General features: G+C 38.7%; 1 long non-coding RNA gene across 1 annotated transcript; it reads right to left on the reverse strand.

Annotated features, from left to right (window-relative positions):
• Positions 1-23,009: 23,009 nt before the first annotated feature.
• On the reverse strand, positions 23,010-58,258 carry LOC124908051 (uncharacterized). The gene is made up of 2 exons (XR_007088651.1): positions 58,115-58,258; positions 23,010-23,379 (listed from the first exon to the last, which is right to left on the reverse strand). It is a non-coding gene; the product is annotated as an uncharacterized LOC124908051 (long non-coding RNA).
• Between the last annotated feature and the right edge of the window lie 13,831 nt (positions 58,259-72,089).

Below are 72,089 nucleotides of genomic sequence, written 5' to 3' on the forward strand. Positions count from 1 at the left end.
CCAGAAACCCTTTCCTAAAACTCCAGGAAAATCCACCTCCTGTAAACATAGGCAAAAACAACAAAAATATAAAGTTATCAAAAGAAAAAGGTGGGAATAACATTAATAATACACAAACACACAAGAACGTACTAGAAAACTGTGGTTGAATGCACCTACAAGAAAAATGTTTTTATATTGGCCAGTGAAGCACAATCAAACTCTATGCTGTATTAAAGAAATAATCCTTTAACAAAATGATTCAGAAAAGTAAAAATAAAAGGGTGGGCAAATAACTATCAAGCAATTAAAAAATGGACCATACACTTAATATTAGACAAGTTTGAATTCATGTCAAACCATTTTAACAAGACAAATAATGACACCTAATAAAGTCTGAAATACACAGTGAAAATATAATACTATAACAACACAGAAGAGGAGAACTAAACTATCTCTTTCAGATTTAGATAATTACAGATTAAGTGGACATTATCAATAAAGGCAACAGCCATTTATAGTATAGATACTATGTATACTACACTTTGGTAATAGACAAGATACTTTCACTTGTAAGTGCACATGGAATATTTGTAAAAATTTCCTATATATTAAGGCCTGAAAGAAGCCTCAATAAATTAATAAAAAAATACAAACTGCATTTTCTAACTTCTAAACAATAAAACAAAACTTAGTAAAATGAAGAGTCTTTTGAAAAATTAACAATATCCTCCATGAATAAATCTATGGGTCAAAAGGAAAATACAAAATAAAAGTATAGAATTCCTAGAAATTTTATAATGAAAACAACATTACAGAATGTAGAATATGGCTAATATTGTCCTTGGAGGAAAGATCATGTCATAAAATAACTATACTACTAAAAGTGAAATAACATAATTAGATATCAAAATCAAAGTAATTAAGGATTAAAGCATTAAAATATTATTATTATTAAAATAATAATACTGTTATACAGCTTTGACTGTGGGCATGTTAAAGTATATTACATATTTAAAAGATAAAGTATATTCAAAAGAAAAGAGCAACCATCAATTTAAAACAATCTGAAACTAGCAAACTTAATTAATTTTCAAGTTGGTGACACAATTCACGAAGAATAGAATTATTCTAGTTGACTATAGGACACAATATGTTCATTGTACACCCACACATGTACACATAAGAACATGTTCTAAGAATGAATAGAGCCATAAATTTACCTTCTGCTATTAATGAGAACAAATATTCTAGTGCAAGGGAAAAAAAGTAAGTATAAAATCAAAAATATTTGAGGAAAATTCATGTTAGATTTTAGTTAAGTAAAATTCTACGTGTTAGAAATATCTATACAATTCCTGTTTAGTTTGAATAACAATTTACTAGCTCTGTCCTTAAACATTTTCAGAATCAATGATAACCCAAAGGCAAAGAGAATTCCTAATCTCTGGATTTTCTCCTCCATATCTTATTCTCCACTAAAATGAACTAGAGCTTCTTAGAGCAGCTAATTCCAGATGTAAAGCAGGAAACATACAGGTTGAGCTTAGAATGTCTTGTGCCAAAAAAGACATTATCAAAGCCTGATGGGTTGAGCGTAAAGGACAAAGAAAGCAACATAAAAGTCTTCCATCAACTAAAGGTGGACAAATTTTAGCATCAAAAAAATAATTTATTTAAATTCATTGAATGTGTAAAAACCCATAGGTCCATAATAAATTTATGGAAGAGAGAGAGAAAGAGAAATATCTAGGGCACCAACTCCTTACACAGAAAATTGAAAATTGTCAATGAAAAGAAAAAAGTTAAGCATTTATTCCAACTCTCCTGCATACACTATAATTCACAATAAATACATAAGGCTATTTGATGAAATGAATTTCTCCTTTAGAGAAGAAATGTAGTTAAATGTGCAAGGAATGACAAAGTCAGAAAAATCACCAATTTTGCAACACCCGATGAATAAATTCAATTGGGGATCTATTCTCAGTGGGGTAAAAAATTGATGAGGAATTTGGCAAGGAAGAGACCAGGGTTTCAACACCTGAAAATTATCAATCTCAGCATCTCTAAAACTGGAACAACCAGACTGTGTGAAACATACAGCAACTGCTTATGATAGATTTGGCTGGGGGGGCAGGAGTGGAATAAGTTGAACCTGAATCCAATCAAGCCTCTAGAGTGTATATGAATACTGTTTTTTAATGCAGGAAATATTGGGGTAAAGGGAAAAGTTTCAAGCTAAATTACAACACAAAGAAGAAAAAAGGGCTATCAAAAGTTGGGACAGTCTACCGGACTACTACCTGTTTTCTACAGCAAGTCATTAACATCAAAATAAATAAAAAGATGGCAGCAAGGGATGGAGACTGTTCTAGATTTTAAAAGCCTTAGGCATCATGACAAGTTAATGTGATGCGTGAATTCTGGATTCTGATTTGAACAAAACAACTTTTGCAGACATTTTTGAGACATCTCATGCCACAGAAGTATTGTTAATTTGTCAGGTATGATGAAGGCAGTGCTGTTACGTAAGGGAAAAAAAATATTTTTTAAGATGCATACAAAAATATATAGGGGTGAAAAGATGTGACAACCTGAGATTTGCTTCAAAATACTATAGCAAAGGAAAAGAAAGGAAGCAAAACACAGAAATAGCTAAGGTAAATGCAGCAGAACTTTGATAAATAAATCTGATTGATGAGTACATTACATTCATTACGCTGCTCTGTGTGCTTTTGTGTTTATGTGGAAATACAGTTTCAAAAAAAATTTTTTTTTTGAGACGGAGTCTTGCTCTGTTGCCCAGGCTGGAGTGCAGTGGCTCGATCTCTGTTCACTGCAAGCTCTGCCTCCCGGGTTCACGCCATTCTCCTGCCTCAGCCTCCCAAGTAGCTGGGACTACAGGCACCCGCCACCATGCCCAGCTAATTTTTTGTATTTTTAGTAGAGACAGGGTTTCACCATGTTAGCCAGGATGGTCTCGATCTCCTAACCTCATGATCCGCCCGCCTCGGCCTCCCAAAGTGCTGGGATTACAGGCATGAGCCACCGTGCCCGGCCCTCAAAAAATGTTTTTATAAAAGATTGTCACAGGGAGGCAGCCCGGTATCTCAGAAAAGGCATTAGGTTTGAAATCAGACAGACTTGAATTCAAATCTAGCCCTAACATTTATTCTTTGGTTTGGAGAAAGTTATTTATTTCCATTAGACAATTTATACTAACTTCTGTTGCCTCACCTATAAAACAGGAAATAGATTTTCTAAGCCAATACTTGGATAATGGGAAGATTCTCCTTTTAACATCATTTCCTGGGGACTAGTCAGAAAGTTTCTCATGGCTCCTACAATGTCTAAATTACCTTTAAACTCAAAGGAGTTGCTAGTTTTCCTTAATCTATGAAGGGTTTATAAAATATACCACTCCTATGCAATGCTAGTCTAATTATCATTAACAAGAAACTCTCCTACTGAGGATTTCTTGGAAATCGTGCTGTTATTAAGGAAGCTAGCATGATTATTGTGATATATTAACAAAATTGTGGTGTGTAATTACTTCACCGTATCAATACAGCTAAAGCGCACTGTAGGCCATTCAGGCATGTATGCCTACTGATATGAAGGAACTAGAGATGGTCCCAAAAGAATTAAAATTAAGGAAATGTGCATATCATGAGACACTTTCAGCAAAACTGGGATAAGGCATTGTTTATAGAAACGCGTAATGATCCTCTTCAAAATTATATATGGTAATTTAGAGTAGCATGGCCTATACTGTAGGGCAAAGGGTGAAAGGAAATACAAATAAAGAAATAATTCACATTCTTCAATTATAGATCTCTCCGTGCAGAACATATAGAATTGTGTTACAAAAGATTCTCTTAGGATGTAATAGAAAAATGTTTATTTCTAAGGATAAGTGAAAGGAGAGATATAAATATTTTAGCTCTGAATGAACCATTTCAAAAAAATGTTTTGAGAGTTTGTTAGCAAACAACATGGAAAGAGTTCAGGCTACAAGAGACCATTGTATGGGTCCTTCTTTTAAAAAAGGAAAGAACAAAATCTCAAATGCTCTTTAAGAAGTTAGAAATTACAACATAAAATACATGTATGTATTACATTCTATATGTTAAGGATTTTAGCTGATTTTAACTAAAATATAGTCTAACTTCTTAAGGAGCAACAATTTACTGAAAAAGACTGAAAAAGAAAAGAAATATTTAAAATATAGAGTGATAAGCATTTGGCACAAAGAATTATGGAAAGGAGAAAGAAAGAAGCAGCCTATGATTGATTGGATGTGTCCATTGCAGAAGTGACATTTGATCTGAGCCTAAATGGATGAGAGAGATTTCATCATGGAAAGAAGCGAATTATACACAGAAGAAGAAACAAAAGGGCACAGAAGCTTGTGTTCAAGAGAAGGTGAGTTGTTCCTTGTGCCTAAGTAATAGACCACCACGATCAAGATATAGACTGTTCACCCACTCTGAAAGTTTCCCTTTGGGATTAGCCCCGACCCCCTCCAATCATGGCCCCAGGCAACCACTGATCTTTCTGTCATTTCTAGAATTCCATATAAATAGGATCATACTGAAGATAGTTTTATCGTGGTTGACTTCTTTCACTTAACATATTTGTAAGATCACTGGGTCATTTCATGTATAATTTACTTCATTCTTGCTTGTTTCTGAGTAGTATTCCAGAGTGTAGATATACCACAATTTCTTTCTCTCTTTATCCATAGCTGGTCATTTGGGTTTGGGGCTACTACAAGTAATGCTGATATGAATATTCACATACACATTTTCTGTGGATGCATGTTTTCAATTTTCTTGGATAAATGCATAGGAATAGAATTAGGTACAGGTATTTTGACTGTTTCCAAATAGCTGTACCACTTTGCATTATCCCTCAAGTAATGCCTGAGAGCTCCAGGGGCTCTGTATCATTTCCAGCACTTGGTGTTGTCAAGCTTTTGAACTTTAGCTATCTTTAGAGGTATATAATGACATTTTGTGGTGGCTTTAATTTGCATTTCCCTGATAACTAGTGATGTTAAGAATTGTCTGATGTGCTTAAAAACCACTTGTACATCTTCTTTTGAGAAGTGTCTGTTCAAATATTTTGCCCATTTTAATCAGCTCTTTTCCTTGTAAGGTCCTCACTCTCTTCAGTGTTCATAGTTTGGCAGTTTCACTTTTCTGGTTCTCCAGGGAAGAAAATCTGGGCTTTTTCATGTGTGCCCCTGCCACTACTATTCATGCTGTGCCAACTGGCCTTGGTCTGAAACTAAAAGCTGGGGAGACAGGAATGCACTTAAATAGCTCTCCCTCTTTCCTCTTCCAAATCTGAATTTCCCATCACAGTCTGTCTGCTTCCAGTCACTCCCCAGTACCTTTTAATGTTGCTTTTTTTTATATTGTGTCCAAGTTTTCTGAAGCAGGGGGTTATTCAGAAGGATATTGGACCATCGTATGTGGAAGTTTGATATATTTTCCTTTTCAGTATCATTCCATCTAAAATAGTCTCCAAATGTCTTCCTGTAACTGTGTAACTTGGGAATTTTTCCTAGGTGTCTTATTGTAATTGGTTTCTAATTTAGTTCCACTGTGGTAAAAAAAAATAAATAAATAAAAATAAAAAAAAATAGACTGTGTGGTTGCAACCCTTTTAAATGTATTAAGGTTTATTTTATGGCTATCACAGTGAAAGACCATGTATGTGGATGTGAAGAACATGTGTATGGTAGTCTGAAGTTGTTGAGTGAAGTATTATAAACATCAATTGGGTTAAGATATCATCCAGAACATCTATAACTTTGTTTATATTTTGTCTACTTATTTTTGATCTTTCTCCAGTGCCTTCAGAGAGTTGTTTTGTATTTTGTCCAGAATTTACGGTTGTTATCTGTGAGAGAGCTGATTTGGTAAGAGCTTTCTTGGTCATATGAAAATGAATCTTGCCTTGTTTATTTTTAAATTCTCTTTATAGTATATTTATACTTCCTGAAATGTCTATTTTCAATCTAATCAAAGATTTTTCTTAGTTTATTCTAAGATTTCCCAAGCCACGTTTTATGAAAGAATATTCTTCGAGATGTTAATAGTTGTTTTGTTAGTAGAAGAGGAGTATAGAATGTTTTGGGAACAGAAGTTTTGGGAAACACTGCATTCTATGGTCTCTTCGTGGAGACCTATAAGGCTCATTAGAAAGTAAGTTCTTTCTGAGAAATCTTGCAGTAGGGAAATATGTTAAACTTTGTTAAATCAACATCTACTTATTTGAATACAAGGCCTGTCCTTCACATAATACTTCACATCACATATAACCAAAGTTAGTGGGCTCCTCATCTATTTCATCCCACTCAATTTCACGTGCCAAGCTTTCCATGACAGGTTATTTTCCTGTGGCTTTTTTTTTTTTTTTTTTTTTTTTTGCTTTCTTGCCCATATTTCTATTGTCTGAACTAATGAAAGGTATGTTAAATCTACTGGAAACCATGACCCAACGTTAGAAACATAATTTTGCCATAAAGCCAAAGTATTAAAAAAATTGTATTTCAAAGGTTCATTTTACAATTGTATCCTTACTCTTTGGATCTTATAAGCAGTCCACTTTTCCAACAGTGTGAAGCCCCAGGTTTCTAGCATCTTTCTCTTGCTTTGTCATTTCTCTGGCGAACTGGCCCGTTCATCCTAGGGCTCACCTCTTGTGATACCTTGCCAAAGACAGCTAATAGCAATTAAAACCCACGATTAACCTTCAGTTTTCCAGTCTCCTCCCCTTGAGCACAAATCTCTCAGGTAATCTAAAGATCTGCCTCTCAAATATTTTGTGATGATTTGCCATCTATACAAAAAGATCATTTTCTTTATCACTCACCATGTAGGAATATTGTTCTAGGTAGGAATATTGTTGCCAGATTATTTTTTACTTTTTTTAACTTTTATTTTAGGTTTGGGGGACAGTACCCAAGGTTTGTCACATAGGTAAATACGTGTCACAGGGGTTTGTTGTACATATTATTTCACCACCCAGGCATTAAGCCCGATACCCAATAGTTACCTTTTCTGCTCCTGTCCCTCCTCTTACCATCCCCCCACAAGTGGACCCCAGTATTTTATAGTTTTTATGGAACACCACTTCAGAACCAATTGAAATGTTTTATGGCGATTTTTATCACACCCATCTGTAAATCTGTATGTGCACTCGTATCTTCAGCATTATGATCAATTTCATTTTATAGGCTGTTCTACAGGATTTTCTGTTCACATGGAAAAATATGTTATGTCCACTTTCTAATGTCTGTTAGATCACATCACTCAAATATTCTGTTATTTCTAGTAGGTTTTATTTTGCTATTAGATTTTTTAGGTAATAATCTGACCTAAAAAAACATGTATTTGTATTTTCTCTCTCATCATATTGACATACCTCTTAGCCAACGTTAAAAAAATACTGGTGATAATATCATCCGTACTTTATTCTTGAGTCTAATGCCTCCAAAGTTTGTCATTAAATGCGATGCTGGCTCTTGGATTTCTAAATATAATATTTATAATATAAGAATGTAACCCTCTAAATATATTGAGAATAGATTTTGAATATTATCAAAGGCCCATTTGCATCTATTGAGATAAATTGTCTCATTAATTAATTAATTAAGTACATATTACCACTTCTTATGTGCCAGCACTGGGACTGCAGAGGTGAATAAGGGCAATGCAGCCCCTGCCTCTATTGATTTTCCAGTCCAGAGATGAAAATTATGTTTGCCACTTCTACTTATTTATTTTATGTTCTAACATTATATCATTCTTATATTACTGCTGGAAGCAGTACTTTTATACCTTTCCTCTCCAACGCACACCCTGTGCTCCCATAATAAAATCTCCAAGGCTCGATCAACCAGAAAACTTCACAATGAACTTTCTAGCTTGTGCTATTTGAGGGACAGAAACTACCACCCAGCTCCATCCCTAACTCTTCAATGATCTCCTCATTGATACAAAAATTTACTTTTCTTATTTCAGTTTTTGTCAGGTGAACCCAATAATGTCCTTGATAATATATTCTTTTCCTCCAGTACAGTATCAGCCTAGGGTCAGGCACTGCACTTAGTTCCAAGTCTTTATTGCTTCCTTTACTCAAAAACATTTCCACAGGTTTGTTTTTTATAACTTTGACACTTTTGAAGACTATAGCTCTTCTCTTCCCCCTTCTCTTTCTTTCTTTTCTTTTCTTTTTTTTTTTTTTTGATACAGAGTTTCACTCTTATTTCCCAGGCTGGAGTGCAATGGCATGATCTTGGCTCACTGCAATCTCTGTCTCCCGGGTTCAAGCAGTTCTCCTGCCTCAGCCTCCCGAGTAGCTGGAATTACAGGTGTCCACCACCACACCCAGCTAATTTTTTGCATTTTTAGTAGAGATGGGGTTTCACTGTGTTGGCCAGGCTGGTCTCGAACTCCTGACCTCATGATCCGCCCACCTCAGCCTCCCAAAGTGTTAGGATTACAGGCATGAGCCACCGCGCCCAGACTCCCCCTTTTCTTTTAATAGAATATTCTTCATTATGGGTGTTTCTGAGGTTTCCTCATAATTATTTTCCAATTATGCATGTTCAGCCATAATATTACACAGAGATGACAAGCCCTTTGTGGCATACCACATCTGGAGATACAGGAAATAGTCCTACTAAAGTCTGACCACTGAATCACATGGCAATAACATTTTCATCATTATGCAACACCCTGTCTAATATCTAACCCCACACATCTTAAGAGTTTTTTGCTGCCATTACAGTAACACCCGCCCTCCAGGTACAATTTTCTTTTCTCGTCAGTTTATGCCAATTATGTTGTGATAATAAACACCCTCCAAGTAGTCTTGACACCACAACAAAGTTCCTTGCTCCCTCACATTGAATGTCAGCTGTGGGAAGGCCCCAGCTTTGTTCTGTTGCACCTTCGCAATGGGACTGAAGATGAAGGGGCAGCCCTCGCGTGAAGCATGCCGCTCAGGAGCAGAGGGAGGGGGGTAATGGGAGCACCACCTGCCTTTTAATGCACCTCCTTGGAAGGAGCATGCGTTGCTTCTTCAATCATTTTATTGGCTGAAGCAAGTTGTATGGGAAAATATGACATCAATTGGTGAGGGGTAAGTATAATCTCTCACAAAAAGGAACAGAAAACACTTGAGAAAAATAGCACAGTCTACCAGAGTAACAGTCTTAACCAGGAGAAGAAATGAAAAACACAAAAACAAAACACAAAAGACAAAAACAAAAAAAAAACAGTATGTGGGGGTTTGGGCCTGGTGATAGATGGATTCAGTTCTAGGCACACAGAGCCTACGGTGACATTCAGTTACTTATGGACTTCTGCCTCAGGGGAAGGTCTTGGTTCAAATTTGATCATTCTCTCAGTAGAGGTTGCCTGGTTGCCTAAAATAGAAAATCCACTCAAACAGGCAGAGAAATAGTCAAACTCCTTCTTACAGCCCATATCAAGCTCCCCATCTGCCTTCTGTGTGACAATGCTTGGGCTGCTCTCCACCTCACACATGTTGCTCCAGGGACACATAATTCTTCCAGATCAGCAAACAAATCAGGCCCCCTTCTTCATTCTGGGCCTACCTTGCTCTTCTCTCTTTCCAGGCCTCTCTGCCTGCTCATTCAAAGGGCTCCCACTTCTAAACCCTAGGGCTCGGCATAAAACTCATTTCATCTAGAAACCTTTTCTCATAGCTCTTTCTAAAGGAGTCCTCATTTAGACTATATTTTTCTCTAGCACAGCATACTGTGCTTTATACTCATCTTGGTCCTTCCCAGAATCTGTAATTATTTTAATTGTTTATTGCTGTATTTTTATCTTGTTCACTTCTTAAAGTGCAGCCTCCTCAAAGGAAGGAACCGTCTCTCTTTGGGTCACCATTTATTTCTAAATCCTTGGCACAATGCCTGGCATACAGTAATTAATATTTTGTATTAATATTTCAGTGAGTTTATTATAAAGATAACATGGTAAATTTGTTAGGTGGCAGTTTGGCAATAAAAAGATGCTTTAAATATGTTATCATGTCTTTGTTCTATAAACATCACTCAAGGCATCTCTAGGTTTAACAAATGTGAGACAAGTGAGCAGTTTGACTTTGATTTGCTGTAACTGGAACGTGAGGATTAATTAAGTTTGTTTCTTCCATTGTCTTATTTTTAGATAAGCAAGAATTTGGGTCAACAGGCTCATGGGCTAAGGAGACCCTTGGGAATATAAGGATCAAGAGAACTACCTCTTCCCTTTTGAGATCCAAATGCTATTATTAGCACATCTCTTTGGGGCTGAGATGGTCTTAAGGCCTCCAAAGAGAGGAGGAAAGGCTGTGGACTGGTTGCCGGGGAGTAAACAACACGCCCTTGATATTAATGGAAGAGGTCTACCTACAACAGAGAGGGTGCATTGGGCCATCTGATCTTCTGAGCCAGCTGCCCCACTGTGGTTATTTATTTATTTATTTATTTATTTATTTATTTATTTATTATTTTGAGGTGGAGTCTCTCTCTGTTGCTCAGGCCAGAGTGCAGTGGCACGATCTCAGCTCACTGCAAGCTCTGCCTGCCGAGTTCACACCGTTCTCCTGCCTCAGCCTCCCAAGTAGCTAGGACTACATGTGCCTGTGACCACACCTGGCTAGTTTTTTGTATTTTTTAGTAGAGACAGGGTTTCACCTTAGCCAGGATGGTCTCGATCTCCTGACCTCATAATCTGCCCATCTCGGCCTCCCAAAGTGCTGGGATTACAGGCATGAGCCACCACGCCCAGGCCCCACTGTGGTTTTATGAGTGTAAACCGGAAAGTTTTATTTCACTTGCTCCTTTGTGAGCCATTGGGTACATCTGTGCAGGAATCTAGACTTAGGTGTGTTAGGATGCTGTTGCAGCTGCAGTCAAGAGACTATCTCACAGTGTGGGCTTAGTCTTCAACACTGGCTCTGCAGCAACAGAGCAAAGGCTGCTATGTGTGTGGAGTTTCTCTATTACCACCCTAGTTAGTTCTGGTCCCCTTCCAGCTAACCATCTGTCTTTCCTACCCTCCACCACTTCTTTTCCCTTTTTGCGTCCTTTCTCCTTCTCTTGGCAGTGCGTGTGTTATCCAAGCCTGGACAATCAGAGACAACGGTTCTCCTGGCCACAGTGGTTGGCATGAGGTGGACACAGGACAATGAGAGTCCTCCCCAGAACATTTCTAACACAGGAATCAGCAAAGATACCCTCACTGTCTTGGGTCACCAGTCACAGGCAAAGGGTGGAGCTGGTTTTGCCATTCGTCGGCAGAAGAGAATGAGAAAAAGCACAACATTCAAAGAGGAAAAGGAGAGAGACCAGGATGACATTACCTGAGCCCCAGATCTCCAGGTTTCTACTCTACCTGAAGACAAAGCTAACCCTAGATTGTTCACTTACAGAAAACACTCATCACTGAGTTTGCTTATTAGTATGAGTTCGACCTTGTAATTTGCAGCTCAGAGTCCTCACCAATATAGATTAAAAATATATGACAAAACAAAATGTTTTCTCCCAGGGATACAGAATGGACATAGGGTAAACGGCATTTGGAAGAGATGATTTCTTGCCCAGTCACCATCCAGCAAGGAAAGCAAAACAAACAAATTACAAATACAAACAACACAAAGAATAAAGACAGGAGAGAAGGGGGGGAAATGAGAGAGAGAGACAAACAGAGACAGAGAGACTATCTCCCTCTGAGCCTGATTAGATTCCAAGCTGCCGGTGAGACACTTATGGCAGAGTAAAATGTGGGTTTTAAGAAGCCACTACTCTGTGATGAGCAGGCAGGCCCCCGATTTATGAAGACAGATATTATTCTTTAAACTTAACGTGTAAAAATAAATAATTAAGAGTTAATACTTGTTCTGGCATTTGAATAATAAAATGACTAGATTATATATGTAAGTTTCTTACATCTTGCCGTTATCTGATCCTTGAATAAAACATAACCTGGACTACCACCACTAAGCTCACAGCACGGGCCTTGCTAGGCCAGCTAGAAGAAACCAGCATTAAAGGCTCAAACAGGAACTCCCCTGCTGTAAAGCACCTGCAAGTCCAACCTAGTACGTAGAAAGCAAATATTATACCCCTTAACAAAAAGTTAAGCTTATGGTTTACCAGGATGTTATGTGTGTGTGTGTGTGTGTGTGTGTGTGTGTGTGTGTGTGTAGTGCTCAACAAGCGATTGTCAATGCGTTCCTTGCTTAACAAATCTCATTAGCCATCTATTTTAAACCATTTGGGAAGCCACTCAAAAGGGGTGTTTGAAGAGGGTTTGGAGAAGGAGTGACATAAGGATCTGGCAGGGTTAATGGAAACCAGGAGGGTGGTGGAGCATCCAGAAGATGCAAGGGGAGGGCACAGCTCCCGGAGCCTGCAGAGAGCTGTGGCTGTCAGAGAGGCCTGCTCCACAGGAGCTGCGGCCTCCGTAAAGAAATGCAGCCAACCCACAACCCAGCAGGGAGGAAAAGGGAATAAATACCCTGACCTCCCTCTCCCCCACCCCCTGATCTTCTGCCAGTGCCTCTACATGGCTAAAGTTAACTCCATGTGGGAGGGCAAGGGAGACTGTCCCTATGTGGTCCCTGGAGAACAGACTAAGGGTCACAAAGTGGGTGGAGGAGGACAGAGAGCAGATTCAGAGCGGGAAATGGAAAGTGCTCTGCTCTCCTTTTCAAGCACAAATTATTGTCTCTTTTAGTTTAACGACACTATGTTTTTGAGAACTTGGAAAACTTATTAGGAGACTATTTGAATTTTGACATTACAAAGACTGACTGATGTTTTCAGCACATACATTATATGAGCATGCCCTACTGGTATATTGCGTTTCACTATTTTCCTCTTTTGATTACTTTATAAGGTTAGCGGGTTTTCTGTTCAATCTTGCTTTTGTATGGAATTAAAATACATTTATACAAACTGGTTTCTTTCAAGAAAACTTCCTTGGGAGTAGGTGCCACTTCTGGATGTGACATCTCCAAGAGTGGATTAGACTGCTACATAAGGACCTAACATTCTCAAGACAGCCAACTCTTCTTGCTGGCTTACTCGAACAGATGATTTCCTAGAGGTATTGGTAAAGAGGCTGCTCTGTCTGCAAAACCCTAAAAACCAAGGGGTTTCCCACCCTCTGACTATAATAGAGTCCTCTGACCCTTGCAGTTGGTCAACATTTTTTCACACACATACAAAATAATTTTTGATAAATTATAACCACTCTGGCCAGGAGAATGAATTCACATTATTTACTGGAAAAACAGGGCCAGATAAGAACTCTGAAAGAAATCATTTAAAACATTTGAGTCAAGTTCCTTTATCTGAAAACATCTATATATTTTACAGATATCAAAAAAGAGGAGCTATAAATAACTTGTCACTATGCTTTGAGTCCTATTAATAATATGTGGAGTTCTTTCAGCCATTTCTGAGTAAAGACAACTAAGATTTAAGAGCAAAGAAATGGAAAGTTCAGATCTTGTGAAGTAAATAAGGCACACTTTGGATAAATGTTTAGGGAAATATTTTCCTGCAGGCAGTCGGTAAGCCAGTTGAGTGGCTGTGATAACACTGAGGATGTTCCCATTCTCAACTTGTCTGTGTCCATCTAAGGATAAACCTTGATTGTTGTTTAACTGTGCAGAGTTCAGGTATTCACACCTCTCTTCAATTAGACAATTCACAATTCCTCTGACTATTATCTCGACCCAGGTGGCTCCGCTGACTCGACTATGTTTCAGCCCATGCAGTGGAAAAATGATGAACTGGAGACAGCCTGTCGGACTCTGAGAGTCATGACACACTTATTTCAGGGAAAATGTAGCACTTCATCTTCACAGCTCCTGATGAAATATTACCACTTTTGCTGTAGTAATCAAAAAAGTTAAACTCACAGTCTTCTAGATACAGATTTAAACATTATTAATGCAAAATCTTTAAACCTACAAGATAGATCTACCTGCAAAAAATATGGTAAGAGCAAAGATGCCACAGGCCTGACAGGACTGGCCCCCTCACATGCCCCGCTGTCTAGCTGCTACAAAGACTCAAGAACCATAAGAAATTAAAAACTAATTTTAAAAAATAAGAGAAGCAAAGAAAAGAAGAAACAAAGGCAGGATAAGAAAGTACAAGAAGAGGAGGAAATAACAAGTTCTTTCAACAATAAAGTGAACAGAGTGCTGTGTTTCACAGCCTGGCTGCGCTTGAAAATCCCCTGGGGACTTTAAAAATTCTGAGCTCTGAGTTCTGAGCTCCCCCAAGACTGATGGCATCAGAATCTATGGAAATGGACATCGGTTGGGTATTTTGGTTTAACCTTCCTTCAGGTGATTCTGATGTATAGCAGACTTGAACGTCACTGATGAGGTGGTCATACTTGGCTTAATTCTTTTAATGTAGATATATCTACACATGTAGATGTATATATATGTATATATATAATATGTAGATGTAATATAGGTAATGTAGAGATATATATACATAAATAGATGTATACACATCTATACCTACGTTATCTACATATCTACATTATCTACATATGTGTATATATGTATATATATATATCTATACATGTATATGTATGTGTATATATGGATATATATGTGCAATATACAAAATATTTTAGTTCATATCTCTTCTAGATTTCCAATTATTGAAAAGCATTACTCTCATGTGATTTATTATTTGCTTTGCTCATCAGGACTTTATTATATTAATAATACATGTTCTACGTTTTGGGGTTTCCATTTTTAAGAAAACACAGATTCTTTATTATCCTTATTAATGAAACGAGCAAAAAATAATTTATGTCATAAGATATTGTCCAACATAAATATCTTTTTACTATAACTTGATGCCATCTTTGCAGAGAAGAAAAGTTTAGGACATCGTCAAAAAAGCAAAAATAAATACATATATAGATAGATAGAATAAAACAAAGTACGTATACATATGTTACTCTTTTTCACCTAAAAACCGTTCTGGATTATTTTCTTCTGATGCTCACAAACTGTATCACTGAAGTTTTGAAGACTTAAAAGCTATTAAAGCTGTAGTGTTTAGACTGAGTTCTCTGTTAATGTTAAATCTAATAGTAAAGAAATACCAGAAAAAACAAACAAACAAGAAAAATGCTACTTTCAGGACTCTGTTCCAATAAGTAACTTATGAGAGACACTTGCTTGTAAATTTCCATGAATCTTGCCTTCGGGGAATTTTCCTATTGAATACCAGGACTGCAATACAAAATGTGGGCTTCTACGAAATGCTGCTGTAGGAATGTGTGCTGTAAGAAGAGCCCCACTTCCTTCTGTAATAACCAGTTTTCTCCTAACCAGAAAGGCATGGGCTTTAATGCAAAGCTCTACGGATTTACTGTCCTCCAAGATGCTTGGGCACCACAGAATACTGTCGGACTGCATTATGTGAAGGGATCACAGGTACCATTGCAAGTGAAAGTTCCAGTATCACACATACCAAGGTCTTGATAGCATATGATGGCGTAAAATTTAACAATGTATTTTTCTAACTGTTGAACATTAACTCCTAAGGAGCCCAGGGCTAACATATAAATAGCTAAGTGTTTAATTGCCCAGTTAAAGGCTGTTCACATAGTCCACTTATTCTTCCACGTATAGACAATTTGAAGGGCTTTTTTTTTTTTTTTTTTTTTTTGGTAAATTCATGAAAGGTTTTTTCCCTTGGAGTTAATACCTAAAGAGGAAAGAGAAGCCAATGGCATGCAGTTCTTTTAGTCGGCCCACATGCGGAAAGCTGTTAGGCCTCCCTTCACTTAGTCAAACTCCAAGGAGCAAGTGTCAAAACCCTTAACTGACTGTGAAACTGACAGATGCACTTAGTCACCAAAGAGCTTTGACACTGCTTATCTCCAACCCTTCCTAAAAACTCTGCATTTAAAATTATTTTTTTAACAAATACAGGAAAGATATTGCTTTCATCAGAAGATACGATATTTGTTTATGATCGTGTATCTTATTTTAAACTCCAAATCCAATGTCTATCTTCACAGGATTCCTTTTATATTTTTAATAGGAGATTACGCAATAAGAATAAGTAACAAATTGAGAGAGACTAACCTAAGAAGCATGATAGGAGGGCAAATGTAGATTGTAGTTAGGAATGCTTGCCATTTAGAGAAAGTGATTTATTGCACTGGACAAATTTTACTTTGGGTATGAACACTTAAAAAATGCAGAATCTAAAATTAAATCAACATCCTTTCATGATTCAAAGGTCATCAAAATGCATAAATTCACATGCTTAGTCTGCCACTTTTCCCTAAAAAAAGAAAACATTATACACTAGTAAACTTTTTAAAAAATCTAATGGGAATTGTATGAAAATATTGCCTTAGTTTATGAAAATAGAAGTGATTTTTATTTCCTTTTTTATGCTTTCTTAATATTCTACAATTAATATACTATTTTATTTATAATAAAAATGCTAAATAAAGTGTATGTTTTGTATCTTAGAATTTTCCTATATGTTACATATGTTACTCCTTAGCACAAATATGAAAAACAAATTATTTTTTTGATAAGGAAATGATAACAGAAAGGCATTTAATTTCATTGACATTTGATGGATTTATATTTTCACCCCAATGCTAGAAATAACAAAAGTGGAAAACTTTGGTAAAGTCATCTTTCTTATTTTTATCCAGGTCAGAGAATGATGCCATTAAATTGTTTATAGAGCTGAAGTTAAAATTGTTATAAATAAATTATATCATAAAAAATAGCTTGTGGTGGCTCATGCTTGTAATCCCAATACTTTGGGAGGCCAAGGCAAGCAGATTACCTGAGGTCAGGAGTTCGAGGCTAGTCTGGTCAACATGATGAAACCCCATCTCTACTAAAAATACAAAAAAATTATTCTGGGGTGGTGATGTGCCTGTAGACCCAGTTACTTGGGAGGCTGAGGCAGGAGACTCCCTTAAACCCGGGAGGTGGAGGTTGCAGTGAGCTGAGATTGCGCCACTGCACTCCAGCCTGGGCAACAGAGTGAGACTTCCTCTCAAAAACAAACAACCAACCAAACAAACAAAAAACAAAACAAAAAAAACCACCTTGTAACATAATCCAAATTTTTCTTAGCTATAAAGAATGAATCAAAAGGCATCAGCAATTAGTAGTTTTTCTAAGAAGTTTAACGTGTTTTCATTTATGTTTTTTAAGAGTAGAAAAGTAGGATATTGAATAATGATACTTTTCGTTTTACTCAAACTCTTGAATGCTGGAATATCCTGCTATATTTATTAAAAAGTTCCCAGACAGTACCTAGACCTTAAAACTGTGTCTTATTATACAGACCAGAAAACTGATTCTTAATGATGCTAAATGTCAGACTTAAAGTCACTGAAGTGCCTTGTAGAAGTGGGACTTGAATCCAAGTCCCTATATGTCAGTGTAACACTTTTTCACATGTACCATATTGCTTCTCCTGTTGTTTCTCAATGTTGTCATTGTGAATATTGATTAAAGTTAAATTTTGTCAAATTAGTATTATAAAAATGTTCAAATATACAAAAACAGAAAAAACTCTACAGTGAACACTCATGCACCTGTCACCAACATTCTGCCATTAACTTTTAACTGTATCTCATAAAACTCTTTGTCTAGAAGTCTGGTTTATCTGATATTAATGTAGTCACCTCAGCATTCTCTGGTTCTTATTTGAATGTTATAATGCTTTTATTCAATTAGTTTCAGCCTACTTGTGTTTTTATATTTAAAGTCTCTCTCTTTCTCTCTCTCTACATCATATACAGTTGGGGCTTGCTATTTGAATCCATACTGATAATCTTTGTCTTTTCATTGGAAAGCTTATGCCATTTACATTCAATGTAATTATTCAAATAGCTGGTTATGTGTCTGCCATTTAATTTTTTCCTGTGTCTTGTCTGATTTTGTTCCTATCTTTCTCCTTTACTACCTTATGGGAGGTAACTAAACATTTTTTACATTTTCATTGCATCTGCTGGCTTTTTAGCTGTACCTCATTGAATCATTCTTTTGCAAGTTGTTCTAGAGAATACTATATATAGCCTTAAATGTTTATAGTCTACTTAAAGTTAATATATCATTTCCCCAAAAAATAGAGAAAACATGCTACATAGGTTCTTTTACTTTTCCATTCTTTAGCCTATTTCTGTCATATGCATTGTCATAGCTAATACATATGTTATAATGGTGTTAATTTTTTTTCCAATGGTCATACATAACCTAAAGAAATTCACAGAAACATCATCTTTTTTAAATATCTAAATATTTATACTTCCATCCTAGAATTCTCAGTTTCCATCTATCATGATACCTTTCAACATGGTGAACTTCCTCTAGAGTATGTGTGCTGACAAAAATTTACTTAGTTTTAACATTTATGTAAGTGTCTTCAGTTCGCATTTTTTCTTGAAGGATATTTTTACTGTATATAGAATTCAAGGTTGGTGGGACGTTAAAGATCTCTTGCCCTCCATCATTTCTGATGATAAATTAGTCATTATTCATATAGTTGTTTTCTTATATGTAATACGGTATTTTATTCTGGCCACTTTCAATATTTTCTGTTTACTTTTTTATGTATCTTTCTTGGACTATGCTGAGCTCCAATCTATAAAGTTATGTCTTTCAACAAATTTGGGCAACTTTGCAAATTCTTTATCCAAATATTCTTTCTGCCCTATTATCTTTATTTTTTCATTCCGGAATCCCAATTACACCTATGATTGATGTTTTGATATTGTCTCCCAAGTCCTCAGGCACTTTTCACTTTTCACTTTTTTCCTATTTTTTTCTTCCTGGTTCTTCAGATTGGTAATTTCCATTAATCTGTCTTCTCCTCCAGTGACTCCTTTCTACCACCTTGAATCTGCCATTAATTTCATTCAGTAAAATGTTGAAACTTCAGATATTGTGTTTTATAGTTCTACAATTTCCATTGAATCATTTTTTTCATATTTTCCATATCTGTGTCCTGAGATTTCCTATTTGTTATGCTGATTACAAATAGGTTTTTAATACCTACAGTAGATGAATGTTAAGTCCTCTGATAAATTTAGTGTCTATCTCATCTCAGAGCTGGTCTCCATTGATAGCTTTTTCTGTTAAATATGGGTTATGTGTTCCTGAATTTTTGTAGATTGAGTAATTTCTGAATTATATCCAGAAAATTGTGAATTTTAAGTTGTGGATATTTTGGATTTTGCTATATTCTTCCAGAGGGTGTTAATTGCTTTGATTAGCAGGCAGTTAACTTGGCTGAACTGAAACTTTAAACTCTGAAGTAGGTGGAAGTTGAAATGTTCTGTTAGCCTTGGCTGCACTGCTTGGAGTCTGTTTCATGCGTGGGTTGCCCAAGGTCCAGCCAGAGGTTTAGGGAAAGTTTACATATATAATTTGAGGCTTCACATCTGTGGTTCTCACTTCTCAGTATTCTCTTCATCCTTTGCTTTCCAGCTATTGTGATTGCTGTAAATTTTGCCCTTGGGTTCTTTAAGTCAATAAGAGTGAATGTGTCTATCCCAATGTAGGTCAACCACATGTTGAAGGTAAGGTTTGCCCTAAGGCCTCATGCTGTAAAATGTGGGGGAATTCACTCAGGGAAATTTCCTTCTTCCAAGTGTAGAACCCCCTTCAATTTCTGCCTAGCTTTGATAACTGTCCGGTGTATAGTTGTTTTCTAAGAAAGTATTTTGTTGGATAATGACTATGGTACAAAATAGAACCATGTTAAAATCAACTTTTGTCCTGTCTTTGTTTAGCACATCTTTTAATTATTGTGATAGTTGAGGCACATTGTTCTGTGGTTATAAGCAGAGACACACTTGTTGGGTTCAAATATCAGCTCTTTCACTATATGTGTGACTTCTTTGTTTCTCATTTACAAAATGGAAATAATTTCATAGAATTGTTTTTGGGCGCAGTAATGATATAGAAAAAAATCAAATTTGGTTTCTTCAATTATTCTTTCACAGCACAGAATACTTCTTTGACCAGATGTGTGGGGTTTCTCCCCTCTCACCCCACCCCTACCTTCCCACCTCACCCCCAGCACAAAGCAATTTTCCAGCCCCAAATTCTCCAAGAGACACTGAGTGTTCTAAAATTCAACTCAGTTCTGACACTATCAACCTGGCGGTAGTCTCAGATCCCACAGATTGAGGGTCCAGTCCCGTAAGACTGCCCCCACTTCAAATGCCAGTCGCAAGCACTGGTTGTGGCCCATGTTTCTAACCAACCAGCTATAAATTGGGATTCCCATAACCCCCTTTTCTGGTTCAATGAATTTGCTAAAGTGACTCACAGAACTCAGGGAAACACTACTTATATTTACCCATTGATTGTATAAAGGATATTACAAAAGATACAAGCGGACTGTCAGATGGAAGAGATGCATAGGGCAAAGTATATGGGAAGCAGCATAGAGCTTCCATGCCCTCCACAGGTGTACCACCCTCCAAGAACCTGTATGTGTTCAGCTATCTGGAAACTCCCCAAAGTAAGTCCTTTTGGGTTTATTATGCAGGCATAATTGATTAAGTCATTAACCATTGGCGATCATCTTAACCTTCAGACCTTCTCTCCTGACTGGTGTTGTGGTGTGGGCTGAAAGTTCCCAACCTCTAATCCCACTATGGTCTTTCTGGTGACCAATCCCCATTCTGAAGCTACCTAGGGGCTGCATCCATCACCCCATTCACATACAAAGAACACTCATTACTCCAAAGATTCCAAGAGTTTTAGGGCTTTTTGCTACAAACCAAGGGGCCAAGACCAAATGTATACTTTACAATTACGCAGCACTAAATGAAATACTATTTGTGAAGTGGCTAGGATAGTGACTGGTACATAACAGATATTCAAACATTAATTACTGGCTATTGTTAATGTAAACATTCTTTTTTAAAAAAATGTTACAGATTATACAATCTCTACCTATGGAACTCAGGCCACTAAAATTCACAAATATCTATATTTGGCCATCTTTAAAGTCAAACCTTGTACTATTCCCAGTTTACAATCTTCCTTGGAAGAATTAAAGAAAACAGATAAACATATCAATGTGCTTAGGGCCACCTGCCTTTGAGAAATGACTGAAATTTCGCCTGCTGGAAATCAATTACTAAAATTTTATGAAATTTTCTGCCTCTGATCAATTATTTTATGTGGCTGACTAAGCTGTCTGTATGCTTTTTAGTTGACTAGACAGAAAACTTGGATGTGGATCAGATCCATGCATCCTTCCATCAAAAGAGCAAGCTTACTTTCTTGCATCTGGCCGCATGACTTTATGCTATCCTATTTTCACTTCCAAAGTCAATGTTACAGATACTGATGAAGTTAGAAATTTAGAATTTTAAAATAATTTTATAGTTTTTAAGGTTGCTTTTTCCAATCAAAAATAAGTGAAAGTCAATCAACTAATGAATCCCCTCTTTCTCTTTATTTGGACCACCTCTAAGTGTCCATTTGCACAGGGCCTATTTTTGCAGACATGTTAATAGAAAATACTGACTGCAGAGGAGAAAGTAAGCCTGTCGCCTTTTTTCATCTTCTGCAGCTGCCTCTAGCTGCACATCCAGAGCTTTTAAAATTTAGGGGTATTATGGAAATTATAGAACTTGTGAAGGGATGCCTCAGGGAAAAAAAAGTTATAAACTTCACAAGACTCATGAATCATAGGCAAAATTTATTCAGAGTAGAAACTTCCATGTTATTCAGACATCACATCAACAGAGCTTCCTTTGCAGAGCCTTTCTAGCCTGAAATCCATACCATTGCTGAAACCATATATGTGCCCATCATTTTCCTGCATTGTATTCCTCTAATTTATGTTTTGTCCCTCAGGCAAGGATCAAATGGGGTTTTTCAAATGTTGGTAAAGAGTTTTCACATATTGTCATCTTATAAATATAAATTAATAATAATAGTAATAATGATAACAATGCTCTATTACAAAACGGATATTTACAGTAAGGCATTAAAAGCAATTTAACAGAAAACCTCAAGATTTAGCATGAAGCAATGCTTAGCAGAATATTACAAAAGCTACCAGTGCCTCTAGCTATAATATTTTATTCAGTTCCGTAAGTTTGAAAGCTCTTTTTTCCCCAATAAGAACTGGGAAGTGCTGTCGAATTGCTTTACCTCACTTTTATTGCTTTCCCTTTCTAGAGATGAGGATTGATGAACAAAACCTTCCTTCATTTGTAGTTGAATATTTATACCCAATATTTTATTTTCTTCTTTCAAATAATTTTAGCCAAACTTCTCTTGAACTAAATTAAAAAGCAGAATGCAAATTGTCTGTATATTGTGGTTGCAATTATGTAAAAATATGACTGCATATAAATAAAGGACTGGAAGGGAATACACAGAAATTACTTTAATTATATAAGTATGATGGAAAAGACAGGAGTTTCATCCCCATACATAAACCGTTTAAATTTTATGTAATATTCTGTTATTGTTTGTACAATAATATTTTATTTTTTTAAAAGTTTCCCCACTGAGGCTGAGACAGGAACAAATGCAGACCCGTCAAATTAGGTGATTTTAAAATTAAATCATTTCTTCTACTTTTCAGAAGCCCCTACTCCTAGCTTCCCTACCCATTCCTCTTCCAATAAGTTGATACGGTTATTCATTGAACTGAAGTTTTTATTGAGCACCTAAAGTCCATCAGCTCATGCGGATGCAGTAGCCGCCATGGCAGGCTATCATCTGATTTCCGCCTAAGTTTCCCCCCACATCAACTGATTTTCCCCTAATATTTTTGCTGACTTCCAGTGATTGTCCCAACTCTGCCACTCCTTTTTATGATTAGTCTAGTTCCTTTCCTGTCATTACCAAATCTCTCATCCAAACGATTGTTATAGAACCAAACCAGGTCCATTTACCCGTGAGCAATGGAAAGGTAAACATGAAGCCTGGGATTTTTGTAGAGAGAAAGGTTTATTGCAAAACGGCCAAGCAACGTGACAGGAGATGGGCTCAAAACTGTCTTCCTTGTACTGGCTTGAAAGCCATATTTGTAAAAGAAGGATTTGGAGGAAAGTGTTTCAGGGTAGATTAGTGATTGGCCAGGGAACGGGGATGTTTGGAAAGTCCCTTGCCCATGTGCAGTTGCCTCTTCATGGGTGGCATGTGAAAATTTAGGGGGAGTTAGTATGAAACTTGGGGCGGAAGTTCAGACGGTGACGTCAAAAGATCACCCCGTGGCCCGGCAAATCCTTGCGCGAGCTCCAGTCGGTCATATTGGTTCTGGCGGGTTTCAGCTGGTCCTGTGGTCTCATAGTGGACATCCTGCAAAATAAACACAGAGATTTTGTTAATCAACAGTCCCTTTTAAACCAGTTCTTTGGTCTATTTAACCCTGTGAGGCACAGTTTCACGATCTTTAAAGAAGGATCTTGTGCTCAAAATGTAACCCCTAACCTCTCCAAACTTTCCTCTCCTCTGAAAAACACCAAAGACATCTGCGACCCACGCACCGTGGCCTTTCCTCCTTGCCTGGTGTCGCTCATTGCAGAGAGACATTTCACCGACGGAACCAACTGCTTCCTCTTAAACCTCTGCTCTTTTGTCACACTAAATCTACTTTTCCTTGCTGATTTGAATGACAACTCTCATTTCTTAGTCCCCTACTTTTTTTCCTTTATTATACCCTACTTTTGACATGTCTGTTTCTCAAAAATTCTTTGAAATTTTTCTATCGTCTCTCATCTGCTGAGACAATGCTTAAAATGATCATTATATATCTATATATGATTGTATATGCTATATGTGGTATAATGTCATATATACACCATCATAACAGCTAAATTCTGTAGAGGGATTATTATATGCCAGGTTCTGTATTAATAAGTACAGACTTTGTTTCCATGATTTTATTTAATTCTTATAGCAACCATAAAAGGCAAAAATGCCTTTTTTTTTTCTTTTGAGAAAACCTCTGAGCTTAAAGAGATAGAAACATTTTCCTAATGCAGCATTGTTGTGAATGGAGGAAATAGGCTCCAACTTCAAAAGTGTCTGAGGACAGAGCTCACCTTCCTAGCTGCTGGGCTATGCCCTGACTGCATTACTCCAACTCCCAAGTCTGACCTGGCTTCGCTGGTAAATTGTTTCCCATCATTTCCACCCCATCCAAATATCTGCTAGTCTTTTCCACAAAAATGACACACCAAGACCTTATTATACACAACATTTAAGATGACAAGTGTTCTTTCCCTAAAATATTTTCTTTAATTTATCCGCTTATTTCAAGGTCATCATCACTGTAGTCCGTATTCAAAACAAAGCTCTTTACCTCTGGCCTTTCCTTCTCTTCTGTCACCCACATCTACAAAGTTACCAAGGTTTGTGGCTTTTTTGCTTCAAAGCCTCTGCCAGTTTGCCAGAAGGAATACACACGAACACATATGTACAGATATATATGCAACAGCAAAAACCACTTGCAAAAGATTTTTTCTAAGAAACCATATGTAAAAACAGATGAGAAATATCCTTAATATCAATGCACATAGAGGGAATAAAGTCATCAACTAAGAGAAAAACAAATTGTATCAGAAAACAAAACTAAAATGTGTATGTGTGTGTACGAAAGCCACACAAAGTAAAATTACTTAGAAAGACTAAAGGTAAAGTGCGTAAAAACTACCAAACAAAACAAATAAAAAGAAATCAGAAACTCTTTGTTCCAGGCAAAAATACAAGGCAAAAGCATGAAATAAAACAAAAAATAGGCCGGGCGCGGTGTCTCATGCCTGTAATCCCAGCACTTTGGAAGGCTGAGGCGGGCGGATCACGACGTCAGGAGATCGAGACCATCCTGGCTGACATGATGAAACCGCTTCTGTACTAAAAAAAAAAATACAAAAAAAAAATAGCCAGGCGCGGTGGCGGGCGCCTGTAGTCCCAGCTACTCGGGAGGCTGAGGGAGGAGAATGGTGTGAACCCGGGAGGCGGAGCTTGCAGTGAGCCGAGATCGTGCCACTGCACTCCAGCCTGGGCAACAGAGCAAGACTCTGTCTCAAAAAAAAAAAAAAAAAAAAAAAAAAATACACTTTGCAATGATTTATGTGAATGGTCCTCAGTTACAATAAAGTGTATACCTGAAAAGAATATATGAAGCTGGAAAATTTACGAAGAAAAGAGATTTGATGGGCTGACAGTTCTGCAGGCTATACCAGCACAGTACCAACATCTGCTTGGCTTCTGGTGAGGCCCTCAAGGATCTTTTACCAGTAGCAAAAAGTGAAGTGAGAGCAGGCACATCGCAGGGCAACAGCAGAAGCAAGAGAGAGTGAAGGGGAAGGTGCCATACTTTTAAACAGCCAGATCTCCCAAGAACACACTATCACAAGGGCAGCACCAAGAAGATGGCATTAAACCATTTATGAGATATCTGCCCCCATGATCCAGTCATGGGGCCCCACTTTCAACATTGGAGATTATAATTCAACATGAGATTTAGAGGAGACAATATCCAAACTGTATCACAGAGTGTCTCTCTGTCACCCAGGCTAATGTGCAGTGGCCAGATCATAGCTCACTGCAGCTTCAAACTCCTGGGCTCAGGGAGGCTCCTTCTGCCTCAGCCTCTTGAGTAGCAGGAACTACAGGCATGTGCCAATGTGCCACAGTGCTTTGCGAATTTTCTTTCCTTTTTTTTTTTTTTTTTTCAGAGATGGAGTCTTTCTATGTTTCTCAGGCTGGTTTCAAACTCCTGGCCTCATACAATCCTCCTGCCTCAGCCTCTAGACTAGCCAGATTGTAAGCACAAACTACCACGCCCTGATCAAGTGTGTATCTTCTACAGCCAGTCCTCCATCTCATTTGGATTTTTCTGACTTTATGAGATATTTTCTTAGCTGCCCTGACTCCAGTTTTCCCTGTTTCCAGAAGAGTTTTACATAGGACATTCAATGTCCTATAACACTAACCTCCCCCTCCAAGGCAGCACAGCACAAAGGCTGTGAGAACAGGCTTTCAAGCCAGAGGCCTGAGTTCAAATCCCAGCTCCAGTACTTACTGTCTTTATAAACTGGACAAGTTACTTAACCCTCTGTGCCTTAATTTCCTCACAGGTAAACAGTGGACCTAACTCACAAGGATCTAAAAAAAAATTAAATAAATTAGTATTGGTAAAATTCTTAGAAGTACCATGTAGATATATAATAAGATATAAATAATTGTTATTGTTAAATAAACATGTATGCTTCTGCTATGATTTAACTGTACCCTCCAAAACTCAGTTGAAATTTAATCCCCTATGTGGCAATATTCAGAGGTGGGGCCTTTAAGATGTGATTAGGTTACAAGGGCCCTGACCTCATGAATAGATTAATCCATTTATGAATTAATGGGTTCATGGATTAATAGATTATCACAGGAGTGGAACTGGTGGCTTTGTAAGAAGCGAAGGGGGACCTGAGCTAGCACACTCAGCCCCCGCACCGTGTGATGCTCTGCGCCACTTTGGGATTCTTCAGAGCTTCCCCATCAGCAAGAAGGCTCTCACCAGAGAGGGGCCCATGGCCTTGGACTTCCCAACCTCCACAACTGTAAGAAAGTAATTTATTTTCTATGTAAATTACCCAGTTTCAGGTATTCTGTAAGAAGCAACAGAAAATGGACTAAGACAGTTGCTGGTTAAACAACGTCTGTGAGTAAAAGTAAATATGAGTTCATCAACCTGAAACCAAGCCCTTTGTTTTTTCAGAAGACAGTCTGTTTTCCCAGCATCACACCCCAGTTTTCCAGCATTATATCCCTCAACCTCACTGTAAATGCTGCTAAATCAGACAGCTCACCCAGTGGACCTGACGACTTTCTTCTTCCAGCTCCTTTGCAGTCATTCAGTCTGCAATGCCTCCCCATCGTCTCTGCCCACACATCCTTTAAGCCCTAGCTCAAGTGCCACTTCTATCTGAAAGCCACTCCATGATCATCCCTGTCGGAGACCATCTAGGCCTCCTTGAAAATTGTATTGCTCTTTGTTACTGTCCTATGGGACTTATGGACTATGTGACAAGAATGTCACATTTTTGTTCCATTTTTTGTTTTCCTAAATTTTAAGCTCAGTGACTGAGAGGATGTGCTCATTCTTCCTTCATAAATTCCACTGTTTCTGATACAGGTTTTAAAATTGCTCCACGTTCTGAAACATAGTTTGAATCACTGAAGGAAAAGAATTTTTCATGTACTAAAACAGAGCAAACATGTTTTTACGTCAATAAGTTTCTAAACCCTTATCCAATAATGCAGCTCAATGTTAATCAGCCATGCCGCCTCATTTGTTATTTAGGAAAATTTTGTTATAGTACTTTTCTGGTTTCTTTTTTTCTCTTGTCATTGACAAAAAGATTATACCTTTGTTCTATACTATAACATAGTTAAAGGGTGCAAGCAAGATGTATAAAAAGCATTGAATCCTATCTCTACCGCTGGTAGCTCTCTGCTCTTGAGTGTTATATAACTTCTCTGAGCCTGTTTCTTCATGTGTAAAATAAAGCAATACCATGCAAGATTAATGTCAAGATTAAATAAGACTTCTGTAATGTATTTGGCCCATAGTAAGAATGCAATAAAAGATAGCCAATAAGAGTAGTTGTAATAATAATAATTTTCCTTATAGGCTTTGTTATATTACTGTTTTATTTTCATTTTATTTTATTTGGATTTTTACATCACCGAAGGCATGATTTATTTTCTCTATATTGACAGTAAATTTACAGGGCTGATGCTGTGCTTACTTTCACTTCAGAGTCCTTACTTGTAAAATCTTCTTATAAAGGTAGATCACATTTTGGGAGTTATCACTTAGCCCATTCATCTTCCTAATGGTTTAAAGCATCACATATCACAACTCTATTTCTTCTCATGCTAATAATATTCTTTCCCTGTAGCTATTCTAAATATTCTATAGGATCATCTACCAGATGATGAGTGTAGCATCTGATAACATAGGCAGCTCCATGACAATATATGTTTGTGTTATCCATGATTAATGTATGATGTTTCAGTAATACCTGGGAAGTAATTAATCAATAGGACAACTTCTGAAATGCTTTCCTTTCTCCCTTTTACATAAGTCCTGCTCCTTCCCCGTCTCTTTCTCTCTATCATCAGTTTTCTTTCTCCCTATTCACGTCCTTACTCCGCTTTCACTCAAAATGGTGGCCATGACCAACTGACCTGATCTCTTACCAGGACTTTCAGCTTCTATTTAGGGCCATGGTTACGATACTTGCTTTGTCTCAAACACTTCCAGTTTCAACCAAAAGGATCTTGAATTATTCTGCAGGAAGCTAACAATTACTAGTTTCCATAGTTCATGTACCTATTGAGAGATATCACCATCTCTCATAACCTCTTCTGTATCCTCTGGTCTCCTCACCATTGTTTAGGTTTTGTGGAGGCTCAGATGCATGATAGGAAGATTTGGAGTTTTGCACTCAGCTGGCCTGGGTCAAATTGAAGCTCTACTCTTTGCTTGCTTTGCCTCTTCAGCTTTACCTTATTGGGTGTCCCTATAATGAAGCAGTTCATCTATAAAGTGGGAATGAACATAGCCACCTCAAAGGGTTGCAAGGATCAGGGATAATGAATGTACAACACTCAGCCCAGTGTCAAGCTTATACAGGGAGGTCAGTCATCCAGGGTCTAACCAGCACTGTGCTATGATAAGCAGCAGCCATCTAGCCTGAAAAACAAATCACCTTTAACAATTTTGTTTCCATGGGAAAACACGTTTTGAGTTGTAAACAACTAATTTATAGACATGTTGGAAACACAATTAAAATATCACATGCTGGAGTCTAGACAGGCCTGATCTGTGAGTTATGTGCAAATAATATATGCAACATAAAATAAACTGTTAATTTTTTATTATTTTGCTTCATTTGAAGGATAATTTCAGTATTTGAAACAGCTGTAGGAATAAAGTTAGTTATTGAAGTAAAAAGACTAATTTTTCACTTAGCTTTCCCTAAGGAAAACAGGAGAGCTGCTCTTGGTAAACATTTACTAATGGGCCTTTGGACTCAAGGGTGTGAAGATACATTAAATTACTCAGGGCTTATCCTTTAGAAGCGGGGAAAAAGTGAGATGTTGATTTTTCACACCCAGAAGACTGGGAAGGCATTCTGTGGTAGTAGAAGTTACCTTGTCCAAATGACTTTTCAGAGATATTTTTATTACACTATAAAACTTGACATTTAAATTCATGGGCCTAACAAACCAAAAGATGTTTATGCCTACCCACTGATACGAAAGTAAATTAGCAAACTGACTAAAAGAAGAACAACAGCCACACTTTGTCCCAAGCAAAAGAAAACTAGCAATGAGACATGTAATGTGTAGAATGCTTGATAAAATGCAAAGCAGCATAGTCATTTACCCATTCTTGAAATTAACAGCGTATTTATTCACCACCAACTCTGTGCTGTGCACTGCACTGGATGCTCAAAATTTCTGAGAGCAAAATGGACAAGTTCCCTGTCCTCGTGAAGCTTACAAACTCATGAGAAAGGCGAATAATACACACAGTAAGCATACCATTGGGATAAAGCAGTTAAATCATATGCAGAGGAAATTGCTTGTTCTGCCACCGCAAGAAAGGTGATCAATTCAAAAATCAGAAGATTAAGGGTAGAGGTAGGAAATAACTGAATGCCCACATATCAGAGATCCAAAAAGCCTTTCATCAAAAGTTGGAAGTGAAAACAGTTTGTGTCAGAATCCCTAATGCCTGCCTTTCCCCTTTGTCCAACTCAGGCAAGCACAGCACTACATTCAAACTTCACCTGCAAATGCTCATTAAAACGTCACCTCAGAACTATCTACCTCATGTAAAAAATGTGCATTCACAGTAGAGTGACTAATTGCTTAGAGTGGTTTAAATTTTTACTGAATAAAATTCCTAAATTAGGATAGAGTGAACACAGAATTTTACAGAAGTACTAGGGAAGACAGAATATTGTGATGGCCCCTGCTGGTTGGTAGTGTCTAGACCTCAGTGAGATGCTGTTATGGATAAATATAGCTAACTAAAAAGTACAACGACTAGATCCGGTTTCCTGCGATTAAGAGTTTTTCCACAAATTATGGAGAAAAAATATACTTGGCTAAAACTATAAGTTTGAAGGGTTTCATTTCTTGGCTAATTAGCATGATTGTAAGTACAAAATGTTTTGCTGGACAAAGTGTGTTCTTTGAGTAAAAGCAACGATTAGCCTCAGAAATTAGAAAACTGTCCCATCTTGTACATGTCCTTCCACAGTCAACCTTCTGATCTGCTGGCTTTCACTCCCTTCTCATGCCTTTTCTTCAAAGCTCTGCTTCTCCAAGAAATTCATGGAGGGCAGTGACTCGCCTGAATCCTACCTTGTGGATAGAAGCCCTGTCCTCCATTCTACAAAGATGAGCCGTTCAACACACGTAGGGCAATCGCCAGTGAAGACAAATCCTTCCAGTGCGTATGCTAATATTTGCACCTGCCTTCATAATTAAGATAATTATATGTTTTTATTAAGGAAAACAGTTGGATTCCACTTTAATTTGTTCTATGCCCAAGAACAAATCTTTTGGTGGCAGCACCAGCACAAAACTAAATTTTGGTTAAACAAATCAGCATGACTCACAGTGGCCTAGAGTGGCAATTATTCTAATCGTGTTCCCTTGGAGAAAGTTTGTGCTACTTGGTTGGACCAAAACTCGTAGTTGAATGAATGATTCCTAAAATACTTAATTATACAGGCAAAGGCTAATATAGTGGTAGCCAGTTATTGGAACTGTCCAAATTATAGACGAGAAACAACTTAGGCACAGATATAATGCTGCTCAACAGAGTAATAGAAACGTTTATCTCTAAAAATTTTTAATCTCCAGAATGTTGATTGTGGTTAACAAGATTTACGCTTGCTCTTGGGGACCCTACATCTAAAGGCAGTGAAATGAACTAATCCATATGTTGCACATTCATTAAAACCAGGCAGTGTCTTGCAATTACAAATTAAATTGGTACATCTGGAAAAGGAATACTGGGATTTACAGGTTTTTGTGATTTTTCCTTATCATAAAATAATGAAAATTGTGGTTCTGATTTTTATTTGATTAAAGGAATTATTTCATTGTTCTGATTGGAAAGGTATGCAAAACTTTCGGAATATGGACATATGGATCAGCTTTGCTAATGGTGTCTGCTAATTTGGCATTGTTAACAGTCTGCTTTTTCCCCAGTGTACATATTTTTAGTTAGTCAGAAAGAATTTAGGTGAGCAGTTTTTCTTTAATTTCTGCTTTTTTTTTCCAGAGGGCTTTTTACTTAAAATGTGTTGAGAATTTTTGTTGCTATTATGTCTGTCTGAACTTTCTCAAGTAACACAGTTTTTATGTGCTATTTGGATAAAGACATTTGAAAATCCCTCTAGAATAGTTCGGTTTGGGAAACATCCTATAGACATGATTTGCTGGAGGCAAACTAACATTACAGATTAAAAGTCTACACCAAGACAATAGAAAAAAATCATAGTTTCTTCAAATCAAAAGGGAAAGATATTTTTAATCTTTTTTTACCAAGCCTGAAAGACCTATTTAAAGCTTTGTTGGAAATGAAAGCACACCATCACAAACCTAGTAAGCTATCACTCTTTACCCATTTGTTACATCCTCTATTTGCACACATGTCCTAGGTACAGGTATTTGCTGGAAATGTACAGAAATCTCTTCCACAGTAGGTTGGCTGACTTATGCAAAGCAACCATAGTAGTGGTCCAGGAAAATGAATAAAACAAAACAAAGCAACCGTGTCTCCAAAATGGACATTCTGTAAACTCTCATTGATTGAAAAACATTTCTTATAACCTGCCTTCTGGAGCAGATTTCCTGCTTGTATATAAATAATCATGGGGAAAGCAAAATCCAGTGCTGTCAAAAACAAACAAGCACCTTTTAAAAACTCCCTAGTAATTTCTACAGAAGTTTTAGTAGTTGTTAAAGCTGATCTTTGTTGCATCCCCAATTATTTCAGAAGCGTCAATCAGACACTGCAGTGGAGTCTTCCTTGACTTGTGTTACCTAAATTACAGTCAAGAGTCATTTGCTTGTCTTACATTCAAACAAAAAAAGATTTGATATAATCTTATTTTCTAGTTGAAAACAACTTTTTACATTTTTCATATTGTTGCAGAGGCTAACATTTTCAATGTGTTTCTCTAACAAACACTCATCCTTTTTTGTCTCATTCAGATATCATAAATTCTGTTAACAAGATCCATGTAATGGCTATATCAATCAGAGGGTTCCACACTTATATGGAAGCATCTACTCCTTCTAGAAGAAATATTTAATTTTACCTTCTGAATTCTCCACTTAGGTAGAATAAAAGGTAAAATGAACTTGTGGCCTCAAATCAAAGTGGGTGGAACCTGAGCAAAGTATTCAGGAGCAAATTCAAGGCATCTTGGCATCTCATGCAATGCTTTCATAATTGGGCAACATTATTGACCCAAGTCCTGAAAACAAAGTTAACCCTATAAGATTGTGGTTAATAACAGCTGTGTCCATGGTGTAACCTGGGTTTAGGGGAAGAGAATAGAGAAGAGAAACAAGGAGCAGGGAGCCCGTTCCAAAGTGCTTCTTTGAGCAGCCTTTAATGACGTTAGCTTCCTTTTCTAACTTCCCTGAAATTCCCATTAATAGAGTCACAATAGCAAGCTCTGTGTTCCCTTATTGAGCCAAGACATCAAAACATTTACCCATCATAAAAACATGTCCCATACTCAGCAGGCACACCCCAATAGAGGCATACCAGTAGTTACATACTGAAGTCAGGAACAGCCATCCCACAAGGCACCCCAGCCACCACAACCGTGCTCTGGCCCCACGCAAGAGCTTCCAGAAACCAGTCTAGCTTCCTGCCTCCAGTGCCTTGCTCAAGCCCAGTGGGTGTCATCATTTCATAATGGTCAATGGCCTGGCTCTAACGGTTGTTAAACATTTTAAATATTTTCCCTGATTAAAGGCAAGGATTTTTCCTCCCGAAAGTTGGAAGAGGAGAAGATCTTTCATTTTCCCATCTCTCCTTAGCTTATGAACATGGGTAGGCATACAGATATTAAGCAGTCTCAAAGGCCCAGTAGACCTGACTCTGGAGAAAGGAGAATCTTGGGCAGGTGATTTTTCTAAGTAATCTACCCAGGGATGATGGCAGAGGGCACAGGGCGCTTACCAGCGAAGGCAGCCTTAACACTCTTCTCCTGAGGAAGAAGTACCAGGGTCTCAGATCAGTATGTGCCTGCCTTAGTCTATTCTGGTGCTATAACAAAATATCATAGACTGGGTGGTTTATAAACAACAGATATTTATTTCTCACAATTCTGGAGGCCGGGAAGCCCAAGATCAAGGCAGATTCAATATCTGATGACGATCAGCCCACTTTCTGGCTCATAAACAGCCATATTCTCACTGTGTCCTCACACAGAGGGAAAGAGCTGTCTCTCATTTATAAGGGCACTAATCCCATTAATGAGGGCCCCACCCCATGACTTAATCACCCCACAAAGGCCCCATCTCCTAATACCATCGTTCTGGGAATTAGGTTTAAATATATGAATTTGGAGGGGACACAAACATTCAGACCATAGCAATAACAAAAGAATTGGGGCCCTGGATGAGTTGGCACTGGGAGAAGGTAGTATGTGGAGTGGTCCAACTCAGGTAATAAAGGAGAAATACACCATGAGCAAACTTGGCCTACTTTATTATTTTTTAGGAGCTAGTCCACATTAATGAAAAGTTCTAATAGAAAGTTCCATTTCTTTTAAACAGTTTCCCTTTGACCTGCACAATGTAGTTCACTTATCACTGTCTTTCCCACCTTCAGCACAGTAAATATGCTCCTGCTTTGTTGAATTATAATTTATGCGTTGCCCCCTTCTGGCTCTGAGGTCCTTATGGTTCAAGATGGCATTTTAGTATTTCTGTGTATCCAGAGCCCCCCACAATGTTTGCATACAGTAAATTCTTCATGCATGTCAGTGAAATACTCATGAAGAGCAGCAGGGAGCTGACAAGGAAGTGGGATGTCAGGAAGAGGCTTCTTTGAATGAATAGATGATGTGTAGGTTTTTAAGTTTTCTTGGAAACACATTCCCCCTCAGTGTTTTCAAGTTCTTTAGTGACCTTGTGTGTGTGTATGTTTGTGTGTGTTTGTTTGTTTTGAGATGGAGTCTCACTCTGTCCCCCAGGCTGGAGTGCAGTGGCGAGATCTCGGCTCACTACAGCCTTTTCCTTCCCAGTTCGAGCGATTCTTTCACCTCAGCTTCCCAAGTAGTTGGGATTACAAGCACCAGCCACCACGCCTGGCTAATTTTTGTATTTTTAGTAGAGACAGGGTTTCTTCATGTTGGCCAGGCTGGTCTCAAACTCCTGATCTCAAGTGATCTGCCCACCTCGGACTCCCAAAGTGCTTGGATTACAGGCTTGAGCCACCACACCCAGCTTGTAATCTTTGCCAAACCAGAATGCAAATGTGATTTACTCAGCAAGATAGTGAGATTTAATCCTTTTCTGTTTTTTTAGAAATACAGGATTAGAAGACAACAAATGGCCAGGTGCGGTGGCTCATGTCTATAATCCCAGCACTTTGGGAGGCTGAGGCGAGCAGATCACTTGAGCTCAGGAGTTTGAGACCAGCTTGGGCAACATGGCGAAACCCCATCTCTACAAAAAAAAAAAAAAATACAAAAATTAGCCAGGTGTGGTGGGGTACACTTGTAATCCCAGCTACTTGGGAGGTTGAGGTGGGAGAATCACTTGAGCCAGGAAGGCAGTGGTTGCAGTGAGCCGAGATCGCGCCACTGCACTCCAGCCTGGATGATAGAATGAGACCCTGCCTCTAAAAAAAAAAAAAAAGGAAGAAGAAAAAAAATGATTTCTTATTATGATATATGTATACACAGGCAATACTCTCCTTGCCCTAAGCTTCCCACTATGTAGAGCAAGACCTTCAACAAAAAAGAGACAGACCCAGTTCACAGTGCCTTGAAGTGTCTTTGAAAAGTTAGCCCCAGCTGGGCACAGTGGCTCATGCCTGTAATCCTAGCACTTTGGGAGGCCGAGGCAGGTGGATTGCCTGAGCTCAGGAGTTCGAGACCAGCCTGGGCAACATGGTGAAATCCCATCTCTACTAAAGTACAAAAAAATTAGCTGGGCGTGGCGGTGTGCACCTGTAATCCCAGCTACTCAGGAGGATGAGGCAGGAGAATTGCTAGAACCCAAGAGGCAGAGATTGCAGGGAGCCGAGATTACACCATTGCACTCCAGCCTGGGTGACAGAGCGAGAGTCCATCTCTAAAAAAATAAAAAATAAAAGTTAGCTCCAAGAGAGAATCCCATTGTAGTTTAATAAGATATAACACATCTCCTGAAATTTTATAGGAAAATATCTCTCTTTCACTTACTTGGCGATGAGGATTAAGATCTGAATCCTTCAACCACCAGTAAACTACCAGAAAAGATGCTTCTCCTATACGCCTCCTATGCCAGCAGGACAAGTGGACACAATGGGAATGGAGAATATATGCTCACATGTGATGAGGTCATGGCTGCCCCCATGAGGAAAAACAGTTTTGCTGTCCCCTCTAGATACCAAATCCACGGACTTGCTTCCAGTTGATTTTGAGTTCCAAAAATCATGACCTCTGAGCTGCCCACATCATTCAAAAATGAATGCAGAGGAAATGAGTGCAAGAATATTGGCGATGACTGGTATTAATGTTAAAATATATACCAAGGAATACCCATTCAGAGAAATGCTCCCAAGGCTCCTTTTCAAACACTGGGTGATTTCCCAGTGACTAAGAGCACATTTAAGGCTCTGAGAAGTCAGCACTAAGAAACTGTTGAATGCTATTTAGTCTGGTGTGAATGAAACAGGTCTGAGGAACCCTTCTTCTACATAACACCTAAGAACATTCCACAGATTAGAGTACTGCAAAATTCTCTCTGGAAAAGATTTACATGAGGAATGTCACTGGGTCTTGTTGCTCAATCATCAATACTGGTAGGACAAGAATTGAAAAGAGTGGTCATCACAAGGCCTTGTCCGTGAGGCAGAAGGTACTTGTTTAACGGGAAATTGAAGGTCTGGTGGTGCTATGCAGAAGGGATACCCTGTTCCTTGAATAACAACAAGCCCCACTTTTAGTTAAAGGGAAAGTTCATCTACCCAGTATCTGCTGCTGTTGGGACCCCTCCATACCCATGGAGGTTTCAACAAACATGAACTGAAGAGCACTCATGATATGCCAGATCTTGAGTTTGGGGCTGAAGATGGAGAACTGAAACAAGGTGTGTACGCAGGTCCCTAGTCCTACAAACCACCCTGCTGAGAGGACCAGAGTTCCTTCAATGTTGGAGCTTGAAGGGTCCATAAAAATCATCTAGCTTCACTTCTTCATGTTAGAAAGGAGACCAAGAGAGTATCTGTCAATTCCCTAAAGTCAAATAATGAAAAAACTAAAATTTACTTTTTCTCACTCTTGCTCAGGGTTCTCTCTACCAATTGACAAACTAATTTGTTGGCTCTTACAAACAGTGTGTATTACTTTGATTTAAGAGAAAAAAAGGCTGGGCGTGATGGCTTACACCTGTAATCCCAGCACTTTGGAAAGCCAAGGCGGGTGGATCACGAGGTCAGGAGATCGAGACCATCCTGGCTAACACAGTGAAACCCCGTCTCTGCTAAAAATACAAAAAAAAAAAAAATTAGCCTGACACAGTGGCGGGCACCTGTAGTCCCAGCTACTCGGTAAGCTGAGGCAGAAGAATGGCCTGAACCCAGCAGGCAGAGGTTGCGGTGAGCCGAGATCACGCCGCTGCACTCCAATCTGGGCGACAGAGTGAGACTCCGTCTCAAAAAAAAAAAAAAAAAAGAGAAAAAAAAAGAGTCTGTTTATAGTTAGAAACTTAATCAACTACTTAATCCATCACAGTATTCATAGAACAAGCTACTGAAACAAAAGATCACAATTTTTCTTCCTCAGTCTTGAAATACATGAGTTGACACTCATTACTGTATTACTACTAATTGAACACTTGCTTTGTGATAGGTACCGTGCTCAGCCTCTCACCCTCTGAATCACTATATATAGTAGATGGTATTATGACTACTTTACAGAAAAGGAAACTGAGGCAAAGGGAGGTCAAAACTGATGCTGAAGTTCTCATGAGATCTAAATTCAGTTCTGCCAGATTCTGAAGTCCATGCTTGTAGCTACAAAGCTACAGGTTCCTTAGAGAGAGACTTGGGTGAGGAATAGTGTTCCAACTGCAAACACATAGAGAATGACTTCTCTAGGATGTCACCAAAGAGAGATGGAACAGTGTGGTTCAACTGACATTATTTTACAAGTGAGGAAATTGAGATGAAAGGGAAATAGAAACAACTCTGGGGAAAAATGATTCACGTGTATGCTTTTCAAATGCAGAGACTAGATCACGTTTATCCTGTCCTCACTGCCTAGGGATAGCAATTGGGTGGCTGTTAAACAGGAGATAGGCTCAAAGCAGAGACTCAAGACACTCCTGAACAACAACAAAATATAGGAAATGAATTTCTTAGTAATTTGAAAATATCTGATTTCAGTTTTTAATAAACAGTTTTTAGAATGCAGCTGGAACTGAAAGTTCCTGAAATTTAAATTCTTTGGAATGTTTAGTTATCAAAGAGTTGAATTTAAGCCCTGCTTTCTTCTTTAAGAAAATAATTTAGATATCCTTGTCATGGGGATCCTGGATGAGACAGGATTTACTTTTCACACACAAATTAGTCATGCCATTGCCAGGTATCCCAGCATGATTTACAACAACACATTTTTTTAAGCGAAGCGATAAAAAGAAAAGTTTCCTTTATGCTGAGATTTCCAGTCATAACTTCCTATTTTAGTGACAAATCGAGTAGACAAAACTGATTGCCTGAATTACCTATCCAAGGAAAATTGTGCTGAAGTCCGTATGTCTCTGTCTGGGTTTGGAATTTGAGGAGTATCTAAATCTTTGTTTACTTTTCCAATTCATTTTATACCTGGCTGATTTGATGTAAAGATATCTCTGTTTTGTCTCAGATGTTATTCACTAATAAAATCATTACTAGGTGCTTTGTTTCCCCTCTACCAGGACTGAAAACTCTCCAGTTTTCTGAATTCTGCAAGGATGCGCCCCCCTCAGGCTGCTGCCCTGCTGGTAAATTAGCCAGGGCCTCCAGGGAACTCCCCAGGGTCTGGCTGCACAGAGGGACGATGACAGGAAGGTGCTGAGAATCCATTATTTATGATTTGAACAAAAAACGAAAATTAACACCTAAAATAGTAATTGCGCCATTTCTCTAACTTTACCAGCTAATCAAGTGTGGGAAGAGAGGCCTGTGATCACGTGTCTTGCTGCAGCAGCCTGCATTGCCAATGGAAAGAAATGCCGAGAAGAATTAAAGGACTCAAATGTAAAATAAGAAAAAGTATGAAAGGAAACAAAAGTCCAAAAGGTAATGTAAATGATAAATCAAGAGCCCTTGAGCACTGAACCATGTAAACCGTCAAGTTTCTAAACTTGCTGGAAATAGGAGAAGGAAGTTGTTGAGTGTTTGTGAGAATATGGAAGCTGTCAATAATCAAAAGACTCTGTTTTGATAGATGATCATTAAGGGAAAGTTCAAGATGAAGAAAGCACAAATAGAAGACACATATGTAATATGTACAAATGTGCAATAAAGGGAAATAGATAAGCAGTTACATTTTTTAAAACCCATATTCAGAATTCAGAAATGGATTATTTAAAGCACTGTTTTATTCCTCTTAAAAGAAAAAAAAAAGAAACAGCAAAAAGACTAATTTGCGCAGTTGAAAAGGTGAGAGAACAAGTTAAAAGGATTTCCAGAATTTAGAAGTAGAGCCAGTTTGATACAGCTTGATTAATACTTTAAAACCAGATATAAATGTATATTATATTTATACACACACATATATATTTCAAATCCTGTTTGAACTTATCATGGGGGTAGGATGCTGAGAGTCAAAATCACCCATAATCCTTCTTCATGGTGCTAACCACTTTTAATAACTTCTGTATACATTTCTAGATGTATAAATTAATACTAAATATGACTATAATGAAAGTCATTTTAAAAATATCTGAAAAAACATCTTTAATAATGAAATATTTTGTGAATATCTCCATCACTAATATTCTTATACAATATTATTTTTATGCATATATAATATTTCATTTCATAAAGGTATCAGTTTACATAATCTGTTTCCTGACTATGGGGTATTTAGGTCATTTCTATTTTTTTCCACTATTATGAACTAAACTGCGATGAATATTATTTTCTCTTAACCTATGAATAATTTTTTTTTTGAGACAGAGTTTAACTCTTGTTGCCCAGGCTGGAGTACAATGATGTGATCTTGGCTCACTGCAACCTCCACCTGCCAGGTTCAGGCGATTCTCCTGCCTCAGCCTCCCGAGTAGCTGGGGTTACAGGCTTGTGCCACCTCACCAAGCTAATTTTTGCATTTTTAGTAGAGATGGGGCTTCGCCATGTTGATCAAGCTGGTCTCAAACTCCTGACCTCGGGTGATCCACTGACTCCAGCCTCCCAAAGTGCTGGGATTACAAGTGTGAGCCACCACGCCCAGGTGCCTATGAATAATTATATCCTTAGAATAAAATCTTAGCTTTCTCAGAGGTAGGTCAAATATATTTTAGAATCTGCCGGGTGCGGTGGCTCACACCTGTAATCCCAGCACTTTGGGAGGCCGAGGCGGGTGGATCACAAGGTCAGGAGTTCGAGACAATCCTGCCTAACATGGTGAAACCCTGTCTCTACTAAAAATACAAAAAAAATTAGCCGGGCTTGGTGGCAGGTGCCTGTAGTCCCAGCTACTTGGGAGGCTGAGGCAAGAGAACGGTGTGAACCTGGGAGGTGGAGCTGGCAGTGAGCTGAGATCGCACCACTGCACTCCAGCCTGGGCGACAGAGCGAGACTCCGTCTCAAAAAAAAAAAAAAGAAAGAAAAAGAAAATAGTAACTTTATAGGTGGAGAAACTCAACAGACACCACCTTAACTAACTGATGAAAGTCAACCTCATCAACAATTAGACATATGCATGTCATGAACCTTATGATATAAGATGCACTGAGAAAGAAGCAACATCACTTTTTGGTATTCCTGTTCAAACTGCATAGCCTCTGTCCCCATCTGAGAAAATATCAGATGAATCCAAACTGAGGGACATTCTACAAGACAAATGACCGCATGCTCTCTGAAAGTGTCAAGATCATGAGACCTAAGGTGAGAATGAGTAACTAATAGAAACTGAAGGGGCCCCAGGTGAAAAGCAAAGCGGGGTCCTGCCTAGGTTGTCAGAATAGAAAGGGATATTAGTGGAAAAGCAGGTGAAAATTGAATAAGGTCTTTAGATAATAGTATTGCCCCAATGTTAGTTTCCTGGTTTTGATTATTTTAATATTGTTAAGTAAGGTGTGAACTTTAGGATAAGCTTGCTGAGGGGTATAGGCGAACTGTACAACTCTACTACTTTTGCTAACTTTCTATACATTTAAAATTGATCCACAAAAAAAGAAAGATTAAGATTTTTTAAAAGTTACAAGTACAATGGAATCTATCACTTTAATTATCACATTACCTTAAATAATCCCTTACTTCCTCAGTTATAGTTTTCTTATCAGTAAATCTAGGGTAACAGCTACATCACAAGCTTATTTTAGGGAATAAATAATATGTAAACTCTTGGCTCATTGTACAGGCTCAACAAATGCTTATTGAATTTTTTAAAAATTGTCTAAAATACTTCTTAAGGCAATGTATATTTTTTATCTGTAAACTGCAGAGTTTGATGCAAGTCTATTAAACCTGTATTTATTTTTTATCTACTTTATATGTTAAAGATAGAGAGGGGGTTGTCAAAACCTTCCTTTAATTTTCAATTTTTTAAAAATTTAAATTGCCCTTTATGATGTTATTTGGTGGTCAAATCTTCATGACTGTTCTAATCTTGAGTGTGTAATACATTTCTTTGTATGCTTCTTTCTCAGATATCAATAATGCTGTGGCTGCTTCCTTGTTATTTGTAATATCCTGGTGTATAGTTTCTGGTTTCTAATCCCTGTCATTGGAAGTTTGATTTTTTTGGCTACTAATTTATAATCAATTGTATAGTTAAGAAGTTAGTCTTTTGCCTGTCATGTATATTGAAAGTCTATTGTCATAATCTATCTTCGTTCTTCTGATTTGAACAGTTAAACACATTCCATGTCCCATGATACTGTTTTTCACTTTCATAGTTATTGAGAAAGGAAGTCCTTGTTAGCCATGTGTTGTCACTTGAACCACTTGAAATGGTTCTACCTGAGATTGGGTGGATTCTTATTCAACTCTTTCAAGCAGAAATCAGGAGATAAGGGAAAAGTTTAATGAGCATTTGTGGCCTGTCAGGAATCAGAAAGGAGGTCACCAGAGATGTAAGCTGTAACGGGGGCCAGATCGACTCTTTGTGCAGTCAGTTTGAAGTAGCAGCCTAGTCACAGCTGACTTCCTCGCTGGCTTGCATGCCTGCCATTAAATCAGTGCAGCCGAGCCTCTGTGTTTCTGTGCTGTCCATACCAGGTGCATCCCAGCAGTAAATGCTGAGGGCCTACTCCTCAGAGTGCCCGGTCCTTAGTGCCTGTGGGGTTTCCTGGGAATCTGGGAGATTCAATATGTTCTCCTCCCTTCTTGTCCAGTGATCTGCTCTCACCTCCCTCCGGGTCCCTACCATCCATTTCCATGGCCAACATTAGTTTCATCTTAATGTGAAACTCAAATTAGTCATTTTTTCCTTCACTCCAATCTTACCTGTGCTGTATCATCCAGAATTGTGTAGGAGACCTTCCTCGAGATGCCAGTCTAGGTTTAAATATTCCCCTAATGCTAAAAATACTCATGTGTCACTTAACAGTGGGGATACATTCTGAGAAATTTGTTGTTAGGCAATTTACTCATTGTGCTAACATCGTAGACAGTACTTACACACACCTAGATGGGATAGCCTACTACATACCTAGGCTATGTGGTATAGGCTATTGGTACTAGGCTACAAATCCATACAACATATTACTGCACTGCCTACTTTATTATAACACAATGGTAAGTATTTTGTATCCAGACATACCTAAACATAAGAAAGATACAATAAAAACTGTGGTATAAAAGATTTAAAATGGTACACCTGCATAGGGCACTTATCATGAATGGAGCTTGCAGGACTGGAAGTTGCTCTGAGTGAGGCTGTGAGTGAGTGCTGAGTGAATGTGAAGACCTAGGATATTACTGTATACTATTGTAGTCTGTATAAACACTGTACATTAGGCTACACTACATTTATTTATTTATTTATTTATTATTTTTATTTTTATTTTTATTTTTGAGATAGAGTCTTGCTCTGTCACCCAGGCTGGAGTGCAGTGGCGCGATCTCGGCTCACTGCAAACTCCGCCTCCCAGGTTCACACCATTCTCCTCCCTCAGCCTCGCGAGTAGCTGGGACTACGGGCACCCACAACCATGCCCGGCTAATTTTTTGTATTTTTAGTAGAGATGGGGTTTCACCGTGTTAGCCAGGATGGTCTCGATCTCCTGACTTCGTGATCTGCAAAGTGCTGGGATTACGGGCACGAGCCACTGCGCCCGGCCACTAAATTTATTTTTTAATGTAATTGTGCTACAACCTTATGATGCCTATAGTGTCACTAGGTAGTAGGAATTTTTCAGCTGAATTATAATCTCATGGGACCACTGTTGTATATGCAGTTCATAGTTGATTAAAACAACATTATGCAGTGCATGATAGTATCTTGTCTTAGGCTAGTGTTATTTCTAGGGAAGTAGAGGAGATAAATGTATGACCTTAAATGGTCACATCAAACTGAAAAAGAACACTTTTAAATTCCTAGAAACATCAAACATTGTCAGGTGACTAATGCTGATGGGATAAAACAAGGTTGAGACAATAAAAGTGATTTAACTCAAATATGTCATGGTTGTTGCTGGGATCCATTCTCTGTTTTAGTTAAGAAAGGTGGAAAGTAGAGGCATGAAGATGATGAAACATGGGGAGAGGAAGGAAGCAGGAGATTTGATTGTACATTTTTATTTCATTATTCCCATCTGTATGACTTAATTCCCCAAAGTTTACTTGAACTCTCAAAGTTGTTTTAGCTGAAAAATGGGGATAATAGCTCAACTCCTGCCTCAAAAGTCTGCTTCAGGGTTTAAATAAATTATTCTCTGTGAAAGTACTTTGTAAATTTTAAAATCCCTTTACAGTACTGAGGCATTGTACAACTCAAAAGGCCACCATTCACGTTGAAAATGGTGCCTGCTCTTAGAGCAAAACTCACGTAGAATTTGTGTAAAATACAAGGGGAACTGTAACTCCTGGAGTTACAGTTACGGTGGCCCTGAAACATGTTAAGCACCGTTACCACAGCTGTAAGTCAGATGTGGTAAATGAATACAGGATGAGGTGTTGTAGGTAAGATTTGATCAAAAGGAGACTATTGCATGAGAACATACCAGGTGGCAGAGAATCTAATGAGTGAATTCCATGGGGCAATTGGGAGGCATTTCAAAATCCTGTATCATTCCAAGACAGTGAGCCAGGGTGCTTGGTTACTGGACCAAACATCGTGGGAGACTGAGTTACTTGAACATGCAGTGGTTTATAGGGAAGGACTTCTAGTAACTGTTGGACAGAAACAATGAAGGGTCAAAGCTGTTGGCAAAGATTGAGCAAAACCTGGGCCTTCCCCAAAAGAAAGCCTCCAGCCTTGCTCCAGAAAGTTGGATCTGAGGACCAGCAGCGTAATCTTCACCTGGGTGCTTGTTAGAAATGCAGAATCTCAGGCTGCATTCCAGACCTACTGGCTCAGGATCTGATTTTAACACAGTCTGCAAGGAATTTGTGCACACCACAAGTGAGCAGCTCTAGTCTAGAAGGATCTCTTTATTTCAGGTCTACTATATTTGGTATTTAGAAGTAGTGATTAAAATGATGATGATTAGACACAATTTATTTGCATTTTGATAGCACATAATGCTTTTCATATACATTTCTCACTTGAATCTCATAGCATTCCATGAGAAAACCACTTATAGGATTTAGTTGCCTGGACAAAGTTAAGTGAATTGAACAGAGCTGACCACAGAAATGATCACCTTATTTATTTTTAAGCAATAGTTTATTGAAGTTAAACCTTCCTTTCTTCTTGTGACATCCCACGGGAAATTGCTTATATCTCTATTATAGTAATTTGCACAACCTGCCTTATGTCGAAGCTATTTATGGATGGTGATTATGATCCCATGCAGGGCCTGATATTTCCTTATGGTACCTGAAACATTACTTGGTTATAATGGGTGACCTCAAAACTCAAAATTGCTTTGAATATTCTATACCAGACGGAAGGATTTCCCTCTCCTGACAGTGCTCAAGTATGCTGCCAAGGAGGTCGTTTTTATTTTACTGATCTCAATAAGTAAGCTGTGGGAACTTCAAAGCTGCTTGGTAAGAGGCAATTAAATGTAACCAAGCCTTATCACATAGGGATATTTGTGAACATTTCATTTCCAAAAAGGCAATCCACCTCGAAAGTGCTAAAAAATAAGTTTTTGTTTCCTTTGACATGTCATTTCTTTAAGCAGTCTTCTTAACTCGCTGCTCTTCTGACCCCCTTAGTAGCAGATACAATTCATTTCTTATGCAGCCTGACAAAAAAGATGCACGGTGTATGGCACTGCATATCTTGACTTCATTATTTCCTCATAGCAAAGACTTGAAACTGTAATGTGTGAGAAGGAAAAGGTGCCAACATGACATTTACTACTGCTAATATGAATCTGATTAATTCTACAACAAGAAACATCATCTTAACTCTTTGTATTCTACAAGGAGTGCAACTATGGGAAGCAAAGGGGATAGTTTGACCGAATCACGCATATCATAGAATTCTTTGTGGGACAAAATAATAATGTAAACAATTCCTTGGCAAGAAGTGTCTGCAAATTCTCTGATACAAAGGGTACGCTTTTCCACAGAGGAAAATTCCAAGCGAGGCAGAAGTGCTTCTCATCTCTGTACTCGGTTCTGAGTTCCCCCAGTTTCAAGGGGACTTTTGCTCGCAGGTGAGAAAACAGGCCAAGGTGAGAGTTGAGGCCACCGAGAGCAATATTATTGCTTTCCAAAGAACAGTAGTGCTGGTTTTATTTTTATTTTATCGATGCCTTCAAAATGTTCTTCATTGTCCTGTGGCCTTAGGGCACGTGTTCAAAAATGATTCTACATTGCAGCAATCCTGTACTTGAAATTGCTATTAAAAAGAAAATGCCAGAAGACCACTCAGACTTTTCACTAAGGGACTGCTAGAGTAAGGAAATGCACCCCAAATCATGACCTTCCGAGTAATGTAAAACAAACAAGAGAGTAAAAACTTGAGGTAACTCAAGATTTTGTAAGAAAGCTAACTCATAAAGAAAAGAATAAAAATAAGAGTTCATTATTCACCTGTTTTCTACAAAGTACTTCTCATCATGGGAAGTTTTTTATTTCTGCCAGGTTTGGGGGGAGGTGTTTCTATTTAACTTCTCCTCCTCTCCTTCTCACAGCGTGCATATCTCGAAATATTTATACATTTAAAAATTATTTTATTATCCATCATGAACTATTGGCAGTTAATTTCTGAGCTCTTAAAATCACATAAAAAAACCCAGCCACCCACAATTTTATTTAAAGAAAAGAAACTTGCCTTTATTAATTTTCTTCATTGAAAGCTAAATATTGTAGTTCATTTTGGTTCCCCTCCTAACAGATTTGGCTAAAATGTCAAACATGAAGAAACTGTGAAAAATACCATAGAATGTGCCGAATAATGTATTACAAGAAAAATGTTTTTCATCAACACACACACACACACACACACACACACACACACACATACACACAGAAAAAAAAAACTGGCTCAGATTTAAAACATGCATTTGATCATATATCTATAATATTTTCCTTATGTTTATAGCATGTAGGTTTTGGGGAAGCCTAGCAGTTTTAAAGAACAAGACTACTTTTTTGAAGTAGGTTGAAAAATTCTTTCCAAAACGTTGCCTTTTAAAGGAAAGCAAAAAGTAGGTATTTTACGGCTTTCTAAATAGCATCACCTTAGGATATGTATATGTTTTTGCCATTTGGAGGGGGGCATGGTGTATGATATTTAAATGTTTATAACAGCGTAACAATGGTGAAAAAGCTATAGTTTCCCACACAAATAATGTACTTAGTCAAAGAAAGGGGAATTTGAATCTCAGTGAAAAGCATGTTTTAGAAAGTAAACTGTACTTGCAGTTGTTTTTGGGCTACTGGTGACCAAGTGAAGTCCTGGTGGCAGTTGCTTTGCAAATCCGAAGAATACAAATGACTCTGAATGTGGGCCTATGACACATGGGACAGGGTTTTAAATGTGAACACATGCTCCAGAGAAGCCTATGCAGGAATAAAAATTGTTCCTGTTTGGTTAGTTTGGATTCTGAAAGAAGCTTTTGTGTGTCAAGATGTAAGAGGATCCCAGGGCTGGAGCCCCTGCTCTGTGGCATGTAGGTCACTGTGTCTGTCCCAGGAACCAGGGCTGGAGCCGCCAGCACGCCTTTACGCTCTCGCCTGGCACTCGCTTTTGTAAGCCTTAATTTGCTTTTGCCAGAATGATTAAGAAAGGGACCCTTTTGTGCCCCTCTATGAAGTCTTTAATAGGGAGACCAGGAGGCTGGGAAGAGGTGTTTCTTGACTATCGATGCTCACAAAAATTAAAGAGCAGTTCTGTTTCAGTATTATAAAACTCTTCTCATTGAACACCATCCAGAAATCTGCTGGTTCAATTTCTTCGTCCCATCTGTTTCCCTCTCACTGGCTATATTTGTTAATATTTCCTCAAGCAGCAGGCTGTATTGCCCTCACTGTGCTACAGAAAAGGGCAGAGATTGATCATTTTTGCGGGACAGGGAAATGTTTATTTTGGGCAGGAAAGCAGCACATTTACTAGCTTCCTATCCAGAGGCAGAGACAAAACTTCTTCAAGAAAAAGGCAAAAAAAAACAAAAAAAAATGCAGAGCTTGTTTTGGTATCCGAGGGTGAGGACGGCTGGGGCGAGCCGGCAATGTCGGAAGAGCTATCAGCCTGCTTATCTGTCTTTCTGCTTTGGCACGTGAAAGCTCCCAGCTCAGCACGCCATGTGTCAAATTTATCATTTCGTATGTCAGCAACCATTATTCCCTCTTTTGTCACCAGTTTTGACCAAAGGATGAAAAATTGCTGTCTTACTCAGACAAGATTATTGCTGGAGGAAAAAAAAAGGGCAACTCCAGGATAGAGGAGCAGGCCAAGGTGAAACACAGGGAGACTCTCCTCAGATTAGGTCTGGGTTAAGAGAATATTGATCTGTGTGCTAAAAACTGTTGATCTCTCTGAGCAGAGGATGACAAATGGTAGCAAAAAAAAAAAAAAAAATTGAGTGTCTCCAAGGACATTTGAGCTGCTGTGAGTTTTCCATCAGTATTTGTTTGGTTTTTGGGTTTCTGCACTGGGGATTTCAACAAAAATAAGCAAATATTAAACAGAAATGAAGCAGCCACAAAAATGATACAGAGGAAAACCTAGGGGAAGAAGACCAGCCCAGAAACTGGGCAAGGTACACATATTAAATAGCAGGAGCATTAAAAATATAAAGTGCTGCTTGTCTAAGCTCATGGGTCATGTGTGGGGTGTGGGGTTTTTTGTTGTTGTTTCGTTTTGTTTTGTTTTGTTTTGTTTTTTGTTTTTGGCATGGTTAGTGCCAGAGTGTTACAAGTAGGAGAGAAGTGTTTTTGTCAAAAGTAGGTATCTTTAATTATGACAGGTTAGGCATTTAAAAAAATCATACCGCATATAAAGTATGATGCTGACGTTCATAAACCCACAAATGAGAGGAAATATAGAGGCTTGCATTCATTAAGCAAATACAGTATGACAAGGCATAAATTCAAATTGTTTGGGGTTTGAGTAATTTTTTCCCAACTGTAGAAATTGAACTCCAAGCATGGAAGAGAGCTAGAAGGTGGAAAATACCAACTATTTACTTTACATTCAAAAAGAAGACAGTGTTGTGGCTAAGGGCAGGTACCCCGAGGCCATACGCCCTGGTTTGAAGTCCATCCCGTCAGTCCCCTATATATGATCTGGGGTGAGATTTTTAACCTATGTGAGCTTTAGTGTTCTCTTCCGTGAAGGTAGGGTAACTATACTCCCCTATCTCATACTGTTGGTAGGAGGATTTGATAAATTAGCCTATGTAATACATTTACAACATATTGGCACAAAGTAAGCAAGAAATAAACACTACCATTATCTACTTCTTCACACGTTTATGAATTCCCTGCTCTCAGTTCCTTGGTGACATCACACACTGGGCCCTGTGCATGGAGCACGCTTGCCCACCTGCTTCCGTCATCCACCTGGCCAGCTCTTTCCTGCAGATCTTCCCGTTTACAGCTCAGCTTTGCAACCACAGTGGATCCTAACTCAGCCCACCTTTTCCCAAAACGATATTGGAAAACCCTCGACATTCTCTCATGGCTTGCTATTCTATTCCCCAATAATCAGTTTACTACAGTTTCTCCTATACTGGTTGGTCAATCTATTTAACAAATTACATTAGAGTTACTTAATATTCATAGCTTCTTATTAGTATCTTACCATAGACCTAGTGCTTTGTTAGACTGAAGTGACACCCTGTAAGGGGCATGTTTGCTCTGCTCTCATTGTACCTCCATCTCCTACTGGGGTACTTTGGGCCTTGGCCTGCCCAAAGAAAATGATCAATAAATATTTGTTAATTGAGTTAACCAATGAATGAATTCATGAGTGACTCTTTAGTACCCCAGGCAAGCCAGTGTCCTATTTGAGAACAGACTTCAGAGTCAGGGGACAAGATTTCTATTCTTGCTTTTCTTCTGTGGCCTTGAGAAAGTCACCACCTCCCCCAACTATCAGGCTCCTGAAAGGGCACGGAGGGTGTCGCACTGGAAGAGCTAAGATTTCAAAGCACCTTCTCAGCCTGAATGTCCCGGATTGGGTCATTCATAACATCTGTTGAAAACATGTCCACGGATTTTAAAACACCTGTCCCCGACATTTAGAAATTGTTAACATAGTTGAGAAGTATGTTTAGACACAATACTATTCAGTAGTGACTAAGTAAAGGTTGCGTTTACATATAACATGTTCACCTCTGTCACTACAGAGCCCGGCAGAACACCTAACATATGAAAATATCGATTGAAATATAATATTCAAAAATTACTTGTTGAATGAATAAAAGAACCACATTTTAGATAGGTTAATAAATTGTTATCTAAATTGGAGTAGAAGTTGTCTAAGAGTCTCTGTTAACACTGATTTTAGTAGACCTGTGTAAGCTTCTCATACTAAATGTATGCAAATTAGTTACTTTCCTTGAATTAAAACAACGTGTTTCCATTCTCTTTCACCAGGCAAAAGTTTGATCAGGTTAAGTAAACCACCACAGTTCCAAATCTTGGAAGAAGAAAAAGACACTGCTTTTTTTTCTTATTTTCACAAATCCAGTCTTGACTATTTGTTTCTTTGAAATAAAAACATAATTAAATACCTTGACACCAAAAGGTAATCAAAACCCTATACACGTAGTTTTTGAGCAAGTTCTGTCTTATTCTATAGTATGTATTAGTCATAGACTATTCTGCTTGAGATGTTTTAAAGTTTTAGTTTATTTAAAACATAGTGTTTTCAATCCTAACTAAAAATTTAGCGCACACCATAAAATGAAACCTTCACAGAAATGAATGCTCATATTTCATTGTACTGCATACTTCTGAATTAATTGCCTCCAAAGCATAAATGTTCATATTAATTAATGGTGTAATTGAAAGAGTACAAGGTTTACAGTTAGGAAGACCCATATTCCAGCCCCAGTGGTGTGACTTCTGTTTCTGTAGTCTTTGCCTGTGTGATTGCTGGCAACTTAGTCTCTCTGAGTTTAACTCATCTTTAAAACTCAAAATCCCAACATAACGGATCAAGAATTAAATTAAGTAATATATATTAAGTGCCTACCTACATAGTTAGCATGGAATAAAAGATACATTAACAGATGGCTATATACAGTTAACTGTGTTTCCATTTCAGTATTTATTGATATCTTATAATGCAATGCAGGCATGCTAAACAATGTGGAGATTCAAGATTGTTTTAACCAAGAGCACACTTTCATCATATTTACTGCAAAAGCTAAACGAGTGTCTATAATAAGATTTCTTTCTCTTCCTTAAGAAGAAATCCAAGGTAATGCAAATGAAAGTATAAAATCCCACAAATGCATAAATATGGAATTTGCACAGTTGTTTTGTACTAATAAGGAATGTTTGCTCTTAATCTACTTGAAAATTTGGTGTCTAACACATTGTCAGGATACCATGGGAGTTATTAATAATAGCTCCACATATTATAATTATTAGCTCTAAAGTTAAATCCTAAAAAATTGCCTAGTCCCATATGGACCTAAAATTGTTATTTAGTATATGAGGAATTAATTGGCTGTAAGTTAGAAACCTGTCCTCTGCCATTGATCCTAAGTGTCTTCCTTCACTTTATTATGGGACATACTCATATGTTCTGATTATTCTTTAAAAATCTCTGCTCTCTCTCCCTCCCTTCCTCCCTCCCTTCCTTTCTTCCTTTATATATCCCTCTCTCCCTCCCTTTCTCTCTCTCTCCTCTCTCCTTTCTCCTCTTTCCTTCCTTCTCTCCCTCTCCCTCCTCTCCCTCTTTTTTCCTCTCTCTCCATTCTCTTCCCTCTCCTCTTTCTCCCTCTCTCTCCTCCATCTCCTCTTCACTCTGAATCTCTCTCACTCTTTCTTCCACTCTTTTTGTTTGTTTGTTTTTTTTTTTGTTTGAGACGGATTCTCCCTCTGTCGCTAGGCTGGAGTGCAGTGGTGCAATCTCAGCTCACTGCAACCTCTGCCCCCCGGGGCCCAAGCGAATCTCCTGCCTCAGCCTCCCGAGCAGCTGGGACCACAGGCGTGCACCACCGTGCCCAGCTAATTTCTGCATTTTTAGTAGACACAGGGTTTCACCATGTTGGCCAGGATGGTCTCCATCTCTTGACCTGGTGATCTGCCGACCTCAGCCTCCCAAAGTGCTGGGACTACAGGTGTGAGCCACCATGCCCAGCCTCTTCCACTGTTTTCTTCCTTCATTTCTTCTGACATTCCTGGAACATATTCTGATCATATTCCAAAAAGATACTAGAAAATATTCCAGCAGGAAATAAAAGATGCAGTCAAATTAGGATAATTTGGGAGTTTAATAAAGAGACTGCTTACCCAAGTAAGGGTGAGGTCAAAGGAAACTACAGGAGCCAGGGCAGTGCCCTGGGCTAGCAACAGGAGAGTTTCTTACCCCCAGACCCAAACAGGCTAACATGAAGTGGGGTGTAGGGGAAGGTATGGAGAGGTGGGAGGAGCTTCTGGAGCCCGAGAAGCCATGTGGAGACACTGCCTGGTGTGAGCTTAGGTCTTCAGCAAGGATCCAGTAAGCCCAGGGGAAAGAGTGGAGGAATAAATAGCCCGGGCTGACTCTTGGTGCTCCCTCCCCTCTCTGTGGGAGCACCTGATGGTCAGGGCCTCCCCATCAGCCCACACAGACCAGTCTCCTGGACACAGAGCAGGTGAGAAAGAGTGGACAGTGAACCCAGAGGGGTGAGTGGAATCCATCCAGCCTGGGGGTTTAACCACATACACAATATCATGCTATAACTTAAATGTAAAGTAAGTATGAAAAGTGAGTCAGTATTCTCAGAAATAAAGTCAGTATTCTCAGGAAACATACAACATGGGCCTGAAACAACTTGTAGTGCCAGAAAGGAAGGAAGTACTCAAAACAAACAAACAAACAAAATGATGGGCTATGGAACACAGGAGCCAACTGAAAAAAACTTTCAATGACCGAAGCTGGAACAACCTGAGCAACAAAATAAAGGAATATTGATTAAACCCCAGAGTATAAATATGCACCCATGAGTCCAGGATGATTTAAATAAATGATCAAATAAGTAAATAAATAAGGGGGAAAAGACAAATCTCCCCGTAGAAGAATCGCAAATAATGTATGTAGATCCTCCACTTTCAAGAACTTGGAGCATAACTCTCTACCCATTAAGTGTGAGCTGTGACAGGGTGACTCCCTTGCAAAGAATACAGTATGGAAAGGTGCAGTTGGGAGCAGGAGTGGAGAGTAACTTTACAAAGACTACTTCTGCCAGGTGATCAAGGTGTGCATCAACAGTGATTAGTGGTGTTGATAGTTGATAGGATATGATGAAAATGTCACATTACATCTGTGGTCCTCCTCCCAGAAACCCATAACTCCAACTGAATCGTAAGAAAACATTAGACAATCCCAACTGAGGGACAGTCTGCAAGGTACAGTGCTCTTAAAACTGCCAAAGTCATCAAAAACAAGGAAAGTCTCAGAACCTGTCATAGCTGAGGGAAGCCTAGAAAGACACAATGACTTGATGTAATGTGGAATCCTAGGTGGGATTCTGGGACCAAACAACAGACATTAGGTAAGAACTCAGAAAATAAAAATCAAGTATGGACTGTGCTTGATACTGATGCATCCAGATGTGCTCATCAAATATAACAAATGTACCATCCTAATCTAAGATGTTAATAAGAGGGGAATCTGAGTGTAGGGCATATGAGAACTCTCTGTGCTATCCTCACATATCTCTTTTTATGAGAATCTAAAACTGGCCTAAAAAATTCAGTTAAAAAAATGAGTTGCCACAATAGATACAGGCAAGTGCAACAGAGAAATGTGAGAGGGAGGTTGATTCCTGCAAATGGTGCCGTAATGAAGCTGGCAGCCCTTGCTATAGTGAGGCAGTTCATTCACAGTTTTGGAAATTATAGTCCCTCCGTTCCTAGTCACAAATGCTATCACTCTGGTTGCTCTACAAATAATCACAACTTTGAGTTCTACAGTGAGAATTTGGAGGCATTGGCTAAAAATCTTATCCTCACAAACACATTTGAACTGCATGGACAGCTCCTCCTCCACCCACATACATGACACCATGTAGCCACAACCTCGCACTGGGCTGACACAGAAACACCACACTCTGTAGAAAGGAGAAGCCATAGAGGGTCTTCTGCCACAATGAACCCTACAATTCTGATTAAATTCTCAACTTCTTTTCATCTCAATTTTCACCTGTAAAATGATAAAATAGAACAAGATTACTTTCTGCCCTTTCTACCTCTGAAATTCTTTTCCCAGAAGTACCTGAATGATTAATTTGATGGAATAAATGATTGAATAAGTAAATAAATAAAGACGGAAAGAAAAATCTCCCTTGTAGAAGAACCCCCAAAAATGTATGTAGATCCTCCACTCTCAAGAGGGTGTAATCCTCGACCCTTTAAGTGCAGGCTGTGACAGGGTGCCTCCTTTTCAAAGAATATAGTATGGAAAGGTGGGGGCGGGAAAGAAGTTCTTTGGCAAAGATCATTTTCAGCAATTAAGAAACAAAAATATGTCTATCTGACACCCCACTGCTTTAGGACTAGCAGTGTATAATGGCTCCATGAGGACAGCTCCATCTGTGTTCTCCTCCACGATTCCCAGTGCATACATTCTGAAAGCATACTTGTTAGATGTTTGCATTTGCATGTATAGCCAGAAAATTCAACCAAACAAGTGCCCAACATTTGTATACATTTATTTTACATCATGCTTCCAAACATCACAGCTTCAGATTTTCCTCAACCAGCTAGTTATAGGGAATAACAAGAAAATATTTAATTTTTGCTTTTAGCTCATATCCAAATGTCTTATAAGTATTTAAAAGAGAGACCATATCTGTTTTTTTCTCTCTATCAAAACTAACCTTCGAAATTCTTCACTATACGTTAATGACCTTGAGTCTAAAACAAGTGATCATACATAAATTCCATCAGGTCTCTTTGTCTCAGCTTTCCTCATCTGTAAAGTGAGGGAACTGGACTGGATTTGTAGAAATAATTAAAAGGTCACTAAACCAACCACCTCTTGGTCCTTGAATCTCCTGTGCAAGCTTCCTATTAAGGCGTGCCCCGTTTCTAACATTCAAAGATGTAATTATGATTGAATTATTATATTTTGTGGATTAAATGATCACATGTGTCTAGATACATAAAAATGAAGCTATAGTTATGATTTTAAAAACTCATCTATATTTTTTCAACATAGGCGATTTCATTATAGACTCCTATGTTTCATAATTTTAATACCACAAAAATTTTACCTCAGTTATGACACTGAAATTAAAGCAGGGCTTTTAAAAGATACTTCCAAAAGTTAGAATTTATGGACTCCTTTGAGAATTTGATGAAAGCTATGGGACATCTTTCCAGAAATAGTATACTTACATGTAATACACATTAATACACACACACACACACACTAAGCTCACAGGCATATCTCCCTCAGGCCCATCTCTATTTCCATAGTGCCTATGTATCTCAATTTAAGAAATACTGATCTAGAACAATACTTGTTGAATTAGTGAAAGGATTAGAATGTCATTTTTTTGGGCCGGGCGCGGTGGTGGCTCACACCTGTAATCCCAGCAGTTTCGGAGGCCGAGGAGGGTGGATCACGAGGTCAGGAGATGGAGATCATCCTGGCTAACATAGTGAAACCCCGTCTCTACTAAAAATACAAAAAAATTAGCCGGGCATGGTGGCACACGCCTGTAGTACCAGCTACTCGGGAGGCTGAGGCAGGAGAATGGTGTGAACATGGGAGAGGGAGCTTGCAGTGAGCCAAGATCATGCCACTGCACTCCAGCTTGGGTGACAGAGAGGGACTCTGTCTCAATTAAAAGAAAAAAAAAAAGGTCTTTTTTTTTTCAAATTTATTCACAAGTCTCTTACAGGACTCAGCCTAAGTGCTAATTATATACAAGTTTATTCACTAGATACTGAAAACACATTATATGGAAAGAGATGCAGAACAATTCATATAATACAAATAAGACATTTAAACAATTTATAAATACCCTATTTATCTATCTATCTATCTATCTATCTATCTATTTATCTGCTTTAAAGTATATAAAATTTGCCAAAAGAAATACCACCAAACTCATAATAGCTGTGGCCCTTATGAGAAATATAATAATGACTGAAGTACATAATCCTTTCTTTTTGTACAAATGGACAGCAGAACTCTGATACATTGTTAACAGTGATTAATCCAGAAAGGTTGGCCTATGGGTAGAGTTTGATCATTCTTTGTACTTTTGTGAGTCGTAGTTTAACTCTCCCACATAGCACCCCACGCTCAGTGTAGCACGGCTGCCTATGACCATTCTCAGGACCAATTTTCTGCTTTTGCCACAGAAGAATGTTTGAGAGTTGAGAACAGAGGACTGCGGAGTAGTTGTATGGGGCAGGAGATGGCTAATGTAAGTGGTCAGCAGTGTGGGAAAAGGAGGGTGCGGGCAGAGGACAACCTATATGAAGCTTCTAAGAAAAGAGTTTCTGGGGCCGGACGCGGTGGCTCACGCCTGTAATCCCAGCACTTTGGGAGGCCAAGGCGGGTGGATCACGAGGTCAGGAGTTCAAGATCAGCCTGGCCAACATGGCCGTCTCTACTAAAAATATAAAAAAAAAAAATTAGCCAGGCATTATGGCATGTGCCTGTAATCCCAGCTACTGGAGAGGCTGAGGCAGGAGAATCGCTTGAGCCCAGGAGGCGGAGGTTGCAGTAAGCCGAGATCGCGCCACTGCACTCCAGCCTGGGTGACAGAGGAAGGCTCCGTCTCAAAAAAAAAAAAAAGAAAAGAGTTTCTGCGCCACACTTTCATGGCAATCCAAGATAACTCATTTGTACACCAACACTTTATGTCACCTGCAGTCCCAACTCTGGCCCTAAACTGCCAGTTGTGTTTGCCATGTCCCTGATATAAGGCCATACTGTCTAGACCTTAATATAAGGAGTATTTAGACACATCCTCTCAAAGTAATTGATTGACTAAATAAAAAATTAACTCTTTAAACTACAGTGTTTAGTGTATTTTCACGTTTTATAAACTCACATTCTAAATTACATTAAACTTAAAAGTACTGAAAATTAAATTTCTGATTGAAATAAAATTCTGAATAAATTTTAGGGAAAGAACTAATATAAACCATCCAAATTCTTCTAAGATCATCAGTGGAATAATCTTTTTTTCTCACATGCTCTTTGCACTAGAATCAGTTCTGAACAAATATTTTTGTAACAAAGAAGTGAGTAAATTTAAAACATGGATGATTGTTATATAACATACTTTTTAATCTGCTTTTTTCGTTGATTACAAATTTAAATGTCCAATTGTGTGAGATTAATTTCATTAAAAATGTATATAGAGTACCTACCATGTGGCAATTACTGGACTAGTTGCTAGAATAAAATTAGCCAACATGAAGTAATGTATAAAATGATTTTTTCCAGAAGGCTATCATTAAACATAAAAGTACTTTTTTCTTCTACCATTGTATCAGATCTGATTTAAAATATGCTGTTTTAAGATGAATTATAAACTGTCAGAATTCATGGTTATGAAAAGGGATTTCCAGATATATCTAATGACTTGGAATTTGTGTTTAATCTAACAAACCACACTGACTATTGAATTTGTGTGTCTGCGAATATAAAGATTTATTGTCCCTGGAGGTAATTATTGACCTCAACATCTTATCAGTCAATATTTACCTCTTAGGCCAATAAATCTTGATATAACCTCATGAAAGTCAATATCTGTTTAATAGTATACATGGAAATCTGTAATAGTTTGATTACAGGCTTCAATGTCACACTGCCTAGTGCACCCCTTCACATCTAAGGGACATTGAATCATTCCTTCTTTTCAACGCAGACAAAAACACCTTTGGTTGCTATGATTCACTCATTCTTGATCTAACACTTGATTGGAAATTTTTATATCATTCCTTAATTCTTTTTGCATACAAGTCTTGCTTCTTCAATCAACTTGTAAGCCCCCATGAAGCCTGAGACAAATTTAATGCTTTTGTGGTTGTATTATTTGCTCCTAGCACACCTCTTCATCATTATAAATAAAACAGCTTCGTGGATGGACAAGTTTTCTAGCCCATGGCCCCCAGAGGTTACTAAGTAAGCCATTGCCCTTCCAGCCTGCACAACTAAAAATATCTCCAGGACTCAAGAAGGATTCAGTACCACAAGATGTCAAGACAGCAGAAATGAGTACTTAGTAAGGATCATGATTGTTTCTTATTCTGAGAAGTCAGAAAGTTGGGGCCCATAGTGGGGTATAGAGTTCAAGCGTCATGCTGTAGCCTTTGATAATATTTAGCTAGTTTACAAAACGCACTAGTTGGTTCATGCCCAATAAATATGTGTTGACGAGCCCCTCACAAGGGGCAAATATCGAAATCATTTTTGCTGTTTCATGTGCCCTTTATGCAACATTAAAAACAGTATAAAAACAATTAGGCTACTTCAAAGAGTCCTTTATACTGGTCAAGCAAAACCATAGGCCAACAATTAGATTAGATCAAAAGGACTACATATTCAATGGCTGCAAATATCCTCAGCAAGGTTTCCTTCATGATCTCAGGGTTTTAACAGCACCATTGGGCTTCTGATGGCCCGATATGAGAAGGTTCACCAGGTTTCAGGGTCTGGGCTTGATTTCCTTGTTAACAGCCATTTGCCTTCGAAAACATGTCTACACTGCTAATGGTTTGGAAACTAAATGCATCTTCAGCCTGTGGTGTCTTTCATATTGCAACAACATGCAATCAGGCCTACTAGAGCAGCAAACATTGAGGAAAACTCACATAGATATTATTGATAGCAGACCTGAGTTCCTCATTTCCCTTTCATGCAAGCACAGCTCCTGAGATCTAGCAGGGCTGATGTCATCACTGAGGAAATTTCTTGACCCTCGTGCTGTACAACTTTTATGATGCATGATTAGGAAAAAGCAGTCTCTCTCTCCTGATAGGATCTCTCTCTCCTGATAGGATCTGGGACTGGGAACACAAGCAATATGACGTCACAAAACCTAGGATTCTGCTTCATCCTGCCAGCTCAGCAGCTGTGGTTAGCAGTAGCATTACCTCCTCTGGCCATGGCTGGTAGTATTTCCCAAGAGGGAAATACTGAGGTCCAAACATTGCAGTGAACAAAAGAACTGATTGCCGTAAGCATTGGAATGCAGCCAGTTTGCATAGAGATTTGCAAGAAGCCAACTGTTTTCTGAGATCAGTCTTGGATAAGATAACTTTTACATCTCTGTCTATAACACAAACCCAAAGGATGTCCACATTGTCTGCAACTCGTACCATTTGGACTTAAAAGATTATGAGACTACCTACAGACACAGTCACAGAACACATTAAAATATGATTAGACATGGCTGGGTGACTGCAACTAGCACATAGAAAATGATTATTTGTAAGAACAAAACTGGGATACACACATTATCTAGTGCATAGTGTCATATGGCAAATATCTTTAGCCTTTTTGGAAGCATTGTTTCCAAATCTTTTCCAGTAACTTAAGAACCTGTTTCATCCTGAAGAAAAGAAAAACCACACACAATTCACTCAGCATTCAGCCAGGAGATAGTCGTGTCTACAGGTTGGTGTCTGCTCAGCCTTTTTCAAAGGACAGTCAAGATATTCCAGCTGCTTGAGGAAGTCAGGATGTGGGGAAAAAACTCTGCAACCGTGTGGATCCAGATTATCCCCTACTCCTGAATCTGGAATACCAAGAGACATGAGAAGAGGGAGAAAACGCACCCTGCAGCCATAGGTATATTCAGGACTTGTATAATTTTAGATAAGTGATCCATCTAGTACACCAGTTTGGGAGAAACACTGAGTTGTCCTTGGTTTGACTGTTCCAGAGTTACATTTATCTCTCATTATGTGAGCCATAAGGGCCATTGCATCGCACATGGGACAGTCCAGGGCTATACTGACTTAGCAGGGAAGAGTTCATTGTCTGACTGAGTTATGTATTAATATCTTAATTCTTGACTATGATCAGTGCTATTATTTGAATGTGTTTCTCCCACCCAAAATTTAATGTGTTGGAAACTTAATCTTCAAATTTTTATGTTGATGGTATTTGGAAGTGGGGTCTTTGGGAAGGAACTAGGATTACATAATGTCATCAGGGTGGGGCTTCCATGATGGGACTGGTGGCTTAATAAGAAGAGGAAGAGAAGCCTGAGCTGACACGCTCCTGCCTTCTCACCCTGAGAAAGCCTTCTGCCATCTATGACACAGTACAAAGCACCTTGCCAGATGTTGGTGCCATGCTCCTGGACTTCCCAGACTCCAGAAATGAACTAAATAAATCTCTACTCTTTATAAATTGCCCCATATATGGTATTCATTTATGGCAACAGAAAACAGACTAAGACAATAGCAACATCTGTATTTGGATATTTAATAACTCTGCCTTGATTGTGAGGTCTGCCTTAAGGATTCTAGTGTTTCCAGAAGGTTGTCAGCTAACAACCACCGGGTGCCATCCCTTTGGATGATGTTGTATTATCTGAAAATCACAGGGACAGAGGGTCATTCTGGGGTTCCTTTCTTCTCTGCCATCCTGATTGTTGCATTCTCCCTAACATCCCCTCAATCTATACACTAACTGATCTCATTGTATCCACCATATCACAAAGGGGGCCACTCATATATCTCCTGTTTTTTGTTTTTTTGTTTTGTTTTTTTTGTTTGTTTGTTTTTTGCTTAATGTTACTAGGCATACTGTCTTAGCCTTCCCTTGACTGGAGTCTTATCTCTCTATAATGACTACCTTCAAGATCTTTAACATCTACTAAAACATTCTGCTTGGTGTTCAGGATTTCATAAGGTTTCTTCTTAAGGGCAGTATGAGTCTACCTGTGCCCACAACTCTGTCTCACAATTGCCCACCCCCTCCAAGATACGTCTTTGATCTTTAGCCCCTTGATTTTCTTTCAAATGACCATGATAAGCTGGCTCACAGCACTAACTACCACACAATCTGAATAGGTGGCTGGATGGTGCCATTTGAGAACTCCTAGGGTAGTGTGCTCTGGGCTAAAGTCTCAGAGTAGGATCAGTAGCAGCTGGACAGGTCACCAGAGCCATCCATCTTAGTGCAGCCACCAGACATCTGTCAAGGACAGACTTTGGACTGTGTGGCATTTAAGCTCCTCCCATGGCATGATTGTGGGATTGGGCTCAAACCTGGTGGTTGACCAGAATTGATTGCTTCAAGACCTAAACCATAGCCAGGTTCCATGGAGATCTACAGGAGGCCAAGGCCTGACTGCAAGGGATAATTTTTGAACACTTCTCATATTGGTTCTGAAAAATTGCTGGCACTTTTGAGAGTGGCCCCAAATTTTACTTTGTGCAACAGATTATTATTTGACAATTTCAATGAGTACTGTTGAAAGAGAACTTAAAACAGTCCTTATAAAAAATAATGCCTTCAAATTAATTTATTTGTTCTTTAATTTATTATCTCATTCAAATATTTATTTAATATAGATTGAGCAGCCCTATTCTGAAAATCCAAAATCTGAAATGCTCCAAATCTGAAACTCTTTGAGCAGCAAAATCACAGCACAAGTGGAAAATTCCACTCCTGGTCTCATGTGATGGGTGCACAAAATTATTCAAAATATTGTATAAAATTAGCTTCAGCCTACACACATAAGGTGTATATGAAACATAGATGAATTTTGTGTTTAGATTTGGGTACTGTCCCCAAGATATCTCATTATGAGTATGTAACTATTTCAAAATCTGAAAAAATATAAAATCGGAAATACTTCTGGTTCCAAGCATTTCAGACAAAGGATATTCAAGCTGTAGTAACTACATATCCATATGCTGATCACTTAAACATATATTTTAAAAAGTCCAACCACAAGGATTTTATTATACCATACCATGTAGTTTGAGTGAAAAAGCTAATATACCTGTGTGTCCAGATTAATCAGTGAATTTAATCATGAATCAAATACATGAAAATATGAGATGTTACAAAATGGTGTGGATTTAAGTGTTTCATGGGTGTTGAGGTGTCCAAATTCGTTCAATACTGCCAATGCACCAATAACCAACTAACCAGCCTAAGTTAATCAAAGGTCTCCAAATTTGGCTACCCACATCAGGCCCCACCCTGTTCCATTCTCCATACACCCCTACTAACAAAATCTTTTTAGATGGCAAATCTGATCATGCCGACCACCCTCACCCCACTTCACCTCAGTTTAAATGCTTCAAGGGCTGCCACTGTTCATGGATGGACAGCCCCCCATGCCCACCTCTCAAGCCCCATCTCACAACTTGCCCTCTACCCTTTTTCTTCTTTTCATGCTCATTCCTGCTGCAAGGTTTTTGCTCCTGTTGTTCCACTGCCTGAAACTCCTCTTTAAATATGACTCATTGTTTAGCCCATTATCATGTCTTTGTGAAGGCCTTTCGTACACTCTCTACTGGTTAAATTCTCTTGTATAGATTCTCATGGCATCGTGCACCTCTCTTGCAAGTTACTGTTGAACTACTGTATTTGTTTGTGTAATTGTTTAATTGATATTTATCTTCCCCACTAGTCTCTGAGCTTCTTGAGGTTAAAGCTCATCCTGTGTTTGCTCATTCTTTTATCCTCAGCACCAAACACTAGGCATGGCAATAGTGGGTACTCGGGGATTGAGAATATGAACATATCACTGTAGGTTGGACTGTCACAGGAAACGTCAAGGAATAGGAGGTATTGGGAAACCCAGAGGGAGATAGTTTTGTTTGTTTGTTTTTTGAGACGGAGTTTTGGTCTTGTTGCCCAGGCTGGAGTGCAGTGGCATGATTTCAGCTCATTGCAACCTCTGCCTCCCCGTTTCAAGCAATTCTCCTGTCTCAGCCTCCCAAGTAGCTGAGATTACAGGCACCCGCCACCACGCCCGGCAAATTTTTTTGTTGTTGTTGTATTTTTAGTAGAGATGGGGTTTTGCCATATTGCCCAGACTGGTCTCGAACTCCTGACCTCAGGTCATCCACCCACCTCAGCTTCCCAAAGTGCCTGAGATTACAGGCGTGAGCCACCATGCCTGGCCGGGAGATAGGTCTTGATTGGCAGGAAAGAGCTGTGAAGATATTTCTAGCGGGGAAGAACTTTGTGAACAGAAGCAGAGAAACCTGTAGAAGCGTGATGCCCTTAACATATGATGCAAGATCCACATTAGAAATGAATAGATGAAAAGCTGAAAAGATAAGTATGGCAAGATGTATTTCCCAGAGATGTGCCACAACAGCAATTTTCATTTCCTGTGTTCTTCTGTGATGCCTACTATCGTTGTCTAGTTCCCACTATTGTTTGTAGGGAGTTGAGGACCAATAGCTTGTCCCTCGGAACTGTACTCAAAGCCCTTGGCCTAAGGAGCTTCATCTTTTTCTAGACCTGATCTACATGAGATCTTGGCCCTTAAGCTGGAATTATAATGTGATAAGACACTGTGGTGTTTGCAAAGGGTTTTTGCATTTTGCATGGTTAAGAATTGTTGTGGCCTAATGTCCAACAATGATAGACTGGATTAAGAAAATGTGGCACATATACACCATGGAATACTATGCAGCCATAAAAAATGATGAGTTCATGTCCTTTGTAGGGACATGGATGAAGCTGGAAACCATCATTCTCAGCAAACTATCGCAAGGACAGAAAACCAAACACCGCATGTTCTCACTCATAGGTGGGAATTGAACAATGAGAACACATGGCCAGAGGAAGGGGAACATCACACACCGGGGACTGTTGTCGGTGGGGGTAGGGGGGAGGGATAGCATTAGGAGATACACCTAATGCTAAATGACGAGTTAATGGGTGCAGCGCACCATCATGGCACATGCATACATATGTAACTAACCTGCACTTTGTGCACATGTACCCTAAAACTTAAAGTATAATAATAAAATAAAATAAAATAATTGTGGCCAGAGAGTGGGCTGTGGCAGATTATGTTTCCTAAAGATCTCAGCATCAATATCTCCATCCCACAAGACAATAAAGACATTCTTACCACCAAACAGAGGTGTCCATATTTATTTCCTCCTATGGAACTGGAATGGAACCTTGTGACTACCGTGACCAAGGAAGTACAGTAGAGGTGAAGTCATGAGATTCCTGAGGCTAGTTTATCAAAGTTCATGCAGGTTCTGTTTGGATTTCTTGGAACACTCACTGTCCACATGACCCTTATCATGACATTCCATATTGGAACCCAGCCATCTTGCTGAAAGAAACCCAAGCCAAATGGAGAAGCATGGAAAAGCTTTAGTCAGCACTTCCAGATGAGCCCCGCCTTTGATTCATCCCACCCAGGTACCAGATATGTAAGTGAACAAGCCCCCAGAAGATTCCAGCCACAACCATTTGAGCCTTCCCCGCTGAGGCTGCAGACATCCAAAAGGGCAGAGATGTGGCATTTCTGCTGTGCCAAATCTGAATTCCTGACCTACAGACCTATGGGCATAAAAGGGTTGTTGTTTTATGCCACTAAGTTTGGGGTGGTTTTTATGCAGCAATATATAACCTGAACAATAAAACCAGATTGTGGGAGCCTTGCATATCAGACCAAGGAATGTAAATTTCATCCTGCAGGTCAGTGATTTTCTTACTCTGGTCCACAGAGACCCCTCCATGGCCTCAAGGGAAGGCAGCACTGGGAAAGGGAGACAGAGCACTCGGGGTGCACAGCCATCTACTTCCATCATTTGCATCTGCTTTGTGTACTGGGTTTCCAGGTGTGCCTTTGCTTAAGGGCTGTGATAAAAATAATCAAGTATAGGTACTTTTCTGGATGTAAATTAATAGCCATGACTCTATAAGGTCATATTTATAAACCAGAGGAGCTTCTCATGGACACACTGCTGGATCAGTAGTTCAATGCTCCTCCAGGCACCTGCTGCAAGCATGTCTGCATATTCTCCTGTGTGAGGTTTGACTCAGTTATGGGTCACTATAGTGATCTCTTACCTGTCATTGCTCTCCAAGCTCTTGTCAGGCCTATGCTGCCGTCACAGACTGCATCTTTCACCTCATGCTAATTTCTCTCCAGCTGAGCTGCTGTATCCCAATGCTTCCCAAGTTAGGTCTTTGGACAAGCCTCAAAACAGAATCGTCTGTTAAAAAATGAGTTTTCGGGTGCATTTCCCCATATCTACCTGTGGAATCTGAGTCTTTGGGGGTTGGTTGTAACAGTTAACTATTCAAAATATGAGAAATCGACTCCACCTTTTAATACGAGTAACTACGAAGTCACAATGCAAGGCACGGATCTAGGCATGGATTCAGGGAGTTCATTAATTGGGTCAGTATACCATAGGGGTAGGGATTTAAAATATGCTTTTTGAACATGCTGTCCAGGGCCTACAAGCATTTTTAAAGCACTTTACTGAGGGAAAACTGACATACAAAAAGCTGATATTTAACATGTACAACTGGATAAGTATGGAGATAAGTATGCACACATGAAGCCATCATCCCAATCTGTGCCGTAAACCCATACAACACCTGCAAAAAATTTCCTCCTGCCATCTTATTCATTATTACATTATTATTATTATTGCTTCTGTGATAACACATAACATAACATCTACCCTCTTAGCAAACTTTTTTTTTTTTTTTTTTGAGGCTAAGTCTCGCTCTGTCGCCCAGGTTGGAGTGCAGTGGCGCGATCTCGGCTCACTGCAAGCTCCGCCTCCCAGGTTCACGCCATTCTCCTGCCTCAGCCTCCCGAGTAGCTGGGACTACAGGCGCCCGCCACCGCGCCCGACTAATTTTTTTTTGTATTTTTAGTAGAGACAGGGTTTCACCGTGGTCTCGATCTCCTGACCTCGTGATGCACCCACCTCGGCCTCCCAAAGTGCTGGGATTACAGGCGTGAGCCACTGCGCCTGGCCCCTCCTAGCAAACTTTTAAGCATATAACACAGTATAGTTAACATAGGTACAGTGATGTGCAGTAGATCTCTAGGACTTACTGTATAATCTTGTATAATCAAAACTTAGTACTCTTTGACTAATATCTCCCCATTTGCCCGTCTCCCCAGGCCATGACAATCACCACTTCACTCTCTCATTCTTTGAGTCTGACTCTTTTTTATTCCTTTTGTAAGTAGTATCACGTAGTATTTGTTCTTCCATGTCTGGTTTATTTCACTTAGCATAATGTCCTCCAGGTTCCCCCATGTTGTTGAAAATGTGTTGTATCTATACAATGAAATACTATTCAGCCTTAAAAAAAAAAAAAAAAGGAAAGCCTGAGAGCATCTTTTACACATCAAAGTTTGAGAAGCCCAGGACTTACAAAGAAGCACCAGACTCCAGAGCCTGTATCTAATAGAGTCAACTCTATTAAGCGATAGCTATGTCACAAGAGCCATTGAGAGTTTCTGCGGGGAGCTTCAGAGGGAGTAACCTGTTGACTCAGTGCAGAGTGGAATGGAACAGAGAAAGACTGCCAACAGGAAACTAGTTAAGTTGTTTTAATAACTTAGGTGTGAGGTGACAAGGGCCTGGGAAATCAAGGTGTCATCTGTGCTGCATTCCTTTCTGAGCTCTCTAGAGAAAAATTGGTTGTACTGTTTATTTCAGCTTACATGCCGTGGCTTCACCTCCATCTTCGAAGCCAGCAGTGTGACATCTTCACATCTCCCTCTGACACTGACTTTCCTTCCTCACTCTTTCCCCTCCGAGGATCCTCGTGATTACAGAGCCCACCCACATAATCCAAGAAAACCTCTGCATCTCAAAATCCTTACTTGAATCGTGATTTGTTCAAAGAGTCTGGGAATTAGGACATGGATTTCGTTGTTACTATAATTTTCTTTTGTACAGACAGGCCTCGCTTTGTTGCCCAGGCTGGTCTCAAACTCCTGGCCTTGTGATATTCCTGCCTCAGCCTCCCAAAGCGTTGGGATTACTGGCATGAGCCACCATCCTGGACAGGACACGGATTTTGTTGGGAGCCATTATTCTGTCTAGTACACTAGCCTTTGCCCTTCTGAGGACCTTCTGTGTAGAAAGCAGGTAAAGAATCTGTGGGTGGTTATCCACTGGTGTCCGTTTTTAATTGTCTGGGGGTTCCCCTGGGGGCATTAAACCTCACACACTTCTTGATGCTCCAGCAATGGGCCAGCAAGCTCCTATGACTCAAGAAAAAGCTCTCAGGCAGAGAAGCTGAGAAAAGTGGGTGCTTGAGGTGGAAACTGTGCTCTGAGGTTGCAGGTTAGTTCAGAGGTGAAGGAAATGTTTATGGGCAAAGTAAGAGCCACATCTGGTACAGATCATTATCATTATCACCTCCAAAGCCAAAGCATGATATTACCAGGCCCATCTATCCTTAGACTCATTTTTCTGCTCCTTCTTTTTCAATTCCCCTTGTTGAAAACATGTTTTCCAGGCAAAGACTAGAAGAAACTTTGCCAAGCCTATGAAGTGTTCAGACTCTCTCACAGAGTCACTTCCTCTGCCCTTCTATGGGGATTTGTCCTTCACAATCCCTGTGACCTGACACCACCTATCTTTATTCTTAATAGTTACAATAGCTACTATTTTAACACCATCTCTGTTCCCTAACTAGGCAGCTAAATTGTTGAAAGCTGGAGCTAAATTTTTTTAAACAATCACTTTATTTTTAGCTGGAAGTGGTGCTTAGTCCACGGCTGGTAAACAAACCCACAAAGAACTAAGTGCAGTGCAGGCTCAGGAATCACTGTAGGACCAGAACAGTGGTTTGCCCAAACACTTATCAATGCCTTTTTAGCATTAAGTGGGTACTTGTGATTGGTTTGGGAATGACTGGAAGGGTTATACTCAGTCTTCCCTTGCAGTTTCTTCTATGTATTTTGCTTGTACCAAAACCTCAACTTTAACAGTAAGAAAAAAGTCATAGGTTTGTAAATCAAAGACCATATGCAACTTGAGCACTGAGTAATACTGAGCCTGAAAATCTGCCCAAAATTTAACTATAAGAGGATGCTACCTTAACTACAAGAGAGTGCCACCTTAACTACAAGAGAGTGCCACCTTAATGGATGAATTGCTCAGGGCCCTTCCCAAGCCAGAATACCATTCCCTCACTGGATTTTCATCCTTTAAGCCTTGTCCCGCTCCATTATCAGCCTGCCTGGGAGAAGTGGCAGAACCCAGAGCATGAGAGGCAAAGTAGGTAGGAGACAGAGCGGGGACTTCTCAACCTATAATTACTTATAAAAGGTGAAATAAACCCTTCATTTTAAAGAGGAAAATGAATGCGACAGCAAAGTGATGGGCTTTAGGAAATGCATCCACTCTATTTTAAGCTGTGGATGGCACAATTCTGATGTCAGCAAGTTGGCAGCTTTTACTTAGAAAAGCATTATTACAACGATTTCACATCTCATTATCTACTTATTTTTAAAAATGCACACTCACGATTTTATTGTTCATGGGCATTGCAAAGCAGTTACCTAGAGCTTCATCATTTAAATCTCATGCATATTGGTCTTTGTCTCCTATGAGTGTAATAGTGCTCAAGTGAGTTTAAATGAGATACATATATAATTTCCAGAAGGTGAGGTTTCTCACTGAATTTTCATAACATTTGCTCTTGTGTCCTCCATGTCAAGAATGAAAGATTATTTCAGAGAACAAGCAACATTGTTTGGATGGCCTGATCTAAGTGCAGACTGAAAATGAGCTGACTTTCCATGGCCATTTCCATGGATCGCCTTCTTTGCTTTGCTTCTCTTCCTATGTCAGCTTCTCTGAAGAAGACATAGAGTGCAGATGTTCATTATTCACTCATTTATTTGTTTCCATTCAAAAAACATTTATTAAAGTCCCCTTTACTATTTTATGTCACTGTCACAACATAGGAGTACACAAAGGATGATAATCTTTATGTTATTGGATTGAAAATTATTACTCAAGCAATAATGTAATAAGAAATATAATTATCAAATTACACTGCATTTTATTCAATATGCTTCTCCCAGAGTCTCACACACTTACCTAACTCTGTTAGGTCAGACTTGAGTCCTAACTTATGCGCAACTGGTCGGCACTCATTAGTACATGGGAATCACATGAGGGTAGTCAGCTCTTCAATCAAAAGCCAGCTTCGTGTTAGTTAGGGAGATGATCTCACTGTTGAGTTATAACGCCCGCTTTTATTTCTCATACAAATATATCACTTTGTCTGTTTTCTTCTTTCAAACAGCCAGTATATACTTAATAATCGTGTATGTTAAAGGATTTTATCTATGTTCTTTGATTTATAAAGCATGTTACTCATATTATTATTTTAGGTAGCATGCCAATTCTTTTTATGAATATAAAAATAACAAAATGTTTTAAAATTAGTGCATTTGTCATTTTGTCCCAATCAACCGGAGTAGACACTTTGGAGTTATCTTTGATTATCTTCACTCTCCTCCCACATATTCAGTTGAGCCTTGGAAAGATGGATATCGGTCAGGGCCACATAACAAGGTCACAGTGAAACCACTAATTTTACAGTTTTGGGCTTAATATTATTTACTTTCAACTGCACATGGATAAATTGAAATCATACTTAAAGCAATATTGAAGAAAGCAGTTTACTGTGAACATTGATGCCAAACCCCAGAATATAAATAAACATAATATTAAATGATTCACACGTGCACACACATACAGAGAGATACACACACACATCCTTATCTAGTCCTCACCATGACTCTGCAAACTGATGCTCACCTACTCAGTATTTGCTTGCACCAACTATCAGTTCAAAACGTTGCAAAGTACCCTGTGTCCTCAGAAAATAGAGATCTTCTCAGCCTGATATTCAAGTCTTGCAGAACCTGGCCTCAGCTAAACTCTCAACTAAAACACGTCCACTTGTCTAGCTAGACTGGCTGATGGCCTGCCCTTTATGTATCATTTGCCTATTTTAACTTTCAGACTGTGTTCACAGTGTCCACCTCCCACCCACCCCATCATACCTATCCTGAACATCCCTCAAACTTTCACTTAACAGCCCAATTCACAGTAATCACTCTGTCTTCTGAATTCCTGCAGTGATTTTTCTTCCTAATCATGGAAACTTAATTATGTGCTGTCCTGTATCATAGGCTCTTTTTTATTGGTGTTTGAAAAATCTCTTTGAGTAGAGCTAGTCCTGAAAGCAAGATTTTTTTTTCTTTTTCTTGGAGTTACCAGTGTGCCAAGCACAGAATTTTATACAAAATTTTAGCACTTTAGATGAATTACCACTTTGATGAATTGATACAGCACAAAGGTAAGCAAAATCCCTCAGAATATTTTTCCAAAATATATCCTGGTATGTAATTTTTTATAATCCTTTGTTGGTCTGAATAAGTCACTCTGTATTCCAATAAACCTAGGGGGTATTCAGAACAAAAGAACCACGTTCTGTAATCTGACATGCCGTTGAATTAACATGACCCTTTGGTGATTTTTTTTATTTGAAACTAAAATATTTATCCCTGCCCTATTCATGAAAGAAATGTCTCTCTTTTAACTACTTGAAAACTGCAACATGCAGTTATGGGAAGTGTCCATTAAGACGGGAGGATTGTGTCATTCTCTTTGGCTGAAGAGTTCCGGTAGCAGCCGGTTTTCTTCCAGTCCTTAAATCTCACAGCATTCTGCCTGTTTCCACGTGGCATTGTATGAGTGAGGAAATTATTGTAGCACATATTGACAAACACTTGGCTGATGATACAGGTCTGTGATAATAATATTTGTGACTGCTATTGATCCCACAACTCAATTGACCATTTGCTAACTAATATGTTAACTGGACATGAAAAAGAAGCATTAATAAAGACTTTTAAAGTAAACTATTTGACTTCCTGTTCATGTGAGATGGAGCAGATTCATTTCTTATGGCTCTTTTCCTTTCCCCTGTGAGTACAACTTTAACCCCTGGGAACAGCACAAGATGAAATCAAAAGCAAACTTGTAAAGGTGGATAGAGGAAGGAGAACTTGTTAGAAACCCCAGAACTAAAGGAATCACATAGTGGCAGAGTGTCTTGGGACCACCCACTCAACAGCAGAAGGGAAACCATGTCTGGCATCTCCCAACTCTAAACTAGCAACAGAAGGCAGTCTAGGTATGCTCGTTCCTCTGGATAATTGAACTAGAGTCTCAATGACAACACAGGTGAGTCAGGCAGCACAGGGGAGAGGACCTATTGCATACCCTGTTAAAAATAAGAAGCACACCAACACTGAGGCTCTTTTTCCCCCACAGAGAGACACCTGGCAGGTGGCAGATTCCAGCAAGGGTAATCCGGCCACAACAAGCACCTGGTCCAGGGAGCATCTTTGTTCTCTTATGAATGAGACTCCCCTCTGCTACCTAGAGAAAACAAGTTGCTGGTCTGGCTGGCAAAAGGGATCCCCCTACAACAAATGACCCAGCCTGCAAAGCTTTATCATCTCAAAGGAAATAAAATATTCAGAGACCTGAATGAAAAGAAAAATATAACATATCAAATATACGGGATGCAAATAAAGCAGTGCTAATAGGCAAATTGATAGCTAATAGTAGAAAAGAGGAAAGGTCACAAATCAATAATCTAAGTTCTAACATCAGGAAACTAGAAAAAGAAAAGCAAAATAAACCCAAAACAAACAGAAGGAAGGAAATAATAAAAATAACAAGAGAAATCAATGAAATTAAAAACAGGGAAACAATTGAGATAATAAATGAAGCAAATATCTAGTTATTAGAAAGAACCACTGTAATTGATAAAACTTCAACAAGACTATCAAAGGTAAAGAAAAAACAGCAATCACTAATATCAGGAATTAAACAGCGAATATTGCTACTGATCTTACAGGCAATAAAAGAATTATAAGGAAATATAAACAACTTCATGTATGCTCATAAATGTGACAACTAGAAGACATAGACCAATTCCTCAAAAACTACAAACAACCAAAACTCAAGAAGGATGAAGATTATCTGAATGGTTCTATAACCATTAAATAAATACAATTTGTAATTTAAAAGCTCTCAAAGGAAATATTTATGATCCAATGGTATCACTGGAGAATTCTACCAAACATTTAAAACAGCAATTAAAACCATTTTGTACGTTTTCTTACCAAAAAACTGAATCTGGGGTGTAATTCCCAGCTCATTTTACGAGGCCCGTATTACCTTGATAACCCAAACTAGAAAAATACAGCAATAAAAGAAAACTACTGACTAATATCTCTCATAAAATTACACACACAAAAATCCTCAATGAAACATCAACAAGTCAAACCTAACAAGGTATAAAATGAATTTTACACCATGATTAAATAAGATTTACTTCAGGTATACAAGGCTAGTTCAACATGTGAAATCAATCAGTGTAATCAACCTTATTAATAGACTAGAAAAGAAACTGCAAATGATCATATCCATTAGTGCTGAAAAAGTGTTTGACAAAACCCAAAACCCATTCATGATAAAAACTCTAAGTTAGGAATACAGAAAATTATTTTAACAAAGAATAGCTACAAAACATCTATAGCCAGCAACATACTTAATTGGTGAATGCTATTTCCTAATATCACCACTCTTATTTAACACAGAATTGAAAGTTCTGCCCACTTCAATAGAGCAAAAAAAAAAAAAAAAAAAGCATACCAATTGTAAAGGAAGAAAAAATACTGTCTTTATTTGCAGATGACATGATAATCTACTTAAAAATTTCAGGGAATCTACAAAAAAAAACCCTCTTAGAACTAATAAGTATGTT

The sequence above is a fragment of the Homo sapiens genome, chromosome 2 (assembly GCF_000001405.40).
Source record: "Homo sapiens chromosome 2, GRCh38.p14 Primary Assembly".
Taxonomy (NCBI): Eukaryota; Metazoa; Chordata; class Mammalia; order Primates; family Hominidae; genus Homo; species Homo sapiens.